At 38.0% G+C, this 72,089-nt stretch overlaps 1 protein-coding gene across 1 annotated transcript; it reads left to right on the forward strand.

The window, feature by feature from the left end:
• Positions 1 to 53,701: 53,701 nt before the first annotated feature.
• On the forward strand, positions 53,702 to 59,394 carry LOC124803475. The gene is made up of 4 exons (XM_047264667.1): positions 53,702 to 53,724; positions 55,688 to 55,794; positions 57,044 to 58,319; positions 59,235 to 59,394. Exons 1-4 carry the CDS (start codon positions 53,702 to 53,704, stop codon positions 59,392 to 59,394), a joined length of 1,566 nt encoding a protein of 521 aa, XP_047120623.1.
• The last annotated feature ends 12,695 nt before the right edge of the window (positions 59,395 to 72,089 follow it).

Consider the following 72,089-nt stretch of genomic DNA (forward strand, 5'->3'; position numbering starts at 1 on the left):
CAGTCTGTAAACAACAGAAATAATTACATAGAAAATGGTAATAACACCATGCTTCCTATACCCACACATAATGTGGTATAACGTACTTAAGGTTTCAGAATAAGACGCAAAGTAGCAAATCGCAAAGACTGAAAAAGACACAATGTATAAAGCATAACAGAAGTTTCCTAATTTCTTCACATGCTCAAACTTTTACAGAAACAACCTCTAGCTGAGTTTTCCATTCATACCATGTCAACTCTAGTACAAAGAAAAGAATTGAAATCTTACAAGAAGAAAAGTCATTACTCAAATCTAATGTTGATTAGTAAAGAACAATATAATAATCTACAATCTAATAATCATTTCCTTTAGTTTGCTGTTTAAACTAAGAAATGACAGTATTGGTAATTTTTGAGACAGTCATTTCAGTATACATACAATACTTTCCAGTTGATAGAAGATTTTCAGTTGTAGATAATGTTTAGCACTATATCTATGTACAACTAATAGGCACATGACAGCATAGGGATTGTAAATTTTCCCCCATATTCACACTTTTGCTGATCAGATAAACCTAAAATCTAAATTGATATTTACAACACAGGGAAATTTACAAAAACTGCATTAGATGGCCTACTAGCTATGCTACTTCCTGCTTGCAGGGTGTCTTTCACATGTTTCATGCTGCACATTCCATTGGTCATCTGTCAAATGGAACATAAAATGTGATAATTAGAAAAATCCACTTGTGGCCACCCAGTGGACATCCATTTGTGATATTGGAGTACAAATTCCAGCCCCTATTGTTGATGAACAACAGTCAGCATGGGTGCATGAGCCAGGCCCCTTCTGCAAAGGTCCATACTCATCAACGATTGTAGAATGGTCATTGAGGAGTTGCTGTTGGTAACCCCTTGATTCCCCCGGGCAGTCAGTTACCCAGCAGTTGCTCATCTATGACTGCCCCGGTCAGCTGAGTGGTCAGCATGGCAGAATGCCACGCCCAGGGGCCAGGGTTAGATTCCCAGCTGAGGCAGGTGATTTTCTCTGCTCAGGGGCTGGGTGTTGTGTTGTCCTCATCATCACTTCATTCCCATCTCCGACATGCAAGCTGCCCAATGTGGTGTCGAATGCAATAAGTACTTACCCCTGGCAGCCGAACTTCCCTGAATGGGGGACTCCCGGCCCACAGTGCTGTATGCTCATTTCCATTTTTGCTCATTTATTTGCCCATAACATCTCTAGAGCCCTTGTTGACCCCTGTCACCCGTGCATGGGCATGTATACAGATGTAGGGGGTGGGGAGGGGAGGGGTTTTTGAAGAGGCTCTAGATGTGCTGTGACACTCCCCTCCCCTCCACCCCCCCCCCCCCCCACCCCCACCCCACCCCCCCTCTCTGTGTCCCTGAGCCATGAAGATTTCTTTTTTGTAAGTGGGTTTAAAGTCACTGAGATTAAAATGTGACACTTATTTGTTATAATATATATGAGATTAAATTTTGACTTTTGAACACTTAAAATGACTTAGACTGCAAATTTTAGCAACAGCAAGAAGTGGAATTTTGCCTAGGTATAAGTTTTTGATGCTAAGTTGAGCTTCACTCCCTACTTGTCATAGGTACATGTTGGTACACTTCTTGTTGACTTATTTTGTTTACAACTGCTGCCAACTTCAGTGATCTAGCAGCTGTAACACTATAGTAGCAAGGCAAACTTGTGCTATGTATCACCTGAGAAATAAATATCATAACAAGTGTATTTCAAGATGAACAGCTCTATGACATGCTTTCACATAATCTTGTTACTTCTGTGTGTAAAATGTGCCATAGCTGCTCATTATATGTGCACACACATGCCTAAAGTGGCATCATTTTATAGCAGACAGATAGCATGCCCCCTCTTACATTCCTTTTCAGTGTGGCAACAAAGCTGTCCTTCCTTCTTTCCCCACACCTCATGCTCGACTGTGGTTGGAGCTTAACTCGGCACTGACAACTTATACCAACTTCTGTTGATATCTACAGAGCAGAACTATAACATCTGAGATCAGTACAACTTGAAATAAAAGAAACATTGTTTAAACAACATAGTGGTTATGAAAACTTGGAGGCTTATAGCGCTTTAAACTTCAGAGTGTCTCAGAGTTTCACTCATAGTGACACAGCAAGGATATACCTAATACATAAGTTGACTCTACTTACAATGGCATGGCATAACAACACCCGGTGGCAGTGTCCTAGTGCCCTTTTTTTCATTTTTTATTTTTTTTACATGAGATTAAATGAAAATCAGAGTATGTGGAAGTTTTATGATGTCTTGACACATTGATAGCAATTATTATTGAATAATTTTGTTAATTTAATCACACTAATCTTACATGACAATAAATGTAACTTTTGTATTATACATTCAGTATTAAGATCAGAGCATTTCCATTTCAATAAGCCCTCAATAGTTTGTTACTAGTGGCCTTATAAATGCATTTAAAAAAAGAGTAATGATGTGGAGGACAGACCTGTGGGGAAGAAGACACTTTCAAAGTGGAAATGTGACTTCAGAAAGCAACACTGTGTTTCAGAGAAGCTGTGGAAGTAGCTGAAGACACTATACAGAAGAACTGTAAATTCTGAGATCTGGTGCTACAAACCTTTCAGGACTGGTTTTGAGAAAGCAAATAAAATTTTTCAGTAGCTGGACATCTCAATTATTGTTCCCAGGAGGTTAAGATCCAAAATGACAGACCAGACTACTTGATGCATGATCCTGCTAGTACAATTGAGCAGTGGTTTTTAATCCATCTTTAAAGTCTTTTATAACAGATTTAATGTTAAAGTTTACAGAACATAAGAAAGTGCTCTCTGGATTTTCTTCACTGTTCCAAATTTGAACTAGTGAAGTAATCTTAAATAGTGAAGAACAAGAGAAGTCCAGGTCTTAATTGAGTTCTACATTGAAGTTACTGGATGTGCAATTGAAGATATCCTCATTTAATTACACTTATGGAGAAGAAGATCTGTGAAAGAAGATTCCAGACCTTCATCTCCCATGGAAGCACTGCAGTTATGTAACAAAGACATGTATCCAAATCAACAGTCTTCTGAAGATACTAGCCACAGCAGAGAGGTCATCTTCACTTTAATGAGAATCAAAACATACCTACAAATTAAGTCATGTAACAATTATTAGACTTGCATTTATTAATATTTACAAGTTCTAAGAATAAATAATATATGTTGCTGCACTAGTTGAATTAAGTTGGTATGTGTATTTTATCCTTTCAGAGAAGACTAAATGGATTGTCTCTCTTCTCCATTCATCATTCACTGTCTTTTACACCATTGGAGGTGATAGACAGCTTTGTCAAGAGAAAAAACAGAAATTTTACTTTTAATTATTTTAATCCACAATTTATTTACTCGTCTGTAGAACAATATACTTGGAATGGATGTCATCAATACTTCTCACAACGGTTATTATATTTAGTCCTAAAACAATTTCGAGAAACATTAATCCTCAGACTGACCCATGATTTACCCCTTTATTCAGATCCTTGCCTAGCATTGTAAAGTGGTTTCTTTCCAGATCAACTATGCTGAGAAAGAAATCATTCAAAGTGGACTATCAAATTACATGCATTTGATAGATGCTAAATACTCAGGATTTACATGAACAGCAACACACATCTGAACTTTTCTACTCCAGTGCCTTCATCTCCATTCATCTGTATCTGTGAAGTTTCAATTCCATCATGTCACCGAGCAAGTTTGAATGTGAACAGGGTCTCTGCAGTTGAACTGTCAGTAATAAAACATTGTCTGTCATCACACTGGTGGCCCTGTATTCAGTGTGCTGTGCGCCTTGACCTGGTGAGGAGTCACCAGTGGGATTTGCCAGAGGCATATTACTTTGTGTCACTTTCAGCACAGTTTGGTTTCTATGCAACAGAGCTCAGAGCTCAAGTGTATTGTATTTTTCTCTCACTAGGAACTTGCAGACCGTCAGGGGCACTCAGTTATAGACATCCTATAAACTCTACTATCAACAACTTTCCAGGTAATTGTTTCCTTTATTTGTGCAAATGTTTTTTAATTCATTACTGACCTTATGATTGCTCTATGTTAATTTATGGTGCCATTTGAATGACAGTAGCAGCATTTTTTTTTGGGGGGGGGGGGGGATGGCGAAGTTGGGGGGGGGGGGGGGGGGTGCAGCCCATCTATGAATATTGGAAGCTATCCTATACTTATTCCCAATGCTTTGAGTATTGAGTCCTTTTGGTGGGCCTATTTTTACTATACTGTGTTTCTTAAACCCTCTCGTGATTACTGTTAGATGATGAATACATATTTTTTGTTTTTAATTGAACTGGATTTGAAATAATACTGTTTATTATGTAATATTTAATAAGGCAAATGTAAATTGTGCCACAGATCTGAGCTAATTATGTTTATTGTGTAGTTTTTAAAAAGGCAAATGTAAATTGTGCCACAGATCTGAGATTCTTAGGAAATTTTCATTGTGACATTGGCAACTGGCTAGTGTGAAAATTCACTTTCATTGATTCTGTATAAGTAATTCTGCTCTGTGTTTTCTTTAAATACCTGTGTTTTGAGGTCATCCAGTAACAAAACCATTAAATACCACTATAGCATCAGAATTTGCTGTAGTTGTAACATGTGTCCCAATTCTAAATACTGAAACAGTTTGTGACAGTTTAGCTGCTGATATTCTGCAATACTGATGTGAATGAACATCTTGTACTTAAACAGAACTGGGCCCCCCTCAACGCCCTGCATATATGGGCTATAGTGAAACACAGTTGCCTCAGCTCCATTTCAGATAGTGTCATTTTGCCTTGCACAATATACTTTAAACACAGTGCCATGCAAACAATTTACAAACTTAGCCATTTTTGGAATGCTTCCACCCTTGGGCTGTGGATGTCAGAAAAAAATTGCTCCACTTCTGAATGACAACAACAACTGCACTGTTTTCTGCCACATCTGAAGCATGCTTTATGTAGCTTTCACTGCTAGTGTTGTCTCCTGTCATCTATGAGTGGTTATTGCACGTTAACATCAATCATAGACAGTGGCCACATTAATGTAACTGGATGGTTTAAAATGGAGCATCATAGCCTCTGTGTGGGCTTCAAGCAGACCTTTGGCAGTCTTAGTAGTGAGAAATGCTAAATTAAATGCTAGATGGTATACCAACTAAATGTATGTTACTCACTCAAGAAACCTACATATAGGCATTAGTGAAGAAAGCAGAGGGCTCCCCCTCTGCAATGATATTCAACTTAGTTCTTGAAGCTACAATTTGAAATTCAACTATCTGATTATCTATACAAAATGACAACAAAGATATGCATATGTATGGCAGTTATTAGAAGAAGAAAAGATTCACTAGAGAGAACAGCAAGATAGATAGATAAGTAAGAGAGAGAGTGAAGAAAGCTGCACAACCTAGAATCTTCAGTGTCATTATGATTTACAAAAGAAAAGAAAATAACATGCATAAACTGAATGTAACTCCATATAAACAAACTCATTTAGCAAGTTAATGTTAAGAGTTGTTGCTAGTGCATAGTGTATATATGATTCTGATATTAAACTGTGTTCTGGCTTTGAATTTCAGAACTGTCAGTGTTCAGTGATCGTAATGTGTTCTTGTCACTGCATACATGAAGGAATTGTGAGAGTGATTTTATTGAAATGTAGAATGGTAGTTAAATTTATCATGGCAGCTACAAAAATGGATATAGATTTCACAGATTACAATGAATTGGTACCATAGGGACTCATGTTCAATAGTAGATAACTATTATTTTCTGTTAAGTGAATCCTCTGGTTCCATTTCTTTTATGTATGTTTTTTTGAAAATTGCATATCTTATGTCTTTGTTGGGAGCTTCCAGAATCAGGTCATTGTTTGGAGACATTTATCTGAATTTTTTTATATTTGTTTATATTTTTTCAATAATATTTTGGAAATCAATTTCTTTCATTTTTTGACTGTTAAGAATGTTATAGATAATTAACATTCAGCACCGTTCAGCTATCAAAAATTCAGTACAAAATTATGTTTAAGAATAGATTACTCTTTTATATCTATGAAAATTATTACTATAAAATAAATCACTGACTTGTTTAATTTGGTAGAGAGAAGAGTGAGTCTTTGTTGAATAGTAGTAGAGAACAGTTGTGGAAGGGTGCCCATACAATAGTTTCTAGGTTGGGAGGGGTGACTCGGACTTGATTAGATGGAGCATTTTCAATATTGTTGGAGATGAATGGCAACTTTTAATTAGCTACAAAAAAGTTCAAGTTCCAACCCTGTTAAAAAGCTACATAATACTGACTTTCACATCATTTTCTAGAAAGAAAAATACCTGACCTATCTACGTTTTTGTTTCCCTAAGCTATGGAAAGGGGGGGGGGGGTGACACTCTCCCCCCCTTACCTAAATGTATGGGCATCCTTGAAGTTGTGGGAAGGCAGGACTGGAACTTGCATTTATGTAAGATAAAGTGAAATTTTATCTTTTGAACTAACTGTGGTTGAAATCATATGAACATAAGCATTAACTTTTGACATTCATTAGATATGAGAAGAAATATAAATCTCAAAACCAGTGTTTATTTGAAACTGACCTTTATACGTTTTTAGCGACAAGAGAATTGTTGATTACATTGAACCTGTGAATATGCTACAATAACTTATTTTGAACACATTAATTTCTTTTTAAAAATGTGTAAAGCCTGGATATTTTCAAGAATCATATTCCAAAATTTATTTGACAGTGAGGTGATGTGTGAGTTCCATCAAATATTCTGGATGACTATTTTGATTGTTTTCTAAGTTATGCAACAGTTAACTTTGGAACAGATTCTTTAGTGCCTAGTTAACCAGACAAAGAAATGTTATTTTGAAACTTAAATTCAGTCATTTTATTACCTTTTTTTTTTTTTTTTTGATCTGAGGGACTGGGTCTAATTAACAGATGCTGTGTCAACATGAGGGGCCCAATAGATTCATTCCAAAATTTTGAAAGTGTTAAATGGGAAACAATGGGTAGGATGCAACTTATTTGCCAGTATGAAACAATTCTTGCAATTGGGATAAGAATTTTATTGTCTTGAAATATACATGTTAAATCATTGATTTACCATACAGGAGACTCGCCATGCTTGTAATTATAATAGATTGTACATGAAATACAACATTTACTACACCTATGAAATATCTGAATATATACCATATTAGTTTTTACCCTGCTCATATGGTAAGATCATCATTAAAAAATTCAGAACTAATGTAATAGCATTTTTGTACCAGAGTGATATATTTTTGAACCAGACTGCTATGTAATTTTCTTTTTACTGAATCAGTTTAAGTCTTTAAAAAATTTGTCTTCTTTAAGTTATTGTATTTTTTCATCTCCATATATTGTGGGGTCTGCATGAAAAGATTGAGTCTATGTGTAGGAAACATGAAACTTTCTTTGTTTCTAGTTTCATATCCATGCCTGAAGTTATTTGCAGCAAACAGTTCTGGATTATTACTTGTGAAAAGAATTATATCGTATAAGTACAGTGAGCGAAACATTTTTTATGTTTAAGTATCTTAATAGTGACCAACCAGATTCTCTTGGCTTTGCACTAGACATGTTCTTTTTCTGTAAAGTTAATATTCTGAAAAATTGCTAACATTTCCCCAAAAGACAATTCCATATCTTGCTATTGCCTTGAAGTAGCTATGATACACTACCTTTTTTATGTTTATAGCAGTGAAATTGGCTAAGATTGACACAGTAAAGGCCAAGCTATTCAGTTTATTTTTTAATAGCCTATATGTGAGGACCATGACAGATGTCTGTCCAATTGCATTCCTAAGAATTTAACACATCTTGCTTTGTTTAATACCAGAATTCTGTGTATAGTTTGAAAATCATTTATTTTAGACTGTTTTGTCTTAAACTGCATAAGCTGTGTTTTTCAAATTTATTTTTATGGGTAAGTCATTTATGTAAAAAAGAAAAAGCATTGGGCCTAGAATTGAACCCTGTGCTACTCCTTGTGAGATAGTTCTCCATTTTGAGGAATATTTCCCTTTGTTAGATGTTATGACTACACTTTGCTATCTCTTTATTGAATATGGTTTACACCACTGTAAGATATTGCCTGTAATTCCATATTTTTGCATTTTATATAATAATAGTGAGTGATTCACATTGTCAAATGCTTTAGATAAATCACAGAAGATTCCTGCAGCTTTTTGTGATTTATCTAAGGTGAGACTAACTTTATTTATAAATTGATTGCATAAATTGTACTTTTGCCTTTTTTGAAACCAAACAGACTTTTTGAGAGTATATTAAATTTGTGACTGAAATTTTGAATTTGGATTGCAACAATCATTTCAAATATTTTAGAAAAAACAGGAGGAAGGGAAACTGGATAGTAATTTCCCACATCTTCCTTAGAACCTTTTTTTAAATAATGATTTCACATCAGCACATTTTAGAACACCTGGAAAGCACCCTTCTTCAAGTGATTGATTAATTATTTCAGACAGTGCTGCTTTGATGACTTTGGCAGGCATTTCATGACATTTGACAGAATTTTTATTTTCAGGCATAATATAGCTTTTCTACATATTTGACTGTTACTTTCTCAAATTTAATCAGACTCATTTTTGCTCTGATTTGACCCAAACAAATGTAAATTACCTACATAGGAGTCTACATCTACATTAACATCAGATTTTGCTACTGTTAAAAGAAATTTGTTAAAATTTTCCAATATTTGAGCAGGATTTACAATTATTTTGTCTTGTATCTTTATTTTATAAGTTTCCTGGTTGCTAGGGTTGATTCCAAGCTCAGATTTCACAACAGTGCATACTGCCTTTGATTTATTTCTGTGCTTTTCGATAAATTTAGTATTTTCCATTTTCTTTTCTGCTTTTACAACCTTCCTAAATATTTTTTTATATGATTTAACATAGTTAACTAACTCAGGACTGTTATTGGACGTCAGCTCAACACATAGCTGTAGACAGTATTATGTCAGTAGTAATCTGCTTTATTACTTGTCTTTCTGTGACAGGCTATGGGTGAAAAGTTTCATTGAAAAAAATGCAAAAAGCTGTTTAAAAACTTATCAAAATTTTTGAACATGAGCTTTCATGTTGTAATGACCAGTTTACCTTGCTCAACAAGTGTATGATTTCTTCACTGAACTGTTTTTTCATGAAATGTCTCCTTCTAATTTCTTTATTTATTTTTAGTAATACCATAAGCAAAGCACAGTGATCTGAGATTTTGTTGTTGTTGAAGTAGTCTTCAGTCCAGAGATTGGTTTGTTGCAGCTCTCCATGCCACTCATCCTGTGCAAGCTTCTTCATCTGTGCAACCTTCAACCTTCAGAATCTTCTTAGTTTATTGATCTCTTGGTCTACCTCTACAATTTTTACCCTCCACAATTCACTCCAGTACTAGATTGGTGATCCTGTGATGCCTCAGAACATTCTTACCAACTGGTCCCTTCTTTTAGTCAGGTTGTGCCACAATTTCCTCTTCTCCTCAGTTTTAGTAAGTACCTCCTCATTAGTTATGTGATCTACCCATCTAATCTTCAGCATTCTTTTGCAGCATCACATTTTGAAATCTTCTATTCTCTTCTTGTCTAAACTATTCATCATCCTTGTTTCACTTCCATATATGGCTAAACTCCATACAATTAATTTCAGAAAAGACTTCCTGACACTTAATTCTATACTTGATGTTAACAAATTTCTCTTCTTCAGAAACGCTTTCCTTGCAACAGCCAGTCTATATTTTATATCCTTTACTTTGACCATCACCAGTTATTTTGCTCCCCAAGTAGCAAAACTCATCTGCTACTTTAAGTGTCTCATTTCCTAATCTAATTCACTCAGCATCACCTGACTTCATTCATTTACTTTACAGTATGCTTGTTTTGAGTGAGCTCCCTGCCACCATTGAATATGCAGCAGCCAGCAACAAGTTGCACTCTTGGCTCACTTATTTGTTTTATAGTTTAATTCTTAATTTCTTTGCGTGTTTTTGGGTACTTGCATAGTTTAACTCACAAATTTTGGGCATATTATAGTATTTGAGAGTTATAGCATCGCATTTTAGTACCTTAATAGTGTAAATTCACGTAGTCATCAGACATCTGTTTTTGTTTTGAATGGCCAGTGTCGGTTGGTCACAGCCAGTGAGCTCTCTGCTGCTATTGGATAAACAGCAGCCAGCAGCAAGTCATACTCTTAGCTCACTTATTTGTTTCATAATTTACTTCTTAATTTCTTCACATGTTTTTGGGTACTTGCATAGTTTAATTCACAAATTTCAGGCATATTATAGTATTTGAGAGTTACAGTATCGCGTTTTACTACCCATGTAGTGTAAATTTGCATAGTCATCTGTTTGTTTTGTACAGCTTGTGAGATAAAAGAGAAAAAAAATTTGTTAGGGATGGATAGGGACTGCACCTGTTGTGTATGGAATCAGGGGGAATTGGACACCATCCGTAAACAGCTGGAAGCTGTGTTGGCCACGGTTGACAGCCTCGAGGCTGTTGCCCTGGGCCGCAGTGACATTGGGACACCCGAGGCGAGTGGTTTGGCTCCTCTGGAACCTGTAGAACCACCTTGGATCTCTGATGCCACTGCACCCTCAGATTCAGACGTCCCTGCCAGACGACACTTGCCTGATGGTGATTGGCGAACTGTGGCGGGGTCGTGAATCACTGGGTGGAAGGCGAAAGTTGGTGCTGGCCACAAGGCTGTACCCTTATGCCTCCGTAACAAGTTTGAGGCACTGCCCACTGCTGAAAGTACTTCTGACCAGCAAGGGCAGCCTCACCTGTTGTAGCAGTGGCCAGTCTCCCTGAGAGGTCCAGACAAGTGCAGAGGGTGGGATTGCTTGTCTTTGGGAGCTCCAATGTTAGGCAGGTGATGGAGTCCCTTAGGGATATGGCAGCTAAGGACGGGAAGAAAGCCAATGTGCACTCCGTGTGCATACTGGGGGGAGTCATCCAAGATGTGGAAAGGGTCCTTCCAGATGCCATGAAGGGTCCAGGGCGCAGCCAACTGCAGGTGGTGGCTCATGTCAGTACTGATGATGAGTGTTGCTATGGATCGGAAGAGATTCTCTCTGGTTTCTGGTTGCTATCTGAGTTGGTGAACACTGCCAGTCCTGCTAGTGAGATGAAAGCAGAGCTCACCATCTGCAGTGCCGTTGACAGGAATGATTACCGACCTTTGGTAGAGAGCCGAGTGGAGGGTCTGAATCAGAGGCTCAGACAGTTCTGTGACAGCGTAGGCTGCAGATTCCTCAACTTGCGCCATAGGGTGGTGGGGTTTCGGGTTCTGCTAAATAGGTCAAGAGGTGGCTACATGAGTAGCAGGGGCTGTGTGGTGTGGACTGGGTGGTTTTTTAGGTTAGATAGTCTTGGGAAAGTTCAAAAAGGGCTCCAGTCTCAAAGTGTACAGGGCAAAGAAACGATGAGAATTGACCAAGCAGCAGTCAGTATTGCAGTTGTAAATTGTCAAGGCTGTGTTGAAAAAGTACCAGAGCTTCAAGCACTGATAGAAAGCACAGAATAGTAATTTTTATAGTAACAGAAAGCTGGCTAAAGATGGAGATAAATTCTGCCAAAATTTTTACAGAGGCACAAACAGTGTTCAGAAAGGATAGATTAAATAAAGTAGGTAATGGTATGTTTGTGTCTGTTGGTAGTAGTTTATCTAGTAGTGAAGTTGAAATAGATAGTTCTTGTGAATTACTATGGGTAGAGGTTATACTCAACAGCCATTCAAAAATAGTAATTGGCTCCTTCTACCGACCCCCCCATCTCAGATGATATAATAGCTGAACAGTTCAAAGAAACCTTGAATCTTATTAGATTCAGATTCAGATTCAGATTCTTTATTAGTCATTCAGCATTGTTACATGCAATAGACTTCGTCAGTTCACTTAACTTATTAATTTTACAAAAAAAATTTTTTACACATTTAAGTTGATATTAGGCATTTCTAAAAATTCTTCTAATGAATAGAATGGATTGGTTAACAAGAAGTTATGAACATTGTCTTTAAATAATTTGTCAGGCTTGATTGACCCATTTTTAGACAATTTGTTATATATTTTAATTGCCATATACTTATGACTATTGTTAGTTTTGGCTAATCTATTTTGTGGCAACAGCAGAGAAGTACACGTTCTTGTATAGTAGCCATGTCTTTCATTTGTTACACTTAAATTAGGTAGTTCAGCAAGTATGTAGTTAACACTGTCAAGAATATATAAATTAATTACTGTTAAAATTCTATATTTAGTGAACAATGGTTTACAATGTGTTCTATTATCTACCTTAGCCATTACTCTGATTGCTTTCTTCTGGATCACCATAATTTCATTTATTTTTCTGCTGTTTCCCCAGAGTATTAACCCATACCTTAAAACAGATTGAAAAAAGGCAAAGTACGCTGTCCTTACGTACTCAAATGTCACACAACACATCAGTCTCTTCAACAAATATATAACTCTTGACAACCTAACCACTATGTGATCAACATGAGAGTTCCATGTTAGACTGTTGTCAAGTACAATACCTAAAAACTTTGCCTTTTGTTTTTCTATTTTTGTAGACTTTGATAGACTGAACCACATATTCTGGGTCTTTTCCTCATTTAATAGCAGACCATTGGCATTAAACCATGATGTTGCATTTTCTTTTGCCAATTTCATATCACTTACAAGGTTATCAAGTACATGGTTTACAGATAGAAAAGTTGTGTCATCTGCATACATATATGTCTTTACATCTATATTTCCTGGTAAGTCATTTATGTGTACAAGGAAAAGAAGTGGTCCCAATTTAGATCCCTGTGGCACTCCATGTTGAACCTCGAGTATGTTTGACAGATGACTTCCTGAACTCACCACCTGGTTCCTTTTATTGAGGTATGATATGATGAGTTTTAAACTTTTATCACATATTCCATAGTACTCAAGTTTAGAAAGCAGAAGTGAGTGGTCAACACAGTCAAAAGCTTTGCTCAGATCACATAAGGTTACCTGTGCGTGCGCATGGTCCTCAAATGCTGCTAGAATGTCTCTGACTAAGAGCTCTATGGCATGTATAGCTGACCTTCCTTTTCTGTAACCAAACTGTGATGCACTTAACATACCATTTAGTTCTAGGTACTCATACATCTGCTTATATATTATGCCTTCAAAGACTTTTCCTAGTACTGGAATTAGTGAAATTGGTCTGTAGTTTGCAGGATCTGATTTGACACCCTTCTTAAAGACTGGAGTTACCTTGGATAGTTTGAGAGGATCAGGAAAAAACCCTTCTATGAGACACAGGTTTATAGAATACGTTAATGGTGCTGCAATGTAATGTATGATTTCTTTCAATAGATTGTTTGACATATTAAAAATATCTGTACTGTATGAATTTTTCATTTCTTTGACTATTTTAAGAACTTCATGTTGGCATACCTCTCTGAAGTGTTTCAATGATGATCTGGCCCTATTATGATTTAGGTTTGCTCTCTTCAGATAATCTATATGTGTTACATTGGGTTTACTGATCAGCTTTTTGATATCATCAGCACAGCTTACAAAATATTTATTGAATGTATCTGCTGGTATTTGGACTCTCTTGTCGAAGTTTCTGACTTCGCCTTTAACAGTATTAATTACTGACCAGGCTGTTTTGCATTGGCTTTTACTATTTTTTATGTAATTTGTGTTGTATCTTAGTTTCGCTAATTGCAACTCTTTCTTATACAGTTTCTTAGTGATTTTTTCAAGATCCTTAATTTCATTAGAATTGTTTACTTTGGCAAGGCGCTTCAACAGCAGTAGCTTATTTTTTAGATTCTCCAGTTCTTTGGTGTACCAAAATTTACCTTTTCTTGTTTTATGGTATTTCTTTTGAACAAGATGGGCTTTTAAAATACCTGTTAAGTAATTGTGGAATGTTTCATAAACTGTTTGGGCACTGGAATCACAGTTTTGAAATAATTTGTCCCAGTTTGTTATGCTCAACTGGTGTGTTAGTTTTATGAGATTGTGTTTTGTTAATATTAAGGTATTAGATTTTGTTAACTTTTGTCCAGCCTTGCTCTCATCTCCTTTTATAAAATGTCTTAACTTTACTGTTAACATGGAGTGGTCTGAGAAAACAAACTCCTTTACCTTGGTGGAGTACATATCACGAGCACAGTTGACAAAAGCATTATCCAAGCACGCTTGTAGTCTTGTTGGTTCTGAATTTACATGATGGAAGTTGTGCTGCCTCAGCATATTCAGTAACTTATTTACACTGGGTTTGTTACATGTTACATCAAAGCTTGAATTAAAGTCTCCCCCAATTACAGTTACATACTGTTTCCATTTCGTTATGTAGCAGAGTACACTGTCTAAATTATCTAAAAAAGTTTTATCATCTGAGTCAGGGGAATGGTAGATACATACTATGATAAGTTTCATTATATCACATATGATCCCGGTAATTTCAAAGTGTTTCTCTACAGATGCCCAACCAAGATCTAGTTCTCTAAACTCTATTTCATTTGAAACATAGATAACAGTACCACCATTACGGTACTGAGATCTGCAAAAACTGTTTCCATATTTATAACCTTCTGGTACATAGTATTGTATTTGTTCTGGTTTAAGCCAATGTTCTGATATACATAAGAAAGAATACTTATTCTGTGGCAATGACTCATCCAGAATTTCAACTTTATTTTCAAGACCCTGAATGTTTAAAAATAGGATGTTGTTGTGACTTATCTGTGAGTTAGCAGGCTGGTTTTTCACATTTTTATTTTCTTCTTGGCTTGAAACCATAAAAAATTATCACTGAATGACACAGATGTATTTTTCCTTTGGCTCCTCCTTAAGCATTGCTGTGTTGCTGCTCCAGTCGTTGTTGGTTCTGTTACTGCTGCTGCTTCTGCTGATAATGATGGTGCTTCTGCTGTTTCACTTATTTCTGGTGTTTGTTGTTCCATAACTGCTGTGCCTTTCTGTGAATTATTAACATTTGGAGTGTTCACTTGCATTAATAAAATTTCACATTTGTCTTGGAGAGGTGTAGCTTCACTGATAGCAGATTTCACATTGGATTCTACAGGATACACACACTTCCTGTCCATGAGAGGTATGACTTTTCTATCATCACACTGCACATTTGAGATTTTATTTACAAGTTCTAAAATTTTGGTTACTATTACGTTTTTTCCCAGTACATTTAGATGGGAACCATGTGTTGTGTGAAATCTTTTCCCTAAGTTGCTGATGTTCACAAATGTTACATTTTCAAACCGATTGCAAATATTTTGCATCTCTTTATTTGCAGTTTCAATTTCTTTATTTACACAAGACCATTCTATCAAGTCGTAACGGTGTGGCACTGAAAAAACAATAACATTTGTTCCTCTCAGCTCATACAGTTTTCTTTTTAGCGAGATTAAGAGATCGTTTTTTTCGTTCCTAGCTATATCATTTGATCCCGCCAGGAAGATGGAAAAGTCCTTTTTGCTCAATGAGGAAATTTTTTCTTGACTCATTGACGTAGCAGCACTGAATTTTGCTCCTGGTTTTATTGTACAGTTAAAACTAAAATTCTGACTACTTGTACGCCGAAATTCAGCGGCTGTATTTCGTCCTTGGCTGTCGGCATACAGTTCAATTTTACCGGTACTTGCTGTTCCGAGATTGCCTGTTTTCTGCCTATCTTTGCAGTAAGCGAAGTCTTGTTTGGCACTATTTATTATGTCTTTCTTGCTAACACATGTCGATATTGTCTCAGTAGAGCAGCTTAGCGGTGGAAGATTTTTCGTGAGCACTTTCGCATATGATCTTTCACTTAACTGCTGCTGAAATATTCCATGTTTTACCTTATTCACAAAGTCGTTTGATTTTCCACATGGTACACTCGCATTGTTAACTTCACTTTCACAATCCGTAGTCGAAAGAGCTTGAAAGTAATTTTCATTCACTATATTTATGTTTCTTTCGCCGTTTTCTGTATCTTGTATTATCTGTTTGCGTCTTTTGTACTTCACTTCCGTCCAATTCTCCGACATATTCGTACTTTCATGGCGCGAGTTTTTCATGTTCCGTTCACTTTTTTCTTCTTTAAGTTTCTTGATATCCATCTTCAAGGAACTGATAATAAATTGTAAACTAGACACCCGTTCGCTGAGCTTTGTAATTTCATCCTTACAACTGTCACAATTTTTCTTTTTCACGGCAAAATTCACACTTTTTCTCGGATACGCACAACGAATTTGTACACTAGCCGCCAAATAAGTACCCCACTCATAGAGTTATAATTGGTGGAGACTTAAATCTACCCTCGATTTGTTGGCGAAAATACATGTTCAAAGCCAGCCGGGGTAGCCGAGCAGTTCTAGGCAGTAGAGTCTGGAACCGCACAACTGCTACGGTCCCAGGTTTGAATCCTGCCTCAGGCATGGATGTGTGTGATGTCCTTAGGTTAGTTAGGTTTAAGTAGTTCTAAGTTCTAGGGGACTTATGACCTCAGAAGTTAAGTCCCATAGTGCTCAGAGCCATTTGAACCATTTGAACATGTTCAATGCCAGTGGTAGACAGAAAACATCTTCCAAAATTGTACTAAGTGCTTTCTCTGAGAATTACTTTGAACAATTTGTTCATGAGCCCACATGATTTGTAAATGGTTGCAAAAACACACTTGACCTCTCAGCCACAAATAATCCTGATCTAATAGAGAGCGTCATGATGGATACGGGGATTAGTGAACACAAGGTCATTGTAGCGAGGCTCCAAGCCATATCAACCAAAACCACTAAAAATAAACACAAAATACATCTATTGAAAAAAATTAGTTTGATGCCTTCCTAAGAGAGAGTCTCCATTCCTTCCAGGCTAATTATGTAAGTGTAGACCAGATATGTCTCAAATTCAAAGATACAGTATCGACAGCAATAGATAGACACATAACGCATAAGTTAATAAGAGATGAGACTGATGCACCATGGTACACAAAACATGTCAGAACACTGTTGCCGAAGCAACAAAAAAAACATGCCAAATTCAGAAGAATGCAATGTCCCCAAGACTGGCTAAGTTTGATGGAAGCTCGAAATTTAGTGCAGACACCAATCCGAGATGCTTTTAATAGTTTCCACAATGAAATGTTGTCTCAAAATATGGTAGAAAACCCAAAGAGATTCTGGTCATATGTAAAGTACACTAGTTGCAAAAAACAGTCAATACCATCACTGCGTGATAGCAATGGAAATGTTACCGATGATGGTGCCACTAAAGCTGATTTACTAAAAACAGTTTTCCATCATTCCTTCACGATAGAAGACTAAGTAAATATTCAAGAATTCAAAACCAGAACAGCTGTATGCATTAGTGACATAAAAGTAGATATCTTAGGTGTTGCGAAACAACTCAAATCACTTAAGAAAGACAAGTCTTCTGGTCCAGATGGTATACCAGTCAGGTTCCTTTCAGGGTATGCAGACATAGTAGCAGCTTTCTTAGCAATCATATACAACTGCTCACTTGACAAAAGGTCTGTTCCTAAAGACTGGAAAGTAGCACAGATAACACCAATATTCAAGAAAAGAAATAGGACTAACCCATTGAATTACAGCCCCATATCACTGACCTCAATTTGCAGTAGGATTTTGGAGCATATACTGTACTCAAACATTATGAAACACCTTGAAGAAAATGACTTACTGATACATAACCAACACGGATTTAGAAAATATTGTTCTTGTGCAACACAGCTAGCTCTTTATTCCTATGAGGTAATGAGTGCTGTCAACAAGGGATCTCAGATTGATTCCATATCCTTAGATTTCCAGAAGGCTTTTGATATCATTCGTTACAAGCAACTATTAATCAAACTGCATGCGTATGGAGTATCGTCTCAGTTGTGTGACTGGATTCATGATTTCCTCTCAGAGAAGTCACAGTTCATAGTGATAGATGATAAATCATCGAGCAGAACAGAAGTGATATCTGGTGTTCCACAAGGTAGTGTCATAGGCCCTCTGCTGTTCCTGATTTACATAAATGATCTAGGTGATAATCTGTGCAGCCCCTTAGATTGTTTGTGGATGATGCTGTAATTTACCATCTAGTAAAATCATCAGATGATCAATTCCAATTACAAAATGATCCAGAAAGAAATTCTGTATGGTGCAAAAAGTGGGAACTGGCACTAAACCAAGAAAAGTGCGAGGTCATCCACATTGGTATTAAAAAAAAAATCTGATAAATTTTGGGTATACAATAAATTGCACAAATCTAAGGGCTGTCATTTCGACTAAATACCTACGAATTACAATTATAAATGACTTAAATTGGAAAGATCACATAGATAATATTGTGGGGAAGGCAAAACAAAGACTGCGGTTTGTTGGCAGAAAAACTTATAAGACGTGACAAACCCACTAGACAGCCTACATTGCACTTGTCCATCCTCTGTTGGAATATTCCTGTGCAGTGTGGGATCCTTACCACGTATAATTGACGGAGGACATCGAAGAAGTGCAAAGAAGGGCAGCTGATTTTGTGTTATCGTACAATAGGGATGAGAGTGTCACTGATATGATATGTTGGGGTGACAGTCACTTAAACAAAGGCAGTTTTCTTTGTAGTGAGATCTATTTACAAAATTTCAATCACCAACTTTCTCTTCCAAATGTAAAAATATTTTGTTGACGCCCACCTACATAGGAAGAAATGATCATCATAATAAAATAAGAGAAATCAGAGCTCAAACAGAAAGATTTAGGTGTTTATTTTTCCCATGCGCCGTTTGAGAGTGGAATGATAGAGAAGTAGTATGAAAATGGTTCAATGAACCCTCTGCCAGGCACTTAAGTGTGAATTGCAGAGTAACCATGTAGATGTAGATGTAGATGTAGATGTAGATGCTTTTGTTGATGTTCATCTAATATCTTCCTTTCAAGACACCTTCCATTCTGTTCAGCTGCTCTTCTAGGTTCTTTGCTGTCTCTGACAGAATAAAAATGTCATCTGCAACCATCAAAGTTTTTGTTTCTTCTCCATGGATTTTAATTCCTACGCCAAATTTTCCTTTTGTTTCCTTTACTGTGTGCTCAGTAAACAAATTGAATTATGTTGTGGATAGGCTACAGCCCTCTCTCACTCCCTTCTCAACCACTGCCTCCCTTTCATACCCCTCTAATCCAATAGCTGCCATCTGGTTTCTGTACAATCTATAAATACAATTTCCCTCCCTGTGTTTGACCCCTGCCACCTTCAGAATTTTAAGGAAAGTATTCCACTCAACATTGTCATAAGCTTTCTCCAAGTCTACAAATGCTAGAAATGTAGGTTTTCCATTCGTTAATCTATCTTCTAAGATAAGTCATAGGGTCAGTATTGCTTCAGATGTTCCAACATTTCTATGGAATCCAGACTGATCTTCCCTGCGTTTGGCTTTTACCAGTTTTTCCAGTCTTCTGTAAAGAATTTGTGTTAAGATTTTGCAGCCATGACTTAAAAACTGATGGGTCGATAATTTTCACCCGTCAACAACTGCTTTCATTGGAATTGGAATTATTATACTCTTTTTGAAATCTCAGGGTATTTCAACTGTCTCATACATCTTGTTCACCAGATGGTAAAGTTTCGTCATGGCTGGCTCTCCCAAGGCTATCAGTAGCTCTAATGGAACATTGTCTATTCCCAGGGGCCTTTTTTTGACTTAGGTCTTTCCATTTCCATAATACTGCCGTCTAGTACATCACCCTTTTATAGGGTGACCCTCTATATACTTCCATCTTTCTGCTTTCCCGACTTCACTTAGGACTGGTTTTCCAGCTGAGCTCTTGATATTCATACATGTGGTTCTCTTTTCTCCAAAGGTCTCTTTAATTTTCCTGTAGGCAGTATCTATCTTACCCCTAGTCATATATGCCTCTGCCTCCTTGTATTTGTCCTCTAGCCATCTTTGCTTAGCCATTTTGCACTTCATATTGATCTCATTTTTGACACGTTCGTATTCCTTTTTGCCTGTTTCATTTACTGTGTTTTTATATTTTCTCCTTTCATCAGTTAAATTCAATATTTCTTCTCTTACCCAAGGATTTCTACTAGCCCTCATCTTTTTACCTCCTTGATCCTCTGCTGCCTTCATTACTTCATCCCTCAGAGCTGCCCAATCTTCTTCTACTGAATTTCTGTCCCCCATTCCTGTCAATCATTCCCTGATATTCTCTCTGAAACTCTATACAACCTCTGGTTCTGTCAGTTTATCCAGATCCCATCTCATTAAATTCCCACCTCTTTGCAGTTTCTTCAGTTTTAATCTACAGTTCATAACCAATAAACTGTGGTCAGAGTCCACTTCTGCCCCTGGAAATGTCTTATAATTTAGAACCTGGTTCCTAAATCTCTGTTTTACCATTATTTAATCTAGCTGAAATCTTCCAGTGTCTCCAGGCCTCTTCCATGTATATATCCTTGTTTCACGATTCTTAAACCAAGTGTTATCTATGATTAAGTTATGCTCTGCACAAAATTCTACCAGGCAGTTTCCTCTTTCATTCCTTGCTTCCAGTCCATATTCACCTACTACTTTTCCTTCTCTTCCTTTCCCTACCATCAAATTCCAGTCCCACATGACTATTAAATTTTCATCTCCATTAACTGTCTGAATAATTTATTTTATCATATCATACATTTCTTCAATCTCTTCATCATCTGCAGAGATAGTTGGCATATACACTTGTGCTACTGTGGTAGGCATGGGCTTTGCGTCTATCTCGGCTACAATAATGCATCCACTATGCTATTCAGCAGTGTCTTGAAAGGAGGGTATAAGATGAACATCAACAAAAGCAAAACGAGGATAATGCAATGTAGTCGAATTAAGTCGGGTCATGCTGAGGGAATTAGATTAGGAAATCAGACACTTAAAGTAGTAAAGGAGTTTTGCTGTTTGGGGAGCAAAATAATTGATGATGGTCAAAGTAGAGAGGACATAAAATGATAAAATGTAGACTGGCAATGGCAAGGAAAGCATTTCTGAAGAATAAAAATTTGTTAACATTGAGCATATATTTAAATGTCAGGAAGTCGTTTCTGAAAGTATTTGTATGGAGTGTAGCCACGTATGGAAGTGAAATGTGGACGATAAATAGTTTAGACAAGAAGAGAATAGAAGCTTTCAAAATGTGGTGCTACAGAAGAATGCTGAAGATTAGATGGGTAGATCACATAACTAATGAGGAGGTATTGAATAGAATTAGGGAGAAGAGGAGCTTGTGGCACAACTTGACTAGAAGAAGGGATCGTTTGGTAGGACATGTTCTGAGACATCGAGGGATCACCAATTTAGTATTGGAGGGCAGCGTGGAGGGTAAAAATCATAGAGGGAGACCAAGAGATGAAGGATGTAAGCTGCAGTAGGCTCTGGGAGATGAAGAAGCTTGCACAGGATAGAGTAGCATGGAGAGCTGCATCAAACCAGTCTCAGGACTGAAGACCACAACAACAATAACATGCTATTCAGCAGCTTATTTATTATTAAACCTATTCCTGCATTACCTCAATTTGATTTTATATTTATGACTTTTATTCACATGACCAGAAGTCTTGTTCCTCCTGCCACTGACCTCACTAATACCCACTATATCTAACTTTAACCTATACATCCCCCTTTTTAAATTTTCTATCCTGCCTGCCCGATTAAGGAATCTGACATTCCACGCTCTGATCCATAGAACACCAGTTTTCTTTCTCCTGATAACAATGCCCTCCTGAGTAGTCCCATATGGATGGGGACTATTTGACCTCTGGAATATTTTACCCAAGAGGATTCTGTCATCATTTAACCATACACTAAAGCTGCATGCATTCAGGAAAAATTATGCCTTGTAATCTTACCCTCCCACACATCACCATTAAAATTGTCAATCCTTGCACCAATTTTGAAAGCTTCAAGAGGTATTAGATATAATTTTTTACTTATCTTCATTATCTCGTTGTTGTTGTCAATGGCTCAAGGTCTTGTCTAGGGATACATTCTTCCAGCTGAAATTTAGATTTTGTAGGTTCTTGATGACTAAATAACTGATGAAGATTTGCCTGTATTATACTTGAATACTATTCTTTGTCACATCTTTCAACATAACACCATTTTTACATTTTCCACATTCAAAAAACCAATAATTACATTGTTGTTGACAAGCTTAGAAAATGTCTGCTTCGTCAGAGGCATGTCCACCACCACTTACATTCTGTGGTACCCACATTATTCCAAAGAGTTTACAGAGGAAAAGAGTTTACTAACTTTCTTTATCAAAGAAGAGTCTTCACTAAATCATATCATTATTTTATAAATAAATTCAGAAATAAATTTAATAATTAGAGTTAGACTGTACATTTAATAATATGAATTTTAAGTATGCCAGAAATTTCATAATTTCAAATATTTTTATAAGAAGAGTAATTTTAATTATTAGTATATATCTATTGTAACACATTAATTTCTTTTTTATATGGTTTGGCCTGAAATATAATACATTATATACAAAATCATATGAATTCTTTTAATGAAACAGGTGAGATAATTTTAAACTATGCAAGAGTTATCTCTATTAAAAAAATAAAAAAATGTAATCTTAGAGGATGGTGATTCATTATAGGCTGTAGTTTCCCACTGCTTTCAGCCATTTGCAGTACCAGTACAGCAAGACCATTTTGGTTAATGTTACAAGGCCTGGCCAGTCAATCATCCAGACTGTTTCCCCTGCAATTACTGAGAAGCCTGCTGCCCCTCTTCATGAACCACACATTTCTCTGGCCTCTCAACAGATACCCCTCCATTGTGGCTGTATTTATGGTATGGCTACCTGTATTGCTGAGACACCAAGCCTACCCCCCCAATGGACCTTGGTCCATGGCTCATGACGAGTGACCTGAAATACCTAGTTCTAAAGAGAATTTGGCTGTCATTAAATATATAATTCATTAAAACATTGTCTACACACATTGCAATTCATTCATTTACTCTGATGAAAACAATGAAATTTAGAATAAAGCCATATTTTTGAATTAAGTCAATATACTTAGTTGACAAGTTTCTTTCACTCGTTGTATCTTTGTTAAAATCAGCAGCAATTACATTTTCACCCACCTCTTTTCTTTTGTCAGTCTATGATATCAACAGGAAGTGCAAAATGGATAAGCAGAGATGGCTAGAGAACAAATTTAAGGATGTAGAGGCTTATCTCATTAGGGGTAAGATAGATACAGCCTACAGGAAAATTAAAGAGACCTTTGGAGAAAGGAGAGCCACTTGTATGAATATCAAGAGCTTTTATGGAAACCCAGTTCTAAGCAAAGAAGGGAAAGCAGAAAGATGGAAGGAGTATATAGAGGGTCTATACAAGGGCGATGTACTTGAGGACAATATTATGGAAATGGAAGAGGCTGTAGATGAAGATGAAATGGGAGATATGATACTGCGTGAAGAGTTTGACAGAGTGCTGAAAGACCTGAGTTGAAACAAGGCCCCCAGAGTAGACAACATTCCATTAGAACTACTGACAGCCTTGGGAGAGCCAGTCCTGACAAAACTCTACCATCTGCTGAGCAACATGTATGAGACAGGCAAAATACCCTCAGACTTCAAGAAGAATATAATAATTCCAATCCCAAAGAAAGCAGGTGTTGACAAATGTGAAAAATACCGAACCATCAATTTAATAAGTCACAGCTGCAAAATACTAACGCGACTTCCTTACAGACGAATGGAAAAACTGACATAAGCCGACCTTGGGGAAGATCAGTTTGGATTCTGTAGAAATGTTGGAACACGTGAGGCAATACTGACCCTACGACAGTTCTTAGAAGATACATTAAGGAAAGGCAAACCTACATTTCTAGCATTTGTAGACTTGGAGAAAGCTTTTGACAATGTTGATTGGAATACTCTCTTTCAAATTCTGAAGGTGGCAGGGGTAAAATACAGGGAGCGAAAGACTGTTTACAATTTGTACAGAAAGCGGATGACAGTCATACGAGTCGCGGGGTATGAAAGGGAAGCAGTGGTTGGGAAGGGAGTGAGACAGGGTTGTAGCCTATCCCCGATGTTATTCAATCAGTATATTGAGCAAGCAATAAAGGAAACAAAAGAAAAGTTCGGAGTAGGTATTAAAATCCATGGATAAGAAATAAAAACTTTGAGGTTCGCAGATGACATTGCAATTCTGTCAGAGACAGCAAAGGACTTGGAAGAGCAGCTGAATGGAATGGACAGTGTCTTGAAAGGAGGGTATAAGATGAACATCAACAAAAGCAAAATGAGGATAATGGAATGTAGTCGAATTAAGTCGGGTGATGCTGAGGGAATTAGATTAGGAAATCAGACACTTAAAGTAGTAAAGGAGTTTTGCTATTTGGGGAGCAAAATAACTGAAGAGGGTCGAAGTAAAGAGGATATAAAATGTAGACTGGCAATGGCAAGGAAAGTATTTCTGCAGAAGAGAAATTTGTTAACATCGAGTATAGATTTAAATATTAGGAAATTGTTTCTGAAAGTATTTGTGTGGGGTGTAGCCATGCATGGAAGTGAAATGTGGATGATAAATAGTTTGGACAAGAAGAGACTAGAAGATTTCAAAATGTGGTGCTACAGAAGAATGCTGAAGATTATATGGGTAGATCACATAACTAATGAGGTGGTATTGAACAGAATTGGGGAGAAGAGGAGCCTGTGGCACAACATGACTAGAAGAAGGGATCGGTTGGTAGGACATGTTCTGAGGCATCAAGGGATCAGCAATTTAGTATTGGAGGGCAGCGTGGAGGGTAAAAATCATAGAGGGAGGCCAAGAGATGAATACACTAAGCAGACTCAAAAGGATGTAGGCTGCAGTAGGTACTGGGAGATGAAGAAGCTTGCACAGGATAGAGTTGCATGGAGAGCTGCATCAAACCAGTCTCAGGACTGAAGAACACCACCACAACAACAACAAAAACAACAACAATGTAGGAGGCATTGGAATTTCTCTAAAAATAATTTAGTCACTTCTCTACCTGGAATCCTATATGCTGAGCTAGTAATATTATTATTATGTTCTAGCTCTGTACAGCAACTTTCAAATATAAGTTCCTCTTTAAGAAAATTAAAATTGTCTCTTTCTTTATTTTCTAACAAGTTGTTAATTGGTATACAGGAGCCAACATGGGTTCTGTTTTTCCTAAAACAACTTATAACTACTGTAAAGTTTACTAATTTGTTTAAAACTGCGATTGAAACTTTTGTAACCTAATGTTTGTTTAGGCAAATGACTTTGATATTTCTTTCTTCCTGAAAGGATAATTTGTAGCTCATCAAATTTCATGATTGTATCCTGTAGATACATTGCACTGGGGCTGTTTGTATTGAAATTCATTAAGAGTGGAGACACACTTACATATAGTTTTAAACACATTTTCCTTGAACACCAGTCTTCCTTTCTTTTTATTATTATTATTATAGGAAAGATAGTTATTGGAAGTGTTTCTTTTCTCATCTCATCAAGTTGTGCAGTATTAGTCAAAGTGAGTAGTTGCAGTATGTTTCCTATACATGACCAAGATGGAATCACAACAAGATTGGGTCAGCAGCTGCATGCATCGACACCGAATCTAAACACTCAAAGCCACGAGAATCCATCAAGTAGTATAATTTCTACTTTCCATGGATTTCAACAATCAGAAAATATATTATATGAACTTCCTAAATTATTAGATAGTAAATAATAAAAAAAGGGAGGACACCAAAAATAATTTTAGAAAAATAGGCAATGTTCTCGTAAAAATGGACCAGAAACTCGGAAACTAGAAGCAATTGTGGAAGATGTTAATAAGGCAAATAGGCAAATAAATAGTGTAAATAAAGAGTAGACAGCATAGAATCTACAATGGATTGTTTGAAGAACCAAGCTGTTACTGAATCACAGCTAGTTAACAAATATGGTGCCGTAGTCAACCAATGAGTAAAGAGAACAAAAGACATTGTCACTGATGAACTCGACAGATGAAAATCAGAGTTGCATAACATACAAACTTGTACTGAAACTGAAAATAATTTCATTGATGAGAGACTAAAATGAAATCAGCAAAGTGAATGAAGTATAAAATAATCATCAAACAGTCAACTCTAAAGTTGTAAATCTAGACACTAATACAGTAATAACATGTTTCAAAACAATTGCAATAACGTTATAATAAAAAATTTTCTATGTGATTTTAAACTACACCCTGTCAATTATTTGTACCAGTGCAAGGACAGCTTTGCACCAGGCATGCCAGAACATATGAAAGTGAAATTTGCTAAACAATATTTAGATGGAGAAGCATTATCCTTGGCTAACCAACATGTTAACCAAGAAATGACATTTGAAGAGTTTGAAAAATTACTGTTAAACAAATTTTGGTCAGATATTGAGAAGGCGTGAATAAAATCAGAATTTTTGAACGGGAGTAGATTTCACAAGGGAGAGATGAGAATGTGAGAATTTTGAGAAAAGCAGCTTAGGACATCAGCACACTTAGAGAAACCACTAAATGAATTAATCCCAATTGACGCACTGAAATGGTGTTTACCTGGCCATTATCAGTGGAGTCTTGTTTATGGACCAGATGACACTATTGAGGAATTTCTGAAATATGTAGATAAACTATATCGTGCTTGGGAGCACAATTTTCTGAAGGGGGTCATCACAACATCACCAGAATAACAACAACAGGAACAATAATAATAGATATGATGATAGTAGAAGTAATAATAATTTTGGTAACAACTATCACAACCAGAGTAGTAATAATGATAATAATAATAATGGGAATGAATGGGATGGAGGTGAAATGGTAACAGATCTTATGAAAATAGTAATCAGGAAAACAGGTAAGCACCTCATCGCGAGCCTGTTAGTTTGAGGTGAAGAACAGTTACAGAAATCAGGCTAAAGGTAGGAGAGGAAGGCGAAGTTCAGGTCAGAGACACCACAATAGACACAATAATTACCAGATAAACAGAGTTGATTATGAAAAAGCATTTTATGGCTTCATGCTGATGGAAATGGGTGTAAATACAAGTAAAGTAGAAAATAAATTTAATCTTAGTATGGATGATTCAACTAACTTATTTGACGATAGTTGTGTGTTTAGTAATAGTAACATTGCCATGTGGTTTAATGCACCACTTCCTGAGCAGCAAGGTGTGCAGGTCCCTGCCACGAATCTGCTGGTGGATTAGTGTTGAGGTCCAGTGTGCCGGCCAGCCTCGTTTTTAAGGTGCGAATGCAGGCAGGTTCCTTTTATTCCATCTCAGTTGCACTATCTCTGTGATTGCTACACAAACACTGTCTCCACGTATGCAAACATTGGGGTTACACTTATCTGGAATGAGGCATTCCCAGGGGAGGGGGTTCCACTGGGGGCCGAACCGCACAATAACCCTGTGTTCAGTGTGGACTGCTGTAGCCTGTTGTGGGGTTGTGTACCATTGAGAGCTATAGTGGGGATGAAGTCTCTCCATCATTTCTAGGTCCCCAGTTCTATACATATATACATACATACAATAGTAACATTTATGATGATGCTGATGAGTATGGTTTAGTTAGCTAATTTTGTGATGATGAATTTTCAGTGTTGTCTGAAAAAGATGTGGAGGAAAGCAATGATCATATACCTAAGTTGAATTATGTTTATGTGCCTGCTGACACAAGTTCTGGTACTTTTGATAGTGATCTTGATGTGGAGACGTGTAGTTAAAGTTGAGGTTCATGTAGGTGCAGATGATGTTACAAATGAGTATTTTGTGACCATTGATGATGACTCTGATGTTATATTTTATGATGAATTAGATGGTATAGTTTAAGTCTAAGTACTAGACAATGATATGAGTAATGTAATGATAGGATTGGAGTCAGAAAAACAGGTACATGATATCATTTGGTACCCATTGAGGTCAATGAGGTACGACAATGTTGTTACAGTATGGGGGAACAAGATAAGTTAATTAGTGATAAGATACTGAAAGAATTGGAAGAGAATGAGTCTGTAGGAAAAGGTGATTACTGTGATAGTATTAAACACACACACTCTAGTTGTAAGCTACCTTTAAGTACTTTACAACCTAAGTTAGGAAATGCTGTTCAAGTAAATACTGATTAAATTGTAGGGCTCAAGTGGCTCTAAGCACTATGGGACTTAACATCTGAGATCATCAGTCCCCTAGACTTAGAACTACTTAAACCTAACTAACCTAAGGACATCACACACATCCATACCCGAGGCAGGATTCAAACCTGTGTCTGTAGCAGCAGCGTGGTTCCGAAATTATAGGGCACTGAAGACAATTTATTGGCAGAAAAGGATGGAAGTGATAAGCATGAAATACTTGGCAATCCTTATATTGAAATATCTATAGGCAACTGGTAGCCCGGTAAGTGGTGTGTCTGGTAAATTAAGAGATAGATTGAAGAACACTGAATAGTATAATGAATTTCCAGTTACTGGTGTTAAACTAAAAGGAGAAACTGGTAAACTTAGTAAATTAATCAGTAGGTAAGCATTAATTTCATATGCTGTCAGTAATGTTGTATTTGAACATGGATGTCTGGTAATAGCTAACCTGAATGTTAGAGATGGATTGGATATTGAGAGTTAATGCTAGGTTTTATTGGTTAAATATAAAGTTAGATTTTATTGATCTAAATTCTGGTGTTCATGGTGAAATGTGTGATGAGAATTGTAGCAATAATTTAAGAGGAGTAGAAGTATTTGATGACAGAAATTATTTACATGAAGATAATGAGTATTTCGATAACCAAGTGGTTAGTGAAGACTTTTCCCAATTAGTACTGAACAATCTGAGTTCAGTATATAATTTAAGTACCAGTGAAGAAAGTAACTTGGAGGTATCCCTGTGGGAATATAATAGCATTTTCAGTGGCAATCCAGGCAGGGTGATAGATTACATGAGTAAGTTAAAACTGAGACCACATGAACCATTTTTCATTAAGCCTTATGGAGTGCCTATTTGTAAGAGGAAGGTGGTTGTGAAGGAGTTAGAGAATTTTCTGAGTTGGGGGTAATAGAAAGCAACCCTCAACAGGGTACATTCTCTGTGTGTACCATGTGTCTGGCAAGCACAAGGGGCCAGCTAATGTAGTAGCTGCTTCAACACTGCTGTACATCAGTACTACATTCACATACATATTCATATAAACTTGTCTCCTTTGGTTTTATGTTGACTTTGACTATCTATTTGATTCATTACATTGATTTGCTTAATACACTTTGCTTTCATGATATTTTCTGAGGTTTAATATGATCAACCCTCAGGGGGGTACAGTCTCTGTGTGTAGTATGTGTCTGGCAAGCACAAGGGCCCCAGCTAATGTAGTATCTGCTTCAACATCTTTATACTTCAGTACTACATTCCTTATTTGCATCATTAATACTTAGTTTCTTGCCACATGTTTTAACCAATTCTTGGTATATGAAGTGCTTCACTGATTTGAAAATAGCATTTTATCTAATCTACACTGATAGGAACTGGTAACAATATGAATTTTGAAGTGAAGTGTAGCCAACTGGATAATACACATGCATTTGCCTACTTAACACTAGTAGATCAGCAGAAACTGTGATATAACATTGGTCACTTGTATAACATTTGGTATTATTTCACATCTTTATGATTTTACAATTATTCAGTGTCATGTAAATCTGAAATACTTCATACATATATGACTAAATGTTCAGCATGATTATTATGGAGACTTTTAGTGACAATTGACATAAATTACATTGCATACACATAGCCTGCTATTTGAAGTTTATACATGACACACATTCTATAGATTGCAATGATTTAAATATTATTTACTTTATCTTGACTATAATGAATCCCATTCTCTGCAGTAAATCTGATGTTGTCTCTGAAAGCTTTTAATTTCTATGATTTAGTAGTATTTTGCTTGCTGTTGTCCTAAGGTGACAATTGTATTATTAGTGGATTTTTGGCTGCATGGTTACAGATGACCACAGTCTTGATGAGATATGAGGACTATTCGGTAAGTAAGGTGTGACCGGTCACGAGATGGAAACCACAGTGAAAATCTGATGAAGTTTTGCATAGATGTGTTGGGCAATGTCTCTAGTACACCCACCAATTGCATCAAATTACTCTTTTCAGTTCTGAATGCACAGTGAGCACATAAAGATGCCTAGAACAATAGTGTCTCCCACCAAATCTGAGTGCCTGGTGAGACACTTCCCCTGAAGCTATGTGGCCCACATAACATAACTGTCATGTATTTCCTTCTTCAAGACAATGTAGCTGCATTCTGTAGGGGCAATAAAGATGCTCCTGCAGCATTTGCAATGGAAAGTGCTTGAATACCCACAATGCAGCTCGTAATTGGCTCCTCCTGAGTTTCATCTCAGTTCACATAAACTGCTGGCTATGAAGACAACATTTTGGCACAGACAACAAGCTGTATACCAGCATAGAGAATTGGTGGAAAGCACTGGTGGCTGCCTCTACAACCAGGGTACTGGAAAGTTGGTAGAACGCTATGACAAATGTCTAAGTCAGATCTGCGACTATGTTGATAACTAGCTGGAAGTTGTAGCTAAATGTTGCAAATAAAACATTTTTCATTTTCACAGTGGTTTCCATTTCATGACCAATTGGACCTTGCTTTCTGAATTGCCCTTGTATATGTATTGACTGATTAGTCTGTGAAAGGCATCAGTCAGATAGGAGATATTTTGGTTGGATGCTCCAGCTGGACATCAACTGTTTCTTTGAAACACCAATTAAACATGGAGTTTAAGCTATATTTCAGAATGTCAAGTGTATCACTCTGCTCTGCATTATGCTTGTGCTTTCATGTCATGTTTTCTATATTGGTTGTTACCATTCAACATATATGTTCTTTGGTACTTTGATCTCAAATTTGTCATGTGGTATACTGATGCTCATCTTAATCATTTATATTTTCTACATGTGACTATATGATCAACATATTCCTGTTACATAAAATTTCTTATGTATAACTTACACATGGATATACATATACAGTTTTCTCTCTCAGTTTAACCTCCATGTTGGAATTTGCCACAGAATCTTTGACATCACCTGTGTAAAAACCACTTTTGTTGGGATACACTCTTACATCAGTGTCATGATATCAGTGACATATATGGGTAGTGTCATTGAGTTTCTTCAACTACTTTTTCAGAATACTATTGCATACTTATTTTTCTTTTCTTATTCAGTCATTTAAGTGCTAACATATTTATTTATCTTCAAACAACCATTTGTATTAAAATGTGGTATGAAATAATTAGATTGTGATTGAACATTATCTACAAAATCATTTTTGCCATGTTTTATTACAGTATGAACATGAATAATTTTCATCAGGTTACCCTCCATTCAGAGGCTGTTGCACGCAGCGACCATTATTTTTCATTTACAAATAATAGATTTCAGTTATCAGTCGTCCTTTGAAATTTTTATTGGCAGATCTAGATTTCAGCTAGAAACTAACCATTCTCAGTGCTAAGGACACAGCAGGTACATAGCTAGATTATGTCATAAAAAAGTTGTAATTAATGCCTTAACTCATATGGTTTATATATTACATACCACTATCATTTTTGGTCAATGCATGTAATGCCTGTTGATCGGGCTTTGTTCACAGTTCATTGAATACTAATGTTTGCAGAAGGCAAGCTGCATGGAGAACACATTGGTTGGTTACATGGCGCCATCTATGTGAAGTACATATAAACCTCAATGGAAGTAAACGACTTCAAATTTAATTACATAAAGTGGAACATAAGTAAAATTCTTACATTGTCCAACTTATCTCATATTTATCATCAAGTAATAAAGTTTCCATGTTCACTCCTTGTGAGTCTGTTATTATTATTAAAACATTTAAATTATGTCAGGTGGGTAAAACTTTTTTAATTTTTAAAATACATTTTTTTTTTAATTTATAAAGCACTGGAGGACACAGGCTGTATACATCTATTGGTTGATATGGCTTAAATATATTTATTTTTATATTATATCTCCCTTTATTAAAACCTAGTAAGTACATTGTTCATCATATTTACTAAATAGTTCATAGATGGCACCAAGCATCAGTCAGATGCATGGTTATTACAATTTGGCTATTCTGCTATAGATATAGAAGGTGCTAACCTATTTCTTCCTTAAAGCCGATTTTTTGTAAATGTAAAACAACCAATATATGGAATTGCTGTTAATAATACTGTTTATGCATCTAATCTAACATATCAAGGAAGAAGTTCTGTTGGTTCAGAATTATACTCATCGTACTCATATAGTATACTACAAATGGTTGCTACTTATTGGTAAGATGATAGGTGTTACCTCATTCCCTCTGAGTGAAACCCTACACTGGTTCCCAACAACAAGTCCTCAAACAACTCCCAGAACCATGCATTTTTCACAACAACCTGATCGTTAATCAGGTTGCTGCAGGTATTTTTGTGATGGCAGAAGATTTTGAGCTCTTCCCAGCGGTCATGATGTGCACTGCTTGATGAATTTATTCATGACTGTGATATCCTGTATCTTCTGTGAATCCATTCACCAAGCATGAGGTTTTTTTGGCTTCTCTCATATTCAGATTAATAATGTGGCATAGGGTCAAATATTCTGTACTTAAGACTGTGTCATGTCCACGTTATGCTAGCACTATTTTTCAATTGTTCTTACACTAACAAGATTGGATTGTTTGGGGAAGAGACCAAACAGTGAGGTCATTGGTCTTGTCAGATTAGGGAAGAGTGGGGAAGGAAGTCAGCTGTGCCCTTTCAAAGGAACCATCCTGGCATTTGCCTGAAGCAATTTAGGGAAATCACAGAAAACCTAAATCAGGATGGCCAGACATGGGATTGAACTGTCATCCTCTAAGATGCAAGTCCAGTGTGCTAACTGATGTGCCATCTCACTCAGCACACTAAGAAGAATTGATGCTGATTTTCACTTACTGTTTTCTCGAGTTTGGCCTAGAATTTGTTCCAGTTGTCGAGCTTCTCTCTGTTGTTCTTTAACCACTACTGGGCCATGCCACCAAGTAAAAGTTCATATTTGATGAACACATAGTATCATCCCACCTGTTGTATTTGGTGACTTTGTTGAATTCTTTCAGCCATTTCATCAGGTCAGGGTCATCAACTCTGGAAAACACTGCTTGATGCCTGATGTGCATTTGATTAGATGCTGTTTTGTAATCAATTGGTTTTGTGAGCCTTGGGCACACTGCACTGCTTGCATTCTGGTTCCTGTCCATGTAGGCAACAGATTTTATGTGGTCTAATTTGATCTCATCTAACATAACTACAAGTGCCAGAATGAAATGAAGTACACAAGAGAAGAGAAGGGGCTGAAATGACGTCAGCTAATGGTGCGCTGATTTGGATCGCACCACAACAGGAGTGGCCTCTACAAGAGGAGAATATAAGCACCATTCCTGCCTGCCTTGGCTGCTCAGGACCGGCTCAGTATTTGGACAGTATACGGACAGTCCTAGCAGAGAGTGTTATGATAGCAGTCATCAGTGATCCAGAAAGTGTGTGACAAATGTGCATGAACACTGTATATAGCAAAGGACTCTGACTTGGTTGCATGTTCCCCATCACTTGTGACACCTTTTTAAATTCAAGTTAATTATTGTCAACCTACTTTATTGAACTGAAACTACTAATGTTATTTTCTTGAATTGTTGTATAGCCTTCTGAGAACACAGCATCCTTTAGGCACCCTATATGTGACAAGTGGGCAGGAGTCCACATATGGCAACGAGTATCCGCTGTACCCAGTGCCAGATGGCCATGAACATGAACTTCTGTTTTTTTGCTGGCACCTTAATTTTCTCTTGTCTTTACTTTTGCAGATTTAACAGTTTCTTGATGTTTTTGCTAATCAGTGTTTTCAGGTGGGCATTGCAGAAAACGTCTTTGACTTTGTCATTATTTAGATTGCTTGCCTTGTGTGTTTGTTGCATTTGTCTCTTCCAAATGCCCACCCCTCCCGTCCTGCCAACTGCTCAGGTGCCACAGCTACAAGCATTAGATGCCACACAGCCAATTCAGATGTTTGAGTTCCAGATACAGTAGATTTCTGCACTACTTAACGCAGTGCAGCAGCTACTGGGCAACACCGCGCACCTGACAGAACAAGCACCACCTACAGCAACACCTTCTTCTATACCATCTCTTTGCCAATTTCATGTCAAGAAGAGGAATGGCTCAATTGTTTGTCGCAGTCTGAAGCCCATTCCCTTGCTCATAATGTACAGGGTACTGTTATCAACCATGGGAAGTGCAGGCTCCCACAAAAACTTTTTTGTAATGCCACTCTGATTGAACTTAGTTATGAACAGGCAGTGCAGGTGCTAACTAACTATTATGACCAACAAGTTAATGTGGTAGCAGCTAGGTATCAATTCTTTAATTGAAAAAAAAAGGTCAGAACAAACTTATTGTGAGTGGGTAACAGATTTGTAGGAAGGAAATGCAAATTCAAATGTGCTTGCAGTGCTTTATATTCAGATGTTATGTTGCATGTTGTGATAATGTACAATGTACCTGATGTTATACTCAGCGAACAAATTTTGAAACAGTTTGATCCATTATTTCAGCAGGTAGTGCAAATACTAGATCAATACCATTCCAGTGTCTTGTCAGCTCATACATTTGAGCAGCCAGCTATTTGTCAGGTTGAGTCCCTTAGTTGTGATCAGCCCATTCAGTGGTGGCAGCTTGTGCTAGACAACATTCTATGCCCCTCCTGACAATCTGTGTTATGCTTGTGGTAGGAATGGATATGTACAATTCATATGTTTCCAACGGAACAGACATAACGATTTGGCCCACTCACAAAAATCTCATCACAAGGCCTATGTTATTAATGTAGTATATTCAAAGTCTGCAACAAGCATTAGCAAAACTTGCAAGTGTGCAGTTTCTTCGGTGATATACCAATCAAACAAAGTTTTTGTTCATTTACTTCTTTGTGGGAAATGTGGGAAATTTCAGTTGTGTGCAGGTGACTCTGTCACATTGTTCAATTGTCACACATATGAACTGTTAGGCTCTCCACACCTATCAAAAACTAGCATGCAACTGACTGCTTATAATGGACAAGACATTCCCATTTTCAGAACATGTACTTTGTCTGCCATATGTCACTCGCATACACGAACAGTGACTTTTACAGTGCTCCAATCACACAAATATGAGAACATATTTGGTCTTGACTCTTTTGATTTGTTTGGCTTTAACATTCAGGACAAAGTGATGCCAGTGTCTGCATTCAATGCAAATGAGAGTGTAGCTAGCTTGCTAAAAGAATTCCCTGAACTCTTTTCTGAAGATTTAGGCAAAGTTAACAATTTGTTGCACATATTACGCTGAAAGACAATGCTCAGCTGAAATTTTGCCAGGCCAAAACTGTTCCCATTGCTTTATGGCACAAAGTTGCTGCTGAACTTAAAGAGTTACAAGATAGTGGAGTTATTGCACCCATATCAGATAGTCAATGGGCAAGTCCACTGGTTTTGTTCCCCAGACCTTCAGGTCACATTTGCCTCGTTTATGACTTTAAGTGTACAGTCAACCCACAAACTGTCATTAATACTTACCCATTTCCACACCCAGAGGATCTTATAGACAAATTAGGTGCTGGACACTACTTTTCAAAAACTGATTTGTGCAACACTTATCTTCAAATACCACTCAATGAAGAATCTCTAAAAGTGTGAATACTCACTTGGGCTTGTTTAAATATTTGCATTTGCCTTTTGGGAGTGCTTCCGCACCCACCATTTTCCAACATTATTTGGAGCAGCTGACTGCACAACTAACAAACTGTTCAAACTATTTGGACGAAATTGTAGTAGCAGGTCATACACATGAGGAACATATTGCAAATTTACATGCTTTGTTTTGCATGTGATCTGATGCAGGTCTAAAGTGTAGACTGGACAAGTGTGATTTTTTTTTTAAACCTTAGGTGCAGTATCTTGATAATACCATAAACAGTCAAGGTGTACATCCTCTTCAGTCACATTTGTTAGCCATACAAGATTTGCCAGTTCCTCACAATGTCACAGAATTGCAGTCAGTTTTAGGGAAAATGGACTATTATATTTGGTTCATACCGAATGCTGCTCAAATCATAGCTCCATTGCATCACTTGCATCACAAGAATGTTCCCTTTATGTTGACAAATGAGTGCTAAGTAGCTTTTCCAAAACTTAAAGATGCATTGCTCAGTGATTGATGCTTTGTTCACTTTGATCCAGACAAACCAGTTGTATTGCAAAATGATGCTTCATTTTATGAAATCAGTGCAGTGCAATTGCACAGACTGGGTGATAAAGATAGACCTATTGCTTTTCCACCAAAAATGTTGTCCAAAGCTCAGCATAACTATTCACAAATTGAAAAAGAGGCTTTGGCTATTGTCTATGGTGTCACCAAATTCCACCACTAACTGTATGGCAGAAAATTCTACTTAGTAACGCATCACAAGCCATTGCAGTCTTTGTTTCATCTGACAAAACCAGTTCCTCTACAAAATGCCCAAAAATTGCATAGATGAGCTTTGTTGTTGTCTCAATACCAGCACAAGATTGTGTATCATCTGACAGCTCAACATGGTAATACGATGCACTTTCACGTCTTCCAATTGGCCCTGATACAGACATTGATACTTATGCTGCATCTTGTTATCACATTAATCCTCAGAATTCTGAATTTCTTCAGCCTTATTCGCTGAACTACAAGAAAATTTCACAGGTCACAGAAGCTAGTCCAGATTTGAACATTTTGCTCAGCTACATTCGCACATCTTGGCTCCATTCCCTGCATTGCATGAAGAACTCTGTACTGTGTAGATACTTTGGATGTTGGCATAGCCTCATTGTACAGAATGACAGTGCCAGTCACATATGTTGATCCCAAATGCTTTGCAAAAAGAAGTGTTACAGTTACTTCACCAAGGACACTGGGGGACTGTTCGTGTGAAACAATTAGCACATCCATATTATACTTGGCAGGGTATGGATGCCCAAATAGAACAGATGAGTCACAATGTCACACATGTGTGGAAAATCAGCCCGCTCCACCACAAAAATTCTCTGCTTGGCCTAAGTCACAATTGCCATGGCAACGTGTGCACATAGACTTCACAGGACCTTCTTGGAATTGATTGATCAGATGATTGTGGTTGACTCGTATAGCAAGTTTCCTTTTGCTGTGCCATTGACCTCAACAATGTCACATAGCACAATTCGGGTGTTGTCATCGATTTTTTGCCTAGAAAGTTTACCTAAAGTAATAATGTCAGACCCAAACCTCAGTTCGCGTCAAATGAAATTGAAACACTCTGTGAATGCAATGCCATACAGCGTCTAACTAGTGCACCGTTCCATTCACAGTCAAACAGCAGAGTGGAATGTTTTGTCAGAACCTTCAGGCAGCATATGGCCAAACTTTGCTCCGCATACAGCAAGGGTCAAGCATTGCAACTGTTCTTCACACCCACGAGACAGACCATCGCCGGAGGAATTGCTTCACGGCCACCGCCATCTGACAGTGCTCCAACTGCTCCACCCTCCTCAGCATCCAGCGCCAAAGGAAGGCTTCAAGTATCACTTTGTGCCATATGATATTATCTTTCAAACAGTTTTTAGTGGCAGCAAATGGTGGGTGCAAGGCGAGATAGTCCGTCGACTTGGCACCTGCATGTACCTCCTTTCAGGTCCAGATGGCTTGCAGCACCACCGTCAAAATCAACGTTGCCTCTGTCATGTGCACAATGATCTCTCAGTCTCTCTTCCCCCAGATTCATGGATCCAGAGGACAGCACGGCCACAGCAGCTGCCAGAGGGTGTCATCGTGACACCGGGGACAAGCCTCTGGAGATGGAGCCCTCGCCTCCTCCGCCTCCTCTCATCTTATCGATGGAGCTGGACCCGCCCACACTGCAGCAGTCGCTGCCTTCTTCATCTGGTTCATGGCAGTATGAGTTGGACACGTACCCTACTGGTCATTTTCTGGAGGACATTTCCGCAAGAGCGCAGGCCGGATGGCGAGGTACGACTGGAATCGTGACGTCGCCTGCAGCCACAGCTTCCGGCCCAGTAATACGCCCACACTCCTGCCTCCCCCTCCTCCTTACATGACAAAGGTCCATCACTTTGGGTGGGGGAGGAATGTTCTGGCATAGCCACAAGCACTGGAATGAAGATGAAGTACACAAGAGAAGAGAAGGCAGTGAAACGACGTCGGCCAATAGTGCGCTGACTTCAACCCCACCACAACAGGAGTGGCCTCTACGAGAGGAGAATATTAGCACCACTCCTGCCAGCCTTGGCCACTCAGGACTGCCTCAGTATTCAGACAGTATATGGGCAGATCTAGCAGAGAGTGTTACAATAACGTTATTAGTGATCAACAAACTGTGTGACAAACTTGCATGTACATTGCTTATAGCAAAGGACTCTGACTCGGTTGCATGTCGCGACACTTTTGTAAATTGAAGATAAGTATTGTCAACCTGCTTTATTGAAATAAAACTACTAATGTTATTTGCTTTAATTGTTGTACGGCATTCAGAGAACGCAGCATCCTTTAGGCACCCTATATGAAATGAGTGGGCAGGACCCCCCCAGATGCATTCATGATGATGCAACTGTTCTGAGCTCCCATGTATCTCCAACAAATAATGTCAATCATGATTACAATCAAGTCCAAATCTGAAAGCAGACTCATCAGTGAAGTACAACACTTAGTTCTGGAAGTACGTTTATTATGAACACAACCATAAAGAGATAACAGAACTGAACTCCTGGACAAGAGTCCTGCTGTTTATACTGATGTTCATACAAGTCCAAACAATACACATGTTAGAAATTTTCAGGACTTCCAGAAATGAGAACTACTAAATAACAAATAAGTGCTACTGAATTGGTAATGCAGAGTATGCCAGTCAGTGGTGCTAAGTGCTATACAACAATGCATGTGGCAATATTAAACTGTGAAAGAGTGCTGATGACCATATCACTTCATATCAAATTCTCAAAGTCAACATTAGGCCATACAAATATTGTCTTTCTGAAAGAAATTAAGTGGTTCTTTTGGACATAATCATAAAAATTGAGAAAAATATTATGCATCACAAACCGTGAGAAACAAATTTAAAACAAGAAAATTCTATAAATATATGAGAACAATATATTTCTGTAAAATTTTCTTGTACTATACTTGTAATGGGACAGAATTACAATCTAGTCACAGGAAGGACTAAAGCAACTAACCTCCTCCTTGATATCTGGTGAGAGATGTCTGCTGTTCATTTCTTCAGTTAGTCTCCACGTGTATGCTGCCTGATAAAAATAATACTCTTGTTGTAGCAGAATATGATCACATATAACAAAACACACACACACACACACACACACACACACACACACACACAGTTTCTACACTCACAGACAGAGAGAGCTAGAGAGAGAGAGAGAGAGAGAGAGAGAGAGAGAGAGAGAGAGAGAGATCATGAAAATATTTCTAACAGATCAAAACTAATCATTATTTTGAGCAAACTACAAAGAAGGGACTTTACATAGAGGAGCATATACCACACTACCAACTATGATTCATTTTCAGTAATGGTATGACTAACAACTGGAATGAATAAAAATATACGAGAAGACTATGAAAAATTTGAAACTGCATTAATAATTCATCTCCTACAGATATTTTGTCTTTCCTCTGGATCTACAATGCAGGCTATAAATCTGAGAGAGGCTACAATTATGTATTTATTAATTCATTCATCCTTGACAAATTTCTGTGTATGGATTTCGTTGCTCTGTGTACATATGAACATTATTTTAGCAGAGGTGCATAAGATAGGAATAATAAAAAAAACAGAGTACATAAGAAATTCATTACACAGACATAATTATGCTATTTCTCAGTAAATTGTATAAGATCTATTGATGTTTACTTTGCTTCAGTCAATTTTTTCCCTAAGCAGATAGAGTTGATGTTTAGTTTACATTTTTGTAGGTACTCTCATGTACCATAAGGAGATGGTATAGTTGTGTAACATTTTAATTTATGTTGAATTCTGACAGAACTGTGATACTCTGTATATCACATGGGAGCTTATTGTAAAAGATACACACTGCTTCCACAGTATCATTTTGTCTTTTACTTGTCATATGGTAATCATTCCTGTTTCTAATGTTATATGTCTGCAGATCTTTATTCAAGGATATGGTGTGATGTTTGAGGAAGTACATAATCACTTCATGAAACAATGGGAAATGCAGGATGGAATAATGACAGTATTATGAAAGGAATAGATTGCTATTCACCTTATGGAGGAGACACTGAGTCCCAGACAGGCACAATAATAAGACTGCTATACATTTAACTTTTCAGGCAGAAGGACTTCTAAACTAGAAATTGGATACACAATTACACAAACACAATTCACAAACACATGACCACTACCTCTGGCTGCTGATAGGTTGCATATAGCAACTGCATTTGATGGGAAAAGCAATCTGAGTGTGGTAGGGCTAAAAAGGAGGCGGGGGTTGGAGAGGGAGGGATAACAGAATGGTGCTGGGGTAATTTGTACTGCTGCTTGTGGAAGTGTGTGGGGTATGGAGGGGACAATGTAGGGATGCTAGGTGCAGTCAGCTGGTTTGTAAGGCAAAGGAGGAAGGGCAGAAGGAGAGTGGAAAAGGAGGGAAGTAGACAAGGGTAAAATGGCTAGTGGGTGTTTTGGTGGAATAAAAGGCTATATAGTGCTGAGTGTGAGCAGGGAAAGGGGTAGGAAGCTGAAGGACAGGGATTAGTGGAAACTGAGGCCAGGGGAGTTATGGGAATGTAGGATATATTGCGGGGAGTGTTCCCACATGTGTGATTCAGAAAAGCTGATGTTGGCAGGACGGATCCAAATGGCACCATCTGTGAAGCAGTCATTGAAATGAAGCATGTTGTTTTGGGCAGCACGTTCAGCAACTGGGAGGTCCAGCCAACTCTAGGCTAGTTTGTCGGTGGCCATTCATGTGGACAGACACCTTTGTGGTTGTCATGCACACATAAAAAGCAACACAATAGGTCCAGGTTATTTTATGATCACATGACTGCTTCCACAGCTAGCCCTGTTTTTGATGGGATAGGTGATGCCTGTGACTGGACAGGAGTAGATGGTGATGGGAGGATGTTTGGGACAGGTCTTGCAGCTAGGCCTATTGCAGGGATATGAGCCATGAGGTAAGTATTTGGGAGCAGGGGTGGATGAGGATACTGTGTAGGTTTGGTACACAGTGGAATACTACTGTGGGAAGGGCAGATGGATAGTGGGTAGGATATTCCTCCTTTTCAGACTTGATAAGAGGTAGTCAAAATCCTCATGGACAATGTGATTCAGCTGCTGCAGTCCTGGGTGTTACTGAATCATGAGAGGAGTGCTGCTTTGTACCCAGATGATGGAAATGTGGGAGATGGCAGCTGACTGGATAGACATGATGCACGAAATCAGTTTCTGTGCAAGTTTGGGAGGGTAATTTTGGTCTGTGACAGCCTTAGTGAGACCCTTGGTAGTATATTTGGAGAGGTTCTGCTTGTCATTGCAGATGTGACAGTCAGTATGGAAGGGCTTCTTGCTATGGAATGGGTGGCAGCTGTTGAAGTGGGCATATTGCTGGTGGTTGGTACATTTGATGTAGATGAAGGTACAGATGCAGCCTTTCTTGAGGTCAAGGTCAACATCAAGGGAGGTGACATGCTGGGTTGAGGAAAACCAAGTGAAGTGAATGTGCGAGCAGGTGTTGTGGTTCTGGAGGAAAGTGGATAGGGTGTACTCACCTTCAGTCCAGATCACGAAAATTTCACTAGTGAATCTCACAGATGACAGGTTTCAAATTCTGACTGGTTATAAATGTCAGGTAGATGAATAGGTTGGTTTAGGATGGTGCTATGTAGATACCCAGGGCTTATCATGGAGCTGTTTGTAGATGATACCGTCAAGAGAGAAGTAATTGTGGGTGGAAGTACAGTTGACGATGGTAACCAGGAAGGAGGTTGTTGATTTGGAGTCTTTTGGGCACTGGGAAAGTTACTGTTTAACAGGGGCAAGATATAGGGGTTAGGGAGGTGGCATCACTAGTGATGAGCAGATGACATGTGGTAAAGGAACAGGAATTGGGGAGGAAACAGTTGGTCTTTTTATACAGCAGGGCAGCTTATGGATAACAGCCTGAACATGGTCCCAAGAGCAGAGCTTTTCTCAGGGGGGATGCAGTAACTAACCACAATGGGGCAATCCTGGGTGTTTGGGTTTATAGACTTTTATAAAATAGGAGTGGGTGAGGTCTAGGGGTGAGGAGAGAGATAGACAGAGGGGAGAGGATCTGAGATGGACCTAATGATTTGAGGAGAGACTGGAGATCCTGTTGGATTTCTGGAATGGGGTCACTGTGGCAGGGTCTGTAGGTGGACAAATCTTACAGCTGTCAGAGCCTGCCTATGAGGTAATCCCTGCAGTTCAAAACCACAGTGGTGAAGCCTTTGTTGACAAGTAGAATTATAAGATGGGGATCAGTTTTAGGTGGAGGATTGTGGTTCTTTCTGTGGATCTGAAGTTAGTTTCTTTGTTGAGGGATTTGGGGAATGATGGTGAGGAAGTATTTGAGGTTAAGAAATACTGGAATGCAAATGGGGCGATTTGTGGGGTAGCAGGGATTGATCGCACTTAAATGGAGAAATAAACTGAGTCAGGCATGGTTTGACATCAGTTTTAGATTTAATCTGGTTCGTAGGTTTGGTTGTGAATAAGTGCTTTCACTGTAGGGACTGAGAGAAGCAGAGGCCTTCAAAACGTCCATCATACTGAATATGGGAGTAGGACAGAAGGTAGGGTGTTCAGAAAGGACTGATACTTTTGGGGGACTAATCATAAAAGTAGTAGGTCTGTAAGGGAATGTGGGATGGGTTTGAAGGCTGTTTTAGAGGTGGTAGTTGCTGGTAGTCCAAGAATGGCATAGGTGGTAAACAGGTTGAAGAGTCTTTTGAGGTGGCATTGTGCATGCTGTTCTAATTCCTGGACAGCAATAGTTTCAATGTGACAGATGAGCCACCTTTCTCAATGTTGACCTCAATCTCTAAAATGGTTACTTCAGTACCAATCACTGGCAATACCTCCACTTCAACAACTGCACCCATTCCATACTGGAAGACCCTTCCATAGAGACTAGCCACCCATCACTGTCATTTCTGCAGTGATAAGTAGTCCATCTCCAGATATATCAAAGCTCTCACTGAGGCCTTTACAGATGGAAATTAGCCTCCCAGACTTGTACAAAAACGTAACTCTCATGCCTTTTCTGCTCAGTCAACTACCATCTCCCACATTCTCATCATCCAGCAACAAAAATGACATCCCTCATGACCCAATGCAAACCAGAACTGGAGCACAGAATCACATTCTCCACACGGGTTGAGGCTATCTCTTGTCATGTTCTGAAATGAGGAATATCATACCCACTATGCTTCTTATCTTACACAGTAGAATTCTGCCACCCATTGAGCCCACACAATATCTTCATCCATCCCTATTCCACACCTGCTTCCAACCTTTGCCACATAGGACATATCCCTGCAGTAGACCTAGCTGCAAGAACTTTCCCAAGCATCTGCCCACCACCACCTACTCCAGTCCAGTCACAGGCACCACCTATCTTACCAAAAGTAGGGATAGGCATGAAAGCAGTCATGTGATCAACAAAATAAGCTGCAACTACTGTGCTGCTTTTTATGTGAATATGCAATCAACAAACTGTTAGTCTGCATGAATGGCCACCAAGAATGTATGGACAAGAGTCAGCTGAACCACCCAGTTGATGCACATGCCGCCCAACACAACATGCTTCACTTCAGTGTCTGCTTCATAGCCTGTGTCATCTGGATCTTTCCAACCAATATTAGCTTTTCTGAATTGCACATATGGGAACTCTCCCTGCAATACATCCTACATTCCCATAACTCTCCTGGCCTCATCCTTCACTTGTCCCTACCCTTCACATATGTATCCCCTTCACTACACACACACACAGCGCTACACAGCCTTCTGTTCCACCAAAATGCCCACTAGACATTTTCCCATTGTCTGTTTCTCTCCTTTTCCATTCTCCATCTGGCCTCCTCCCCCCTCCCCCCCCCCCCCCCCCCCAATCAAACCAGGTGATTGCACCTAGCATCCCTACCCTGTCCTACCCTGTCCCCAACACATCCCTGCACACTCCCACAAGTAGCAGCACACACTGACACATTGCCCACCCCTACTATCCCTCCTCCATGCCCCAGCCTCCTCCTTATTCCCACCAGCCGGAGATTGTTTTTCCCATCAAACACAGTTGCTGTATGCAGTCTGGCATCAGCGGCCATGTGTTTGTGTGGCTGTATGTGCATTTTTTAGTTTAGAAGAAGGCCTTTTGGCTGAAAGATTAAACGTATTGCAGTCCTTTTATTGGGTCTGTTTGTGACTCAGCATCTCCTCTATATGGTGAGTAATAATCTACCCTTTTCATAATAGTGCCATTATCATTATGTCACTTGAACTGTTAAGACTTTGGGAAACCTTACTTTTCCTCTGCAAGATTGTGTAGGCCAGAATACTACAACATACTTTACATCATTCTTTGGGGTAAAACAGTATCTCTGTATGAGTATTGGCACCACTACCCCCTACTAGTACACAGTACAACAAGTATGGATATATAAGACCACAGAAAATCTTTAGTAGTGTGCTGGGCATCTTTCCCATTACAAATATGTTTGCTCTAATTTTTGGTCATATATTGAGTGACCAAAAAGTTCCCATTTGAGAGCACTGCAGCACTGATACACAATGTAGAATGATTCCCATATGGGTATATAAACACCAAAATTTTCATGGCTGCCAAAGGGACAAACAATGAATCAATCAATTTCTGACAAAATAATTTAACTGGACAGATAAAAATTCTACTCACCATCCAAGGCAGGAGACACACATCAATGAAAGTGGCATGGGGTTCAGAATAGGACCATGCAATCTACCTCTGTACCAACATCCCCCACCTACATAGTGTGTCTGCTGCTGAACATTTCCTCAGTCAGTGCCCACTTGATTCCATACCTGTGACACCCTTCCTTATCACCTTAATCAACTTTATACTTGTCAACAACTACTTCACCTTTGATAGGCAGACATACAAACAGATCAGGGATATGGCCATGGGAACCAGAATGGCTCCTTCCTACACCAACCTTTTCATGGGTCACTTGGAGGGGGCTTTCCTGGGGTCCATAAGTTTTCAGCCTCTGGTTTGGTTTAGAACATTTATGACATCTTTACTATATGAACTCATGGTGAGGCAGACCTGTTAAAAATCCTGGAATCTCTTAATACTTTCTCCCAATTAAATTTCACTTGGTCCTATTCTGAATCTCATGCCACTTCCCTTGAAGTTGATCCCATGCTCACTGGAGACCAGCTACACACTATGTCCACATGAAACCTACTAACAATTAACAATAGTTACATTTTAATAATTGCCATCCTTTATACATCAAATATTCTCACCCATACCAACTCAGCATTTGAGGCAAACATATCTGTTTGGATGCAGTCTCTTTACAGCAATACACCACCATTCTTGCCTCAGCCTTCATTGTACTAAATTACACCACCATCCTACATCAAAATCCAATTTTCTGGGCCATCACATCCAATCCTAGTACTGCTGATCCCTCCAAAAAGCAAGTCTGGGGCACAATACTGGTCACTCAGTATTATCCTGATCTGGAATGTATTAATAAGCCAATTCAACAAGGTCATCACTTTCTAAAATCATGTCTTGAAATGAGATCAGTTCTGTCTGAAATTTTGTCCATAACACCCAGAATAGCCTTTCGTTGGCCCCCCAAGCCTCCACAATACTCTTGTCATACCCTATGCTGCACCACTCATCCGAAAAAGTGTCCCAGGTGTTCGCAATAATAATAGTTAGTTACTTCAACATATCATGTATAATGACTTCTAAAACCTTTTATATACCAAGCTATCATTTCTGGAAAATCCAGGACATGTAGTTGCTTGCAGTTGGCCTCAGCAGCCAGAGACTGCAGCCACATGTGGGTGAGCTGCCTTTGCTTGAGAGTTTGTCTTCGTATGTTCTATCTCCAATGAAGGCCTTGTTAGCCAAGAGCTCATTTTCTGAGATTCTTTTTGTTGTGCCTATCTGCGTCTCAGTATCTCTGCTATAAGGTGAGTGGCAACTGTGCTTTTTGTTATATTGTTACAAGCTGTCATCTCTTAGTGACTATTTTGTGTGATTACTTTATGTTTCTTAAAATTCCTCTGATCTGTTACATTTGGCTTAATGCAAAATTCCAATTGAAAACAGCCTGCTCTAGCCACTCAAGTTTGTTTCAGATACTAGGGTCTCAATAAGCCAATGAAATATGTCCAAAAACGAGAACAACAAACATGGAATACTGCTGCAATGACATCATACACATTATCCGCTAGGTAGGGAGCAGTGATCATTATGTAGGCCTTCAGAAACTTGCATGTGGTTTCTATATATTATTTACTTTCTTGCTTAAAAATATTTGGTATGATACTTTATAACATAAGGATTCAAAATATTTTATTTTATTTAAAGTATTATTACAATTTTATGACACATTAAAACTACATGCACTTCTGAATTCAGCCATTCTAAAAATTGCTTGTTTTAAGATTAATCTACATTGTTTAAAAGTTCTTGTTCCAGTCCTTCCTTTTCTGAATTGTCTGTGATTCAAAAGTTCCTCCCAATCAAAATTATTGTATTCCAGAATGTCTGAATGTTAAAATTTTTCCTGTCAATGTACCACTGTGATATTTTTGTGGGTCTATTTTTTCTGACTTCAAAAAAATATACTTTTGCTGAAAGGACATATTATATTGTGAAATATTCAAATTTAGAAAATTTAGTTTTACAAAAATTCTTGGTGGGCATTTATGAATCCAAGTGTAGACCAAAGCTTCTTTCTAATAAAATTATACCAGTCAATTTTACCATTTTAAGAGTATACAACTTACAGTTAAATGAGTTTACCTCATTCCAAAATGGGATTATGTTTCTTTTCCCCTGTCCTTTATGTAAATATGTAGAATACAATAATTTTATATTTTAGCATTAGCACAAAGCCCAACTCAAGTACAGCACATCCAGGTTACAATCATCACTGTGCAACTGAGTCTCGTGCTACAGATTTTGCTGATGTGCTTGCGCAATCACAATTACATTATGACAGCTAATAAATGTTAAAACAATGCTTTCATTCTTTTAATTGAACTGCATCAGAAACCAGCTTGGACAATGAAGTCATTAAACAAAAAGGAAAAATAAGTAAAAATTTGATGAAATTGAAATATTTCTATGATAACATCTCTATCATTCTGGGTGCAGGGCATTGCAGTGAAAATGTTTATTGTATACTGGAATGAACTTGCAATGTCTGATGATAACTCCTTGAAGAAAAATAAAAAAAGAAAATGTTTATTGTTTACTGGAATGAACTTGCAATGACTGATGATAACTCCTTGAAGAAAAATAAAAAAAATAAACTTTTAGAGGAATTTTATATTGTTAAAAAATGACATTATTGATAGGAGGGGATGTCATATACAAATTTTTTTTAGTCTTGCACCTTGGCAGTGGAAATGTCTAGCAAGAGAAGGGACAACTTGAGCACTCTCCAGCCTGTCCCCTTTACAGATGTCACTGAATTGTTTATATACAACATAAATGTGGTTATCTATGACAAAAAAAGTTTCAAAATATTATATGATGGTTTTCATTACCTCAATTGTTGTACTGGAAGTGATAATTACCAGAAGTAAAAGGCAAATTATGGCTGTGAAGCACCTAAGAATATCATTGGTGAGCAAAAGTGTATTATTCTTGATGTTAAATATCCTATCCAAGCCTGTTGGAATTTGTATAAAAATAACAGCAGTCCAAAATATGGCCTGGAGTCCATACATAGAATTCAGTTTCTGGGTAGTTTCACAGATCTGTCGATGAGATTTTCTCAGTAGTTCCAGCTTCTCAGCAATAATTTTATGTGGCTCATCAGGATGTAGCACTGAAAGGGATCAGGAAAGAATATTTAACAATGAAAAGCTCTTATATGGAAATGTAATTACTTACTGAAATAGCGCATAGTTTTGTGTTTTATATTATTGTTTCAATTGTATTCTTACTGCAGGGCATACTAAAACGTTTATAGTCTTGAAAATATTCACAGTTTTGTTATGTGATTATATCCAATTAAAGTGGGGACAAATTACTTACTACGTCATTGAACTATTTATTGATATTTTTCATATAAAATATGTCACAGTTCAGTAGAACAATAAAATTAATGAATCCCAAACACTGACAAAAATGTCTTTCTACATTACTTTAAAAAAGTAATGAATGAAATATTGAACCACAATAGAATTTATCATCAATATTTTTCCAACAAATGAAGGTTATGTGGTAGCATAGGAGTCAAATTTTATAACAAACTTCAAAAAAATTAATAAGCGCAAATGATCTAGAACTATATCTACACGACAACTTGAACTGGAAAGTGCATATTGAGCAAATTCATAAAAAATTAAGTACTTCTTGTTTTGTGTCGTGGAAATTAAAAAAATGTACCTGCTACAATACTCTTTGGCATGCATATTATATAGTCATACAATCTCACCTCCAGTGTGGGTTTATGTTCTGGAAAAATTCTGGAGATGCCATCAAAACATTAAAAATTAAAAAAAAAGAAATTAAAAGAATAATGGAGGGGGTAGATAGTGGCAAATCCTGTAAACCATTGTTTCAAAAAAGGGATGATCCTGCCTCTTCTTTGTATAAAAATACTTGAAAATATAATGTATTTAAAATAAAACTTAAACACAAAAAGAACAGTCATCATTCAAAATCACGCAATACGCAGCTATGATACAAGACAAAAATTGGATGTGCATGTTCAATGTGCCAACACAAAGTTATTTCAAAACACTCTTACCCATCCCAGTATTAAACTATACAATGAATTACCAGATACCATTAAATACGTACAGAACATTGGTCACTTCAAATCTAAATTGAAGTCATACTTGGTTGATCACTGTTTTTACAAAATAAATGAATATCTACAATAATAAATTTTTCTATGTTAAACCAATGTCATCTCATACAAATAAACATTTGAATATTATCTCTCTCTATATATAGCATAACAAGTATTCATCATTTACTGATATATTAATGTGTGTCATTTTATGTACAAAGGCATAGTTATATATAAAATTGTTAATATTAACATAAAAATCCAAATATCTCTTGTTCATGTGCAGCTGTAGATGAAATGGTTCAATAATTCAAATCAGAATTGGTGGAAGTTGATTTGAAATGGTCTTGAAACCGTTTCTTGCCAATAAATATTTTTATATATTAAGGAATTTCTTTGTGAGGAGTAAAATACTTTCATTTGTACAAATAGCAAATAGTATTTATGTGTGCCAGTAATCATGTTATCTTTATCATTTGTAATTGTTCCCACAGAGTTATGAAGGAAGTGTAAAATACATCCACAATCCGAAACAAATCCTTGTACTTCCTTATGGAAAATAAACAATAAAAATTTTTAAAAAGCATTCAATTCCTTATCACATGATTGTTCTATGTTCAGTTGCAAACATCTGTGGTGTCTTTCATTGAGCACGTGGATGCAGCAATTTTGATGATAATCTATTTGTTAGATGGGAACATTACACTCTGCAGCAACCACAAATAGATTATATTAAAACTTTCAAAGGTTTTTTTGAAGTCAATGACCAGTGGGTGTTAATATTTCTTCTCAAACAGAACAGTTAGTTTAAATATATGATCCACAAAAGATCAGTTTCTGCAGAAGTTTGCTTGTGCGCAACTGAATATTTCTGCAGTATAGATTGTCACTCTTGATATTAGTATATTAGTTAAGATTTAGTATACAGTTATTCATTTATATTATGTCATGATGAAAAAGCAATACAAATATGATATTACTTAAGTTGCCATAAAATGAATATTTAGACATTCCAGATATAAGCAACATATGAAAGGGAGTAGAACAGAATATACAAACAACAAATTGTAAATAACATTTAAAGTGTTCACAAACTGTTGTCATAGATTTCAAAATGTCATTTCTCTCACCTTGAAGGACTCAAAGTGCAAACATTCTCACAATATGGTTGAGCAGAGAACACACCACAGTCACATAAATATGTCTGATCAAAGTCTCATTTATGATGAAAATTTGAGCATCTTCTGTAGCAAGTTTGGATTCTGTCCAGTCTAATACATTCCTTCCATGGTAGTTCTGACCTTCACAGGAGTGTTCCTGTCATAAATGTACCTTGTACATGAACTTCTGCAAATGTGTTCGATCAGTTGTACCACTGCTCTAATCAGTTGTAAACATTCTGGTTGAGTGTTTCTGCTTGCCAGCTTTGTGGCAGGCTTACTTGGAGCTGGACTTGAAGCATATGAAGTTGTAAATCATTGGAATTTCTTCCATTGGGGTAAGTAGCAGTCATGCCATTATAGATCCTAATGGTAGGCCAATCTTTAGTCTATGTTCATGTCTAGAATCTTCATTAAAAATCACTTGAAACTTTCTACCACAGCATGTTGTTGCTTGGCAGGAAATCACTTTTAATATTTTAGGATTTCCTCTACTGATTCATCCCGTCCATACACACGTCCCCTTTGGCTTTACTCAGAATTATTCTTTTCAAGGCATTAATCTGACTGAATTCATCAAATGGTTTCACTGTTCACACTGTTTATTCTGCTTGCTCTGTTTCAGATCAAAATTGATTTAAAAAAACATCTCTCAAATTTATCACAAGACTTTTCAGTACTAATAATTTGATTTGCCCGTAATAGTGTTTTCCCATCCAAAAACTTCTTTACAAATTTGATTTTTAAATTATTAGTCATACTGCTTACAAAGTTGCCCCTATGTTGCAAAAAAATCAACAGGGTAAAATATACTGTCACCTGGAAATTGATTAACTGAAGTGACACTCAACAAGCCAAAGCTAACATAATTATTGCTAAAGCTTTCAGCTAAAAAGTTTTCTTGTCCATATTATACATTTCACTACTACAGGCATCTATATTGGTGGTTACAAGTTCGCCTACATTAGTGACTTTGGAGTCTAACTGCAATACTCTGTTATTACAATGGTCTTTTGATTTTCAAATTTAAATTGTAAGTCTGGTTTATTGCTATCTATTGCATTTTTAATGCAACACAATTATTTTCTACACATATCTGAACTACTTTGAAATTGTGTTTGGGATGAGTAATTTTGACAGTACCAGTTTTCCTTTCCACAGACCCGTCTTGAACATCAACCTGTTTCCAATTTCTTTCTACCTCATTTTTAAGCTCTGTTTTTGGGTACTCTTGTGTTACTTTTTTTTAACTGTGTTTTAAGGTCCATCAATGCCTTGTTTGTTTCAGCAATTTGGCCACCTCAGGTACAAGTCAAAGTGTTTGCTGTTTTGGTAATTCTCCCATCTGAAGTTTCAGTTATATTTTTGGTTTCAGCTAATAGTCCTCCAGTTACGTCAAGACTAATGAATAAGAACTCACATTAACACTTCCTACTGCTTCATTGTCATGAATCTGGTGGTGGGTGTAACAGTTAGTAGGAAATACTCATTTTCATTTTTTGGCCAGCTCCAATGCTGCAGTATCTTTAAAAAAATTGAGAGTATCTGTTCCACCAAATTTTCTGAAACTTCCCAAGCTCTTGACAGCATAGCTGGCAACTGGGTACGTCAAGAGATATTTTAAGTAATCTGGTTGACATGAAGTTTCACTTTTACAATTACATATTTATTGCTTTAACTGGTACACATTTTGCACACAGAAACTGTTTCAAAAATGGCACTCCTATTACTGATTTTCCACTGCTTATATATTTGTTTAATAATTACAGGAGATGTCACCCATTATTACAGAGAGAAAATTTGACGATTACAACCAAAATCACATTGGCATTCACAAGTTGCTAACAGACCATTGAACACTAATTTGTTTTCTATGTTGGAATAATAAGTGCTGCTTGGTTCTTCATTTCTGGTACCAAAATTTACAAAATACAATCACAAACAAAATATTTACAAAGTCATTTATATCATGAGAGTTATTGGCTGGAAAGTATACCTGGCATGAGCACAAGTTCTTTACATAAATTCAAATGAAGAGCTAGTTTTACTTCTTGTGAAATGAGAACTGTTTGAGTTATGTTTAAGTATTGATTAGTACCAGGTGAACCAGAGCAGAGATTTGTTGCACTTGATGAAACTGGAATGAAATTAATGACAAAATATGAAGCAGATTAAAAAATTTAGTTTCAAAATGACCAGATAAAATAAATGAGAATGTTCCAAAATTTATGTAAGTCTGTAAATGTGGCAATCTACACTTCATGTTATACTTATCCTAACAATCATATATTGCTACGTTTCAACTCCTGTCTACGATCTTTCGTGGTAGCTTGCATCAGTGTGTGTGAGAGAGGCAGTATTTGGTCACTGCAGCTGTGAAAATATCTGAAGGCTGCTTCAGTTATTATGATTCTGTTGCAAACTATATCTCCAGCAAATCAAGACAGCAGCTGAGCAGAGCTATAAGTCTATATCTCACAGACATCAACCATTTTGTGTTTACTTTGTAGTTAAGTGACATTTAATTTTAACATAATGTTGAGGATTGTTATGTGTAATCCCTCAAAGGGACATATCTATTTTGTATGTCATATGCATGGCATGCATAGGTCCTTGAACTGTTGGAGCACATGTTGCATCTTTGTATATCTGTGCTATGTCTTTCTTCTTCTATCTTAACTCCATTAGTTTGTAACTGAGAGTTAATCACATCATGCTTTACTTTTGCTGATTCATACAGTACAATATTTGAATGCATTGGAGTAATTACCATTTTTGTGAAAACCTAGCTGTAAGAATGTTGCAGGATGTTAACAATTTACTTATTAAGATGCCTTACAAAATGTGTGCCAGCAGCCTATGTTAAAATTTCTTACTTTGCATTTTTTCAAAGTATTGTGGGAAAACTTGAGCCTTGTTCAAAAATTTTATTTCTGCAGAAGAAAGCAGTTAGAGTCATTACACGTTCTAACATAAGGCACATTGTAAGCCCAAGAAATAATCTGCATGAACTAAAAAATAGAGATAATATTCACAGTCACAACCCAAGAAAAAATAAGTCCATACATACATGATATATAGACTAACAAAGACATTCAATAGCTGTGAGCTAGTGGGCCATAAACTATTTAATAAGCTCCTGCAGGTGATACAAGACCTTCCAGAACGTGTATTTAGAAAAATATTAAGTAAATGGCTTGTCACCAACACTTTTATGAAGTAAAACAGTGTTTTGATGGTGACATGGAATTATCAACTGACAGGCTGTACTGTTCAGATTGTGGCGATGTCATTTATCCACTGCGCCAAAAACAGCGGGTGAAAGCTGCAGCTGATAGATATTTATCTCTGCCGTAGTCGGCTTGGTTACGAGTTGTTTATTCTTGTTAGTTTCTGATCTGTGCTTGGAAAATAAAATGTTTTCTCATCTCATGAAAAAGCTGTTACTTCATAAAATATAAAGGCTCCCATAGTGGTGACCCCGAAAAATCATAGCACAAGCATAAAGAAAATATATATACCGATGAGAATAATGAATTCAGAGACAAAAGCATGGGGCAGTGGAATCAAGATTGAAGACTACAGTCTGTTCGACCAAGGATCGTGGTCCATGCCCTTTGATTCGCCACAAAATGGAACGACAGATGTTAATGCAAAAGATGGGAGTACCTACGTGCGACACGAAAATGTTAAGCTTTCCGCATTCTGGCCAACGTGCCCCCAGCTTTGGTTTACGCAGGCTGAATGCATATTTCGGCAGCGTGGGGTGTCTAACAACATTGACAAATTTAATATAGTGGTTTCACATCTAAATTTAGAAGTGATAGAGCAAGTAGAAGAAACCTTGTCACAACAAAATTTCTTTGTGCTAAAGGAAGCTCTCATACAGCATTATACATTGTCACCAGATTTGCGACTACAAAAAATTTTCGCATATGAAGATTTGGGCGACAAGACTCTGTCACAAGTACTCAAAGCCATACGTACATTAGCCGGCCCGGAACTCCTACCTGAAGAGTCTTTACGTCTAATAAGGCTTCGTAAACTTCCTGCCAACATCTGTGCCATCATTGCAGCAGAAACAGACTTACCATTGCAAGTCTTAGCAAAAAAGGCAGACACCATCACAAACACCTTAACTGAAGTTTCTGCGCGTTCCGAATTCAACTACAGCCAGGATAGAGGCCCAATAACGTGTAGTGTGATGGAATCTGACGTCAGTGAGCCAGGAACATGCAATAATACTTCCCAACAGCAGTGCTCATCGACCAAACCCACCATACAGCAACTGGCAGCACAAGTGGCAAAACTCAATGTGCAAATAACTTCACACCACCAGCAGCTACGAAGTCGCAGTTGGAAAAGACGAAGAAATGCTATCCAACAGGATTTGACAGATCAATGGTGCTGGTACCACAGACGCTTCGGTAACACTGCCCGTCAATGTATTCAACCCTGCAGCTACCCAAACTTAAAAGGCGGGTGTTAAAGGGCACTAACGTTCATCAACATTCAACATAGGTACCCGAGTCATAGCGTGATTCAAAGAGTTGAAAACGCCACGGTATCTGCAGTCAACCAATCACACCGATTGTTCGTGTTGGACCTCTCTTCAGGTGAGAAGTTTCTGATTGACACAGGTTCTGAAGTCAGTGTTTATCCAAGAAAGAGAGGCGATATACTCACGACAACAATGCAACGTGTGCTGACTGCGGCAAACAATTCCAGAATATCTACCTATGGTGAGAAACAGTTGGCATTACATCTGAATTCCAACTTCCATCCAAAATGGACTTTTGTGGTTGCTGATGTGCTGAGTCCTATAATTGGAGCGGACTTTTTACAGAACTACCGATTTATGCCCGACCTGGTTAACCGTCATTTGGTGACAGTTCCCACAGAAGGGATATTGCCTACTGCATCTTCCACGTCGGTTCAAGCGCAGTGCGATGTGCCCATGTCTTTCCGCACGAAGATTTCTGGCTCCTCTACCGCGTCATCCGCATCGGGATATTGTGATACGATTTCGTACCCGCAACTAAGCGGGGCGCACACGTGTGCATCACGCAAGAAGACACCCGACAGTTGTAACGATTCGTATAATGTAGGCAATATCAGAGCACTGTCGGAGGAATCACTTTTTTGTAAACTGCTTCAAGACTTTCCAGCACTTACCGAACCCGTCAATGCAACCAGGAAATGCAGACACAATACTCAACACCACATCAGCACGACACAAGGTCAACCCATTGCCTTCCGCCCACGGCGTCTGCCTCCAGAGAAGCTGCTCACGGCGCGAGCTGAGTTCGACAGACTTCTAAAAACAGGTATTGTAAGTAGGTCTGACAGTTCATGGGCATCTCCAATTCACATGGTCTGTAAAAAAGACAATTCATGGAGAGTATGTGGAGACTACAGGGTGCTCAATGCCCGCACAATTCCCGACCGACCCCAGTACCCAATGTGACTGATTTTAACAGTACGATTAGCAATGCCAAAATATTTAGTGTGATTGATTGTGCCAAAGCATTTTCCCAGATTCCCATGGCTCCATCTGATATTAAATAACAGCAGTTATCACACCATTCGGTTTGTTTGAGTACAATTTTATGCCTTTTGGCCTCAGAAACGCTGCCCAAACATGGCTAAGATTCATGCATGAGGTGCTCTTAGAATTACCATTCGTATTTTGTTATATGGATGACATTTTAGTATTCTCTGTTTCTGTATATCAGCATGTTGAACATCTCTGGCAGCTTTTCTGCCGTCTGACAGAGTATGGCATAATTATTAACGAAACAAAGTGCACATTTGGAAAACGCGTGGTTAAGTCCCTGGGATATTTGGTTTCAGCAGCAGGCCTGTCACCTTTGCCTGAGCGGGTTGAAGCAGTACAACAGATGCCCCTTCCCACAACTTACAAAGGACTTTGCAGATTTTTAGGCATGCTCAACTATTACAGATGTCACTTACCTAAATTAGCTGCCGCCCAAGAGCCACTCACAACGTTACTTGCAGGTAAAAATACAACAGGAAATCGTAAAATTCCATGGAGTCCAGATGCTGAAACAGCTTTCCATGACTTAAAGAAATGTCTTTCTCAGGCAACACTACTGGGAAATCCAAGATTGAGCGCTCCTTTAGTGCTCATGGTTGATGCTAGCCAAACAGCAGTGGGTGCAGCGCTACAGCAAGAAGTTGATGGCAGATGGCAGCCGCTCGCATTTTTCTCTAAAAACCTGACTCGACAGCAGCAAAAATGGAGTGCTATTGACTGTGAGTTGCTTGCTATTTACTTAGCCATAAAGCATTTTTGCACGTCTGTCGAAGGGAGGCACTTTGCAATTTTTACCGATCACAAGCCGTTAGTAGCTATATTTCAACGAGACACAGAGCTCAGTTCACCACGTCAGAGCAGGCAAGTCGAGTACATTGCACAGTTCACAACTGACTTGCGTCACATTTCAGGAAAAGACAACCTGGTCACAGATTGCCTGTCTAGGAATTGTGCCAGTTTAAATTCAATTCGTTGGACCGAGTTAGCGTCTAAACAATGAGAAGATCCTTTCTTGCACCATCTAATAGAGGAAAAGAGAACTGCGCTGCAGCTCAGACGTGTGTCTGTCCCAAATGTTCCAGATGGAATTTGGTGTGATGTAGCAAAAGGAATGGAGCAACCTTACATACCAGAACAATATCGTCGCGAGATTTATGGTGCACTATATAACCTATCCCATCCAGGAGTACAAGCTACAGCCAAGTTAGTTTCCTCCAAAGTAGTGTGGCCTGGAATACAAAAAGATTGTCGCGCATCGGCGCGTGCATGCCTAACATGCCAGCATAATAAAATCAGCAGACATGTCTTTGCACCTATTCCTGACTTCCCAATGCCATCTGCAAGATTTTCACATATACATGTGGACATTGTGGGCTCACTATCATGCTCTTCAGAACAATGCTATTTGCTCAGAATCATTGATCGTTTTACCAGGTGGCCTGAAGTAGTTGTAATACAAGACATTTCTGCGGAGTCGGTTGCAAAAGCACTGTTGCATTCATGGTTCTCCAGGTTTGGCGTTCTGCAAAACTTAACAACAGATCGCGGAAGGCAGTTTGAAAGCCAACTTTTCAATGAACTTTTACTACTGTGCGGGTGCAACCACCTACACACCACAAGCTATCATCCATCCAGTAATGGAATGGTGGAACGACTACACCACACATTCAAAGCTGCATTAACGTGTAGTTCCACTTCATGGCTTGAAGCACTACCGCTGTTCTTACTCGGATTGAGAACGGCCGTGAAGGAGGACTTACAATGCTCTTCCACAGAATTGGTTTATGGCAAGCAATTGAGGGTTCCTGGAGAATTTATCGTTCCAGCGTCTACACAGCCGTTCGGCGCTGAGCTATGCATGCAATTCACGAGACAACTCAGCGTTAGAATGAGAAACATCAAACCCACTAACTCTGTCAGACATGGAGACCGGAGAGTGTTTGTACATAAAGACCTGCAAGCAACGTCCCACGTGTGGCTTAGGGATGATACAGTGCACCCGCCACTTGTTTTGCCTTACTCCGGACCATACGGGGTAATCACAAGAGGAAGCCACAGCTTCAAAATCGATAAGGATGGTAAAGAAGAGACAGTCTCAATTGAGCGGCTTAAACCTGCTTACACCAAAGAGGGTACACTCCTTCCTCGGTCTGCAAAATCACCCTCAAACGTGGAGGCCAAAGAAACAGCAGAGAGTCTCGCCGAGCCCACGGTTTCAGAAGAGGACAACAAAGCAGCAAGTGCAGAACAGGAGCAGCCATTGCCTGCACCAGATGTTTTCACGAGAGCTGGTAGAAAAATCAAGTGCAAGTTTCCCCACATACCTGGTGCAACCGGTTTCAAAAGGAGGGGGGCTGATGTGGCGGCGTCATTTATCCACTGTGCCAAAAACAGCGGGTGACGGCTGCAGCTGATATATATTTATCTTTGCCGTAGTCGGCTTGGTTACAAGTTGTTTATTCTTGTTAGTTTTTGATCTGTGCTTGGAAAATAAAATGTTTTCTCATCTCATGAAAAAGCTGTTACTTCATAAAATATAAAGGCTCCCATAAGATTACTAGTGTTATGATTACACTGTGTAAAATATTTGTCTATTGCTGTAATTCCAAAATGACAATAAAATTATATTATTTTATTATGACACGTGGTGGTTAGACAAATTACAGACATTATGCCTAATTAATGAAAACCAACATGTAGCTACAAAATTAATTCCACATACATGTTTTGTTAATTGTTATGTTTCCCATTTAAATGAAACATCCCTTGCACTGTGATTATACTCTGTGTGATTTGAATGTCTTTTGCTAATTATAGAGGTTATGCTTTCTCCGCGCGATCTTCCTCCGGAAAAAGAAAAAAAAATTCTGTTCATTTTTTAGTAATTTTCAATATCGCGAGTGAGAAAAGACAGCCGCCTCCTGCTCCGAACGGAACACCACGACTTTTCTAACGTCGGAGAGTACCGCACGAATTTTCCGCTAAAAGGTAATAGAATTTCTTAAAGCTGGATCAATTACACATGTTGCTGCTGTTCTCCGACAAATCTGGTGTGATTAATAGTAATTTATTCTGTCATGACAAAAAGAACCAATTTTATTTTTACTAAAGCAACAAAGCATTCAATTAAATTACTAAAAAAAAAAAAACATACCAGATTGTGTTTTGATTAAATAAACTAATGAAGAGACAATCTTGTCAGACTAAATGTTTCTACAGCCATCGTGTAATTATCAACTCAGTGTGTAATGGTCATTGCCATAGTAGAGCAAAAGTGATTTCAGATCTTACTGAAACATTTGGTATTGTAATAAATCAAGACCTGATTGAACTTTTATCAGTTACAGAAATCTACAATACCACCCAAGTTACTAACTAATTTGAGCACATTTTTATCTGTGAATTATGAAATCTGTGACTGTGGATGTTTACTATATCTTCTAGTCTGAGGGAGCAAATTTGCCACAAATATGATTCTTCTTTTTTATATCTATATCTTAAAATATTACAATACTACAATAGAAATATTAGTTCACAAATACATGACAGCAAATGCTAATAATCTGTTGTAACAAATAGCTAATGCAATTAAGATTTGTGGTATTGTGATCTGTTTTGTGGTATTCTGCAATTTATGGTATTATGAAGAGGTTTATGATATTCTGTGATAGTGATGATGGTGATGATGATGATGATAAAGATGATGACAATGATGATGTATCAGGCACTTCTTGGTGTTGTGTTTTATAATTTTATTGGCTCTCATTTGTGATGGTATGACGTAAACAATTTTGAAGAATGATAAAGGTGAATTAATGTTATATGTCGAAGTAAAGTTTGCTGAAGACTTCTGTGCAATCCTTGAAAAGGGTTTGATATATTTGTGATATGTGAATTTCAGTCCATAACTTGATTGTAATGACACAGTTTTGGAAAGAGGAGTTACTGACATGATTTATGTGAAATAACAAACATTCTGTTGCTCCTGACTATCAAATTTTAATACCTGCTGAGTAAATATTGTCTGACATAATAAACATAGCTGAACAGAAATAAATGTGGAATAGTCATTTGTAAACAAAATTGGGGACTGTTCTTGTTTAAAGATATCAAAAATATATCATGTTTGTAGGAAAAAAATAGATTGCTATATATTGTAATGATAACACATTAAGTTGCAGGCAGGCACAATTAAAAGACACTTACACAAATATTTCAGCCACAGCCTTCACCAGCAAAAGAGAAACACACAAGCAAGCACACATCATGGACACATGACCACCAACTCCAGCAGCTCAGGCCAGAATGCAACTATCACGTGGGTTGGAAGCAGTGATCTGGAGCGGGCAGGGAAGAAGAAGAGGGACAGGATAGTAGTGTACACTTGGGGGGGGGGGGGGGGGTAGAGGAACACTGTCCAGCAGAGTGTGTGGGAACTAGAATGCCAGCAGGCATAGCAGAAAGAGGTTGTGGGGCAGGAAGGTGTGGAAAAAAAAGAGCAAAAAAGGAGAGGAGTGGGGAAAGATGGGCAGGTGCATTGGCAGGTGAGAAAATAAAGAGGGTGGGAGATGAGAATTGTGTCTGTCTGCAACTTAATGTGTCATCTTTACAATAAGTAGGAATCTATCTTTTCCTACATTGTTGATATTTCTACATGAATTTTCCATTGGTTGACTTTGATGTGTGATCTACTAGAGTGGAGCACATTAACTGCTGAGAGCACAGCTCATTGTAGAGAGGAATCATTGGGTTGGCCAATGGATACACTATCATAATTGCAGACTACAGTCAGACACAACATGTGACTAACCTGTTCGTAGTTCATACGGATGGGATCCAGTAGTGTGTTGATATTCTCTGAGGTGGTTGACTTATGGTGGGACTGTTGTGGATGTCGTAGGACAATGAGATGTTGGTTGACTGTGTTTGGTGTGGTGGCAGTGCCTGTGATGTACAGCTGGAAGTCTATGTTGTCACATTTTGTGATGTCAGTTGCATCATATAGTGAGGAGTAATCCATTGTCAAATACCAAAGTTCATTGAAGAATGTGGAACAATTAATTAGAAGGTCTAGTGGTGTATCTCCCAGTGATGAGCACATGGGTGGCAGTGGAGCTTCTTCAGGGAGACCATTGACAATAACTCCAACAATGGGCTGCTGACCATTGTGGTGTAACAACAAACCACAGGAAAGGTAAGGAAGCAGATGATAATGACATAGGAAGTCCCCTTACAGGACCAATTTGACAGTCACGGTGATGAGGAAGGTCCGAGGCATGTGTTTTTATGCTCCCAATTATAAAGTAACAGACGTAGTGCCAGTGACAGCTATGATGGTGTCATAAGTGGCACATAATTGAAGGAATTATGCAGAGAGAGTAAGTGATGCTCAAATAGTGGGAGAGTGCTGATATCAGCTCGTGTCATTGGGGAGGTTGGTTCAAGTGAGACAGTCATAAAAAAATAAGCGGGAGCTGTTGGAGTGGCCACATGAGGGGCAGGGCTGTGCTGGTGTGGTTGGTTAAGGCATCTTGAAATCGTAGAGTGATCTCCTGTGCCTATGGCAGGTCAGTACACATGTTTGGTTAAGCACAAAGCATTCTGCAGCTGCTTGCCTCCTGTCCAAATCTGTTATGGAACCAACAGTATCACTCGACTGCTGAATGAGCGGAGGCAGGCACCAGTGTTTTCTTTCATGTTGTTTGTTTGTAAACATTGCTAGAGAGGTGGTAGGATGGGGTCAAGTCTATTCACTGTAGTATTCAGCATTTGTTGGATGTCTGTACTGTGAAGGTCATGCAGGCAGGTGGCAGATGGGAGCTTGGCCCTGTTCAGGAAGAGTTGCTGTCCTCGGTCATTTTTCAGTTACACAGAGTGAAGGCAGGATAAAGACGGTGCAGATGGGAGCTCGGGCATGCTCAGCAGGAGACGGCTATCTCTGGTCATGCTTTAGCTCTATAGGGAAATGGCCTTGACAACGTCAGACTGGCTGTTAATAAAACAACGATGCTCAAGATAGTGGGAGAGTGCTGATATCAGCTCCTGTGTCATTGGGGAAGTTGGTTCATGTGAGACAGTCATAAACAAATAAGCAGGGTATGGATTCAGAGTCTGGTGTCCATGTGGTCTCCCTCATGAGACAATATTGTAGTCTGGACTTGTGAGGGAAGTTTAAGAAGACATAGCGTCCAGTGTGTGCAGTCAGGCATCAACATAGGATTGACCAGTGTTCTGAGGTGGTGCCTGGGTGTAGAAGGAGAGCTGTCTTTCAGAGTTTCTTTGTGTATAACGAGGTGTAGCTGCTTCTCCAGGGAGCATGAGAGGTGCTAGAGCAACAGGGCCTCCACCATCTTGTACTTATTTTGAACAAGTGTTGCCAGGAAGAGGTCACTGGCATGGCTGAATTAAGTCACAAATCTCATGATGTCATTGACAATGCCATGGGTGAAGATCAAACACCCACATAAAGTTAACCATACTGCTAGGAAATTGGTATGGAACGGGGGCAGCTTAAAGTGCAGCCTTGTGGCGTTATGACTGTTTGGGGCTGTGCACATGGTACTAGCCAGAGTGTGGCATAAACAGGCACGGTTGACGTGTAGCCCATAGTATGCAGTTGCTGTATTTTGTGGAAGGCCTTGTCAGGTGGAAACAAGAAGGATCACAACACGGGTGGTGTGGATATTACGTACTAAGAAGTACAAACCTGGGTCAATGTACCAAAATGTTGAAGTGGTCATGGAAGTAGGGTGGCATGTGGCTTAAAAATCAACATAGCAGGCACAGAAGTGATGGCTCACAGTCAATCCAGTGGATGCATCCTGGTTCCATGGGCAGTGTACAAGAGATCAAAGCATGCAGTATCACTGGCATGGATGTTACATGGAACACAGATTAGCCCCGCAGAGGTGAAATCTGAAGCGGTGAAGGCCACAAGAGTTCAGGTTTGCAGAGCATGTTAGCAATATACACCGAATGCACATGAGAGGTGTGAGATGCAACGTGCATGGCAGTAGTGAAGTTGTAAGTATGGTGTAGGAGGCACAGGTGGAGTGGGGCTGAAGTCACTAACTATTGCACTGGTATCACTTTGAGCAAAACAGATGATGTAGAAATAGGTACAACATAAGACTCAGACACCATGTAGGGATGAACCATTTGAATTTGCTGTCAATATACTGAATAGGTAGATAAGATAATGACAGGATTGTTAGAGACAGCCCATTGGTGATGTGTCATAAAGGCATTGTTAGGAGCATCTTTATATCACTGTGGTTAGAGATTTTCACTCAAAAAGTCACTGGAATGGGCCAAAAGTCCTCAAACAGACATGAGAGTTGATTCAGTGGAAAACCTAGGAACATGCCCCAGAATACGCAGGGTGCCATTGATTGCGATTCCTGTCAGAATCACTGCACTGAATTTCACTAGGTCCAAGTCAGAGACTGTTTTGCAAATTGTCACACAGAATGTTCATAGCACATTGTGGTACTCTATGTGAAATATCCTTGGTGCTGTCATGGAGGCAGCAAAATGACAGGCAGTGCCAGCATTGTCTTGTACCCAACTGACATGGTAGATTTACACAAAATTATGATGGTGACTGGTAGAAAGGGTCATCAATTTAGGAAGTGCAGTAATTGTGGGAGTATACACAGAATAATATACATCAGTACTCAGTAGACAATTTCATACTTTATTAGCAGAGTAGACAATACACATGACACTCAGGTCAGAGGTACAGAGTGAACTGAAATCAGAGTCAAACACATTACTCTTTCCTGCTGCTTGGAGCAGCAATATTAATATTTACAATGAAAGATGATAAATAATCACAATGCTACCACAGTTAAAAGAATGACCTTTCATGATCAAAAGTTTCCAGAAAACTCAAAATGAAAAAAGAAAGAAAAAAATTCTTAAGGCAACTAGTTTTCAAATGTATTAGCTAAAGTCAAACAGTCTTGCACAAAATCCTGTGTCTGAAATTGTGTGAGGGGAATATTGCAATAAATCAAGACATGATGGAATCAGTTACAGAAATCTACAACACTTTCCAAATTGTGATTTAATTCGAACACATTTTATCAGTAAATTATGAAATTCATGATTGTGGATGCTTGATATGTTTTCTCATCTGTGGGAACAAGTTTGCTTCAAATATGATTTTTGTTTATACATCAGTATCTTAAAAATACTACAGAACCACACTATGGAGATGATTTTGCAAATTTATGGAAGAAAATGATAAAAAACCTATATCATTTACTGTGAAAAGGAAAGTTGCTATTCACCATATAGCAGAGATGCTGAGTTGCAGATAGGCACAACAAAAACCTGTCACAAGTACCTTTTGACCAGTAAGGCCTTCATCAGAATTAGATGGCAGACACACACATACACGCTCATGCAAAGCAACTCACACACACGTGACTGCAGTCTCAGGCAACTGAGGCCACACTGAGAGCAACAGAACCGGTGCATGATGAGAGTGGTGATTGGGTGGGGGTAAGGAGGAGGCTGTGCCAGGGAGGTGGAAGGATAGTAGGGTAAGGGGAGTTGGAGAGTGATGTGCAGTTGGGGAGCATGCAGGGATGAAGTGGAAAGAGGGTAGGGCAGCTATGTGGAGTCAGGGGGTTAGATGGAGGGAGTGGAGAGGTGGGGCTTGGGGAGGGTGGGTTACATTCCATCCTTGATGTTCCATTACACCATTTACTATTATTGTACTATGCAATTTTTATATCAGAAAAACGTATATTAATATTTGTATTTTTATTGCAATATTATCAATACATGATTGATGTTTCATTGTGACATAAAGTTAACAGCCTTAAGAATATTTTCAATGTTGTAATAGTTTTAGCATCAGCTATTACCCTCAAACATCTTCACTGGAATTCACACTCTTGATGAAAATTTATTAAATTAACATTGAATTACAATACAAAATTTGAAGTCATACTAGCATTATGTTGAATTAAAAAACTTTCTGAAAGCATTGAGAATAAGTAGCATGGTTTATATTAACACTGCTTGGTGCATTTTAGTGCCAGATTCATTTCATTGTTGGAAGGGTTAATATCTTGTAAACCTCTCTGCAGATGGTGGTTTTCGGAAAAACATTGAAAATGTTCTCAAATCATTATTTTGATGTGAATTTGTGTTTTCTTGTGATACTGAACTGTGATTGTGGGTTGGCTTACATATAATGAGTATAAAACCACATATTTGGAAAGTGTATATTATTGGTTCTTGCCTGTCACAATAAAAATGGGGACTTGATCGTTGGAATTAATACAACACAGACACATAGACAAACTAATGCTTTCTTGAAGTAAAGTAAATGTTTTTACATTTCGTGTGATGTCACCTTCCTTAAATATGCAAAGATATTGCTTGTTTAGACGTTTATATTATTTTGCAGTGTTGTCTTGAAGGAAAACAAGTGTTTTCTAATTACTATATCAAGGTAGGGGCAAAACATTATGTACAATAGCTTGTATTAAATATTCCATTCACACTTTGAGGCATTATTTATTAAGAACTGGAATTGAGAGAAGTTTGTGTAAAGCAAGGCCATGTAAAGTAACAAAGGATCATGTCACATGTATTGCTGCTGATGTTGAGAATATTTTGTGTGTGCAAAATTTTGACCAGATCGATACTGATACTATTTTATAATTTTGCAGGCAGGTAAGAGATAACTTTGAGTTGATGTTGAAATATAGCAAAGTGGAATCAATCCATCTGCTGTTGTTCTACGTCTTCTAACTAAATTTTTTTTTCTTACCTATAGGAATCAAACTGAGAGAACCATTTCTGAATGATAAAAAACTCCTATCTGAATCACGAATAGATATATTGCCCAAAGCCAAAACATTCAGCTGGTGATTTCCATTCTCATCATGCAAATTTATTCAGAATCCAACATGGAAGGCAAAAGACTGAATAACTGGGCTGAGAAGAGGACCCAAAAGACTGAGTGGTCTTTCAGTCAGGAGCATGGGGATCATAAACAACCCCTGGCTTGACTACCATCACAAGGGGAGCAGCAGGAGATAAGCTTCAAGCACAAAGAAGGGTATTATCACAGTTCCCTAAAAGCCAACACCAGCCTGTGAGTGTCAATGTGGGACTGTCAATACCTGTTATATGAAGTCCCCCAATCCCATGATCAAATTTAAAAAATGCTGATTGAGAGAAATACCAGAATCCTACTCAGAGAACAGTGAACCATATACCTCCAATACCAGACAGCTATGAGCTGTTCACATCTCTGATGTAAAATACTGCTCTGAAAAGTATTTCCCAAAGTGAAATGAAGGAATACACTCCACACTTGTTAAGAGAATGTGAATAATTATTGGAAGGATAACAAAAGACTGTGAGGTTGCAGAACAACAGATTCAAACAATAAGTGAAGAACACAGAAGTATACAGATTAAAATAACAGAAAGCTTGGACTTTACTCATTCTGGCAGCAAGATCTGGAGTCTACAATGATGATTGGGAGGAGCCACAAACCTAGACAGACCTACTATGAGAATAGCACCCAATCAGTTGCCTTTACACATAAAACAGTCCTCAAAAATCCATTCAAAAACTTCTTAAGATAAAGAAACTTCTAATATGATAAAAATGGTAACACAGAATAAACAGGTGAATACAGATCTAATAAAAGACATGGATTTTTTTTCTGTGTTCTGACTTGTTTGATGTGGCCCATCATGTACTCCAGTCTGTCTTTCTGTACAGGTTTTGCCCTCTACAGCTCCCTCATGTACCATGGAAGTCATTCACTGATGTCTTAACAGATGTCCTAACATCTTGTCCCTTCACATTGTCAGTGTTTTCCACAAATTGCATTCGTCTCTGATTCTGCACAGAACCTCCTGATTCCTTACCTTATCAGTTCACCTGATTTTCAACATTCATCTGTAGTATGACATCTCAAATGCTTCACATCTCTTCTGTTCCAGTTTCCCACAGTCCATGTTTCTCTACCATACAATGCCACACTCCAATTCTCAGATATTTCTTCTTCAAATTAAGGACTATATTTGATAGTAGCAGATTTCTCTTGGCCAGAAATGCCCTTTTTACCAGTGTTATTCTGCTTTTGATGTCCTCCTTGTTCCATCCATTATTGGTTATTTTGCTGCCTAGGTTACAGAGTTCTTTAACTTCATCTACTTCATGGCTATCAGTTCTGGTGTTATGTTTCTCACTGTACTCATTTCTGCTGCTTCTCATTACTTTCATCTTTCTTCAATTAAGTCTCAACCCATTCTTTCTTCAGTAGCAGTGTCATCAGCCAGTCACATCATTGATATCCTGTCACCTTGAATTTTACTTCCACTCCTCAACCTTTCTTTTATTTCCATCATTACTTCTTTGATGTATAGATTGAACAGTAGGGATGAAAGACTGCATCCCTGTCTTACACTCTTTTTAATCCAAGCACCTCCATTCTCCGCCATCCTTTCTTATTATTCCCTATTGGCCCTTTTACATATTGAGTATTATCTATTTCTCCCTATAGCTTACCCCTATTTTGCTCAGAATTTCAAACATTTTGCATCATTTTACGTTGTCAATTGCTATTTGCAAGTCATCAAATCCTATGAATGTGTCTTGAGTTTTCTTTAGTCTTAATACTGGATCTCCTATCTCTTCTAAACTGACTACTGTTTCTTCTTCTGTCTCACCAGACAAATCTTCCCCCTCATAGAGGCCTTCAGTGTACTCTTTCAACCTATCTGCTTTCTCTTGCATTTAACAGTGGAATTCCAGTAGCACTCTTAATGTTACCAGCCTCACTTTTAATTTCACTGATGATTATTTTTACTTTCCTATATGCTGAGTCAGTCCTTCTCACAATCATTTCTTTTTGAACTTGTTCACATTTACCATGCAGCCATTTCATCTTAGCTTCCCTGCACTTCCTACTTATTTCATTCCTCAGTGACTCATATTTCTGTATGCCTGAATTTCCCTGAACATTTGTGTACCTCCTTCTTTCACCAGTCAACTGAAGTATTTCTTCTCTTCCCCATGGTTTCTTAACAGTTACCTTCTTTGTATCTATGCTTTTCTTTCTATCTTCTGTGGTCACTCTTTTTAGAGATGTCCATTCCTCTTTAACTGTGCCACCTACTGAGCAATTCCTTATTGCGGTATCTATAGCCTTAGAGAACTTCAAGCATATCTCATCATTCCTTAGTACTTTCATATTCCACTTCTTTGCATATTGATTCTTCCTGACTAATTTTGTAATTTTAGCCTACTCTTCATCACTACTACATTGTGATCTGAGTCTGTATCTGCTCCTGGGTATGCCTTACAATCCAACATCTGATTTTGGAATCTCTGTCTGACTATGATGTAATCCAACTGAAAACTTCCTGTACCAGCTGGCCTTTTCCAAGTATACCTCCTCCTCTTGTGATTCTTGAACAGAGTATTCACTTTTACTAACTGAAATTTTTTACAGAACTCAATTAGTCCTTCTCCTCTCTCATCCCTTGCCCCAATCCCATATTCTCCTGCAATGTTTTCTTCTACTCCATTCCCTACAACTGCATTCAAGTCCCCTATGGCTATTAGATTTTCATCTCCCTTTACATATTGTATCACCTTTCAATCTCCTCACATACTTTCTATATCTCTTCATCTTCAGCTTGCAATGTCAGCATGTATATCTGAACTGTCATTGCCAGTGTTGATTTACTGTCAGTTCTGATAAGTACAACACTATCACTGAACTGTTCACGGTAACATAATCTCTGTCCTACTTTTCTATTCATAATGAATCCTACTCCCATTATACCATTTTCTGCTGCTGCTGATATTACCCTATACTCATCTGTTCAGAAATCCTTGTCTTCTTTCCATTTCACTTCACTGACCCCTACTACATCTAGATTGAGCCTTTGCATTTCCCTTTTCAAATTATCTAGCTTCCCTACCACATTCAAGCTTCCAACATTCTCTGCCCCAATTAATAGAATGTTATCCTTTTGTTGTTTATTCAGTCTTTTTCTCATGGTCATGTACCCTTTGTCAGTCCCCTGCTGGAGATCCGAATGGGGGACTATTCTGGAATACTTTGCCAATGAAGAGATCATCATGACTCTATTTCAATTACAGGCTGCATGTCGTGTGGATACATGTCATGTTTCTTTAACGCAGTGGTTTCTGTTGCCTTCGGCATCCTCATGCCATTGATCATTGTTGATTCTTCCACCTTTAGGGGCAGTTTCCCACTCCAAGGACAAGAGAGTGCCCTGAACCTCTGTCTGCTCCTCCATTCTCTTTGACAAAGCTGTTGGCAGAATGAGGGTGACTTCTTATGCCGGAAGTCTTCAGCTACCAATGCTGATTAATAATCATAATGTTAGCAATAATGGGTTTCAAATCTGGACTGAGGACTTCTGATTACTATCCAAAGACACTATACCTAGAGCACAGGTGTGGAAAGTAGCTAACATAGTTGCTGTCCTGGAAGCAGAGAAAACAAGGGAGAACCCCAAACATTTCAGATCAGATTTCCTATTACGTGCTGTTTATATTTTATTTGAGACAATTTTGATGATCAGTCCCTCTCCATATACGGATTCCTTTCTACCAATGAAGCAAGTGATTTTAGGCCTAAAAGAATTTGCTGTGGTCAATTCCTTGCCCTCACAACTTTTATTGAAATGGGTTCCAGGATAAGAAGGTAAGAGGCATTACCCTGATAGATCTAACAGGAACATACTCAATGCAACCAGATTATTAAACCAATGAAGAACATTTTAATAGGGTGAAATATTAGAGTATCACTTAACAGCAAGCCCAGCTGATGCCTAGTACTCAGCAATGGACTCCTGCTGGGCTTGGTACTGGCCTCCTTATTGTATAACTTGTACACTGTGGATATTCCAGTTACAATATCCCATATGTTTATATTGTGGATAATCTGACAATAGCTTATGAAGATAAATCTTCTGAAAAAGAAGAGCAGAAACTGAACAATGATCTAGACCTGCTGCACCAATACACACTAAATGGAATGGACAACCCAGTCCAGACAAGACAGTCAGTATAAACTTGCATCATAATAATAATAAACAGTGCAAATGAAATACTAGCTAATATAGCACCAGCTGAAATCATAAAAATATCAGCAAATATATAAAATACTGTCAAACTGAAATCTTCCTGTGCATCAGTGCCTGACACAAAACACCACTTGAAATCAAAGACACCCCTATGATCCAGGAAAAGAATGGAAAAGATTGCGGAGTATAAGCAAAGTCAAGAATAGAAGCCTGATTGATCAGCCAAACATACCAGTAGAGGGCTTTAACTTCTTGAGAGGTGTACAGACTACACTAAACAACATAAGGACAGATGTCATGAGACATATGGAGTTGATAACAACATGGGGCCTATTGAACAACCCCCAGTGCAAATGTGGACTCAACCTATTGATTGGCCACCTGATCAAGTTTATTGTGCATGGGTTTATTGGTGAACATGTGCACATACATAAACCCAAGGACAATGCCACTGACTGGCTTAAAAAAATAAGTTTTATTCTGTAAAATTTAGTATTAAGTAATGCTCAATGTGTCTTCTTTTATGGTTGAATCTCTTTTTCTAATATTTTTAATACTCACCCTGTAAATGCCAAACCAATAAATAAATGAACAAAATAAATATGCAGTGGGTAATCATAATTGCAAATATTTAATTACATAATATTTTATGTGGTCTTATTATTTATACCACAATATTCAATCCAAAGGGCACAATAGCATTGCAAGTTTTTCTTAAATATTTTTCTTTGCGATAAATTAGTAACTGGAGTTGCCTTATTAACATGCAATTATTAAAATGGTGTGAGTTCATCAGCAGCTTAAAGAGGATTGAGACATCTTGTTAGAAAGGTCTTAGTTCATCCTTTCCAGTAAATAGTTTTATTCTTCAAAAACCTGCTGCACTTATAAATGCTTAATTATTAAGTAACTTAAACAATATTTGTAATTATAGTTTGATCATACTTAAAGTTACTTTTACCGGTTGAACCATTATGCTACTTTAATTTCCACATGTGTCATTATACTTTTGTAGTTCTAGTTTTTGTAAACTTTAGTTACCTAATTAAGCTACTAATTAGGAATTTAACTAAATTATCAACATTTTAAACATGAAAGCATTCAATGTATCATACAGTTAGTCCCCTGAACATTCGCACTTTTGTAACTAAGTGTCATTTTGTTAAACCAGGTTATTGTTGGGCTCAATAGATTACCTCTAATACTACTTATGACCTTTAGCATTTTATAAAGTAATATGTAATTACCAAAATCATATATCATTATGCCAGTCAATATATACTCCATCCCAAACAAAAATCTACAGTTCATGCCAAGGAAGCACACTATTAACATTTCCATGTATGTATCCATATTTATATAACAAAGTCCTCACCTATCCATTACATGGTTACCTCTTTGTTAAAGTGTGCATAAAATTCAGCTTATAGCTATCTTTGTCAAATATCTTTATAAACAACTTTGATTATTATGACTTCAAATTGAATCAGCCTATCTGCCCTTAATATTTGTAGTTTTACTTTTGCCTTATTAAGTTTTTTGGTTATTTACTTGGAGATGTCAGTGACTATTGTTTTATGAACTACAAACAGTAAAAAGTTTGCAAAATATGTTACCACTGATAATAATTACTAGCTGTGAATGATACCATGGTCTTTATAAAATACTAACAGAGGTGAGATGAACAAACCAGATCAACACTCAGATTGGTTTAACAGGAATAAATGTGCCTATAAGTCACCTTAAAATCAGTGGTGTTGCACCAATTACTAAACTGTGAGACTACCGTGTAACATACTTTCTGTATATAAGACTTTAGTTCTGATTACAAAGTATTTAGAATTTATTGTGTGATGATATGATTATGATGATGTTGATAATTATGTTGCTATGTGGTATTAAGGATAGTTATGAATTATTATGTGTGTCATTGATATATTATGGAGGGTACAATGATGAGGTTATGGTTAGT

The sequence above is a fragment of the Schistocerca piceifrons genome, chromosome 6, assembly GCF_021461385.2.
Source record: "Schistocerca piceifrons isolate TAMUIC-IGC-003096 chromosome 6, iqSchPice1.1, whole genome shotgun sequence".
Lineage (NCBI taxonomy): Eukaryota > Metazoa > Arthropoda > Insecta > Orthoptera > Acrididae > Schistocerca > Schistocerca piceifrons.

Coding starts and splice junctions, on each gene's coding strand:
- LOC124803475 (XM_047264667.1), top strand. CDS start 53,702: ATGGAATTATCAACTGACAGGCT. Junction 53,725..55,687: donor GAATTATCAACTGACAGGCT/GTACTGTTCAGA, acceptor ACACCACATCAG/CACGACACAAGGTCAACCCA. Junction 58,320..59,234: donor AGAGCTGGTAGAAAAATCAA/GTGCAAGTTTCC, acceptor ATGTTTCTACAG/CCATCGTGTAATTATCAACT.